Here is a 65,721-nt window from a genome sequence, read left to right as displayed (position 1 = left end):
TCTGCTGTGTGTGTTTTGAGTTTTTGTGTATGTGCGTGTGGCTTCGCGGATCCACGAGTGCAGAGCCGCCGGTGCGCCCCGGGTTGTGCAGGAGGGGGAAGGGATGAGTCTTCCCCCCCCCCCCCCAGCTCTCTGCCTGGGGGAACCCGTGCACCGTAGCTGACCGAAGCCATCCCCCATCCGAAACCCGGACCCGGACCAGACCCTCACCCCTTGCGCTCCTGCCTCTGAAGGGAAAAAGTTCAAGGTCTCCTCTGAGTTGCCAGGGGACCTCATTCCTCTCCTCAGTTTCCTTAACTTGGTAGTCCTGAAATGTCTCCATCGCTGTGGCCTTCCCCCGAGTGCCTCTATCCATTCCCCCCCCCCCAGCCTCCAGCCTGTGGGGGTTTCTTCCAAGCTTAAAGCTTTCCGGACAGAGTCCACCAGCACGGGCAGGACCGCATCATCTTCGTACAGAACTCCGTAAGAACTCTCAACCCCTCCTGTAGCGGGGCCTTTTGATTTCCTCCGATTCTGTCTTCAGTAAAAGAAATCTAATGCCTAAGGGCCCGCACGAAACAGCCTGGCTGCTGAAACCTTTGTAAAACAATTAATGAACCGCAATTTGAATTCAAGACCTTGTAACCGGCAAAGCCTCTTGCATCGGACTGAATCCAACCTAGGATTCTGGCAGGACCCACCCTAGGATTCCACAGAATGGCTCTCCTCCTTAAGAACCACCTACCTTGGCATTATGGGAAAATCCTATGTAAACAGAAACTGGGGATGTATTCACTAACCGCTGGATCCCAAGCAGGCCACTAACCCAGAATCCCAGAAAATGTGAGATTAAAGTTCAAGAACTCTGGAGGTTAGAAGGAGGGATGATCAGAAGGTATTTACTCCGTTCTAAATGGGGGGGGGGAGCCCCCACAGTCACACACTTCCCAGGCAGTGGTGGAGTAAAGCAGGACAGAAGTGAAGTGGCAAAGACTTCCAACCTAAAAGAATTGCCTTTTAGGTGCTTAGACTAGGTGGGGCCTTCAGACCTAGCAGGACAGAGAAGTATCAGCAAAACCAGCTCCCAGGAAGTTACACAGGGAGAGGCAGAGACGGAGAAAAGACCGCAACGAGTACGGGACTCCCCTCGCTGTGTCCATCTAACTTCTGCAGCCATTTTCCTTCCCCCTCCTCGCCTGACGAAGAGCCCCAGCCCCGACGAAACGGCATCAGGGACCCCAGTCAGACTCCTACGCGATCCAGTTCTCAAACTTGAGAGCCATCACCTTCCTTCACAGCTGAAAAAGAATGGGCTGGAAACTACAAAAGAATTGCAAATTAGGAACGGAGCGAAGGAGCTTCCCAAATTAGGCAGGTATTTAAACACAAAGAGGTGGGGAAGAGGCGGGAGATGTACTTTCAGAGGGATCTCGACATTTCTTGTCAACACAGTGATCCCACCCGGATCCCCCAGGCCCCCAGCTCCTATCCCCTATGAAGAAAGGGAAGATTCGCCAAAACAAAACAAAAACTTATTCATGAAAGATGCTTTGGAGTCCGTCTGGTCTAACCCGCTTCATTTAACAAATGGGAAAACGCAGCCCAGGAAAATGACGCGGTCCCCACCGAGAGGAAGCAGCAAAGCCAGGGCCAGGCCTCCTAACCTTTTTCTTGTGTTTTTCCATTCTGTGGCTCTCTTTCTCATTCTTTAGTTACCCGTCCTGGTCTTTGGGCTCAACCTCCTCCTTCTGGCGGCAATTCCCTCCCATTTCTGCCTTACCCTACCTCCAGACAGATGAGAACCAGATATATCTGCTCCATCCATAGGCTCAAAAGACCACTGTTTTTCTCTCCCTGGCCTCTGGTCCCCAACCCCCCTCTTTTCCAGGTTCCTTCTGCCAACCTCATTCCTTTCCTCTTTGCCTTCCAAACTGCCCCTGCCCCTTGGAGACCCCTGCCTCCTCACTCCCCTAACCCCACAATTCCTCCAACAAGCTCCGAGTTTGATAGAGACCAAAAAATGATGCTTTTGGCAGCAGTGACGGATGGATGTGATGTGCCTCCTACGAGAATGCTATTTAAAGGGGCAGCCTCACAATCCTCTCCCTCCAAAGTGACAAGAGCAAAGCCTGCTCCTCAATCTCTCCCGAGCTGCAAACTCAGCTCAAGTTAACTTCTGACTTCCTCAACCTGCAGCCCGGCCTGTGCGCCCGCTTCCTATTCAGGTGGGAGGAGAGTACTTGACACTCACTGAGGTGTGGGGGCTGAGGGGGGACTCATCTTCATCTCTTTTGATGACAGGTACTTAGGAGGGGCGGGAGGCCCTGGAGGGGGAGAACTGGCAGAACACTCTTCCCCCAACCTCGTGAGTGCATTTCAGCCGTGTGCCAGCTTCTTCTGAGAGTGGAACTTTGTTGGAGAAGAACTGATACAGGCACGCAGACCTGTGTGAAGGAAGCCTTATCCCTAGCTGGGACCTCCCCCCTCCCCCACCCCCGCCGAGGCCCAGGGCTCAAACTGGTCATTCCTCCCAGGCCGAGGGCCAACAGGCCAGAGCCCCTCGGCCAGGCTCCGGCCCCACCTGCCCGCTGAGCCGAACACCACAGTGGGAGAAGCGGTGCCTGTACCGCCCACAGGAAAGGGATCTCCGTGACGAGCATCTCACCCCAGCCCTGTGCGAGGGGTAATTCCATCTCGCTGCCGCAAACAAGTTAATGGAGATTTTAATGAAAACACTGCACTAATGAAAATGCTGAGCCTAGAACCTACTCTCTGCCCGCAAGACAAAAACTATTGGAGTCAGAATTTCTCCCTCAGAATTCATTCCTCAGCTCCTTTTAAGGCCTGAATAAAATACGCTGGGCATCCGAGAGCAGAAGGCGGCTTATAGTGGATTGTGTTCCCAGCTGTCAGGGGTCAGCGAGCCTCCTGGTCAAGGAAGCAAACTGCCTAAAATGCTGATGGGTCCTATCCCCTCATCTGTCCCTTCGCCTCTAGACACTCATTTTTTGTTTCAGGTGGTAAAGGTCATCATGTCCTCACCTTCTCCTATTTGCTCAGCCTAGAGCCTCTGGTTTCTGACAACGAAGTCTTGCAGATGCAGAAGAAGTCTGGCCAGGTAGGAAACGTCAGGGATTGATATCAGGCTCGGGTCCCGGTCCAAGACATAGTGCTAAACACGGGACACTCGTTAAATCATTGAAGGTCTTGGGGCGCCTGGTGGCTCGGTCAGTTAAGCGTCCAACTTCGGCTCAGGTCATGATCTCACGGTTCGTGGGTTCGAGCCCCGCATCGGACTCTGTGCTGACAGCTAGCTCAGAGCCTGGAGCCTGTCTTCGGATTCTGTGTCTTCCTCTCTCTCTGACCCTCCCCTGCTCATGCTGTCTCTCTCTCTCTCTCTCAAAAATAAATAAAATTTAAAAAAATTTTTTAAAAATTCATTGAAGGTCTCTGAGTCTGTTGACTGACCTCGAATCAGGAAGCCCTCCCCCCTACCTTGCAGAATTGACATAAAGGTTGTGAAAGGGCTCTGGGAAAGTATATATAGCAATGTGTGTGTAATTACATGTTTGTAAAAAGATACTATGTCAAATGACATTTTCTAGAAAAGGAGAGCAGGCTTGGATTGCCAAGTGGTAGGGAAGGCGAAGGGGATGTGGTTGTAAAAAAGCAACACGAGGGATCCTTGTGGTGACAGAACTATTCTGTAACTTGACTGTGGTGGTGGCGGCAGATGAACGAACTTACACGTGAAAAGGCGGTACGGAGCTACATTCTGTACACACAGAGGAACAAGAATAAGTAAAACTGGGAAAATCTGGATTAGATCCTGAATTGTATCAATGTCAAAATCCTGATTATGATAGCACACGATGGTTTCCCAAGATGCTACCTCTGGGAGACACTAGTAATGAACAGTACACGAGATCTGTGTGTGTTTTTTTTTTTAATTGGAGGATAGTAGACACACAATGTCTCTGTGTTATGTCTCACAAGTGCATGTGGATTAATTATCTCAATAAAAAAATTTTTTTAAGTAAGCTTTACGCCCAACGTTGGGTTTGAACTCGGCTCTGAGATCAAGAGTCACGTGCTCCATGGACTGAGCCAGCCAGGAGCCCCTATCTCAATAAAAATTTTAATTAAAAAAAAAAAAGGAGTATCGTGTCTACCCTCTATTCCCCTATAGCAACTTCTCTCTTCTGTCCTTAAGAGGCTCTCTTACGTGGTTCTACATGAACATGAAAAGAGGTCTCCATCTCCTCAAGGGTAAGATCCTAGCAGAGTAGGATCCAGGAGTAGTTTCTCAGATACTTCTGAGCCTTCTCTTCCTCATCAGCTTTGCTCTCGGTCTCAATCGGCTTGACCCTCAATCACTCCTTTAGAACATAATGTCCCTTCCACAGCGAGGAAGGACAACCAGCTGATGCCTGAAGCTGGAGCCTCTGTTGTTTCTATCCTGAAGAGCAATTGCTGCTAAGAAAACCTTGTGTAGCCATGATGAGTGCCAAGTTTAAGAAGTTTTGACTAAGCCTGGGTATTGAGAAATAAAGATCAAACCTGCATACAAAAATCCCCAAACAGCTATCAAACAGCTTTAATGAACCTCAGGGGGTTTTGTTGAAACCCACAATTGCTTCTGCTTTATCATGGAAATATGGACATGACCCTAATTAGTCAACTAATTATATTTGCCCATTTCCACCACTCTCAACCTGTGACCTGAAGTCCGTTACTCCAGTCCTCCCTGGCTGTGGCTCACAGAAGTGGTGGATGGGGCCACTGTTTCCTGCCCTGGAGTTAACTAAATCTAGTTTAGTGCTATCTTGAACGCCCCAGGCTTTGTGACACTTGAAATTCTAATTAGTGCAGAAAAGGGCTAAGTTGAAACAGCTTGTACTCCCTCAAGTATACCCGCTCTCAGGGCCCTATAATGTAATGAGGTCTATGAAATTTAAGATCTCGAAGAGAAATCCCTGCCCGGAGCAACAGCTGTACCCAGGATGACAAGAGGATTGGGGTTAAGTTAGGGGCTCCTGATAGGAGGGAGAGTACCCGCAAATGATCCGGTAGGGAGACCCACATGGCTCTGATCCAATCCGTTGTCGTGTCATGACCTTGAATTAGCGAGATTGACCCTCGGCTCTGGGTTGTGGGGATGTCAAAGAAAAAGCAGGAGGGGTTATGACTAAACAGATGGAAGACCTTACCCGGTCCCCACAAGGTGCAGTAGAGCAGGTGAGGGCGGCTGGGGCCAGGGAGAATCTCTCAAGAGCACTCCCTCTTGTAAGGAGTAGAGATGGAGGCAGAGGAGGAGACCCAGGGCCCCTGAAAGAGCCCCCACAAAGGAAAAAGGAAGTTCCCTGGCTACCACTTTGCAGTAGGAGCAGGCTGAATGTTTGCTGAACACATTTGGAAAAGGAAGAGAGGAGATAATCATCCTAATGAATGTGCAGGAGACAATAGAAGCTCCAGTGGGAGAATTATAAGCTCATTATGGTTTAATACGATGATTGATCATCTCTGCCCGCCAGCATTATCCTAGAATAGTGATGAAGGTCGAGAGACCCACGCCAGTCAGAGTGCAAGCACCAGCCACCACACGAGAGAAAACATATTGGTATGTTACCAATTTTTTAATGTAAAAATTCACACATCTGGCCCCAATTCCCTAATTTTTCCCATAAACTGTCCTCCCTCTCCCGCCCCCACCCCCTGCCGTCCTGCCCCATTTCTCTTTGATTTCTCAGCCTGGGAATTGTTTTGTTTTTGTGCCTCCATAGACCTGTTTGTCAGCTCTGGCCCCTGACCCCATCCCTTGAGAAAATGCCTACAGCTTCATGGGCTTCGGTAGGTCCGAAGGGCCCTTCAGTGGGTACTAGTTGGCACTCGGTTCAGGTGGAAGGCCCTGGATACCTCCCGATAGGCATTTCGAAGCAGGACGTAAGGAAAACAGGACTCCAGCATGTCCAGGGTCAGGAAGGAGGACTCCTCCACCACCTGGAAGAGAACGGGCCAAGAGATGAGAACCCCAGGGAGGGCTTGCCTCTGTGACACCCTGTTCCTTCATTCAGTTTCCGGGGCCCTCTGAGGCCCTTAGAGTCACAAGTGAGCAAGTTTCCAAATCACACTCCCCTCCTTCTTTCCTCACTTGGTTTAGCTTTAGGAAAGCAATGTGGCCTCTTCAGCTTCACTAGAATAGCCCCGGTGTCCCTTATCAGGGTTATAGGAAAGGCTCAGAAGCAAGAGGCAGGAAAGAATTCCTTCTCTGGTGGCAGAAAAACTCCCATTTTCCCCATTCTGGATGCCAGATCACTTGCGGGTGGGCAGTCCAGAAGCAGGTAAGGTTGGATAAAAGGGCTAATGACAGAGCTTTACAGAGAAGGCAACAATCACCACTGCAGGCCAAGAAAGAAGGGCCTGGAATCCACATGGGTCCTCTTGTGCCGGGTCTCAATCTCCTCCCTCCCTCAGTACAGTGCTTGGGGAGCAGTAAGGATGCTGCATAAAGGAGCAGGCATGATTAATTAGTTTAATTAGAAGCCTGTGTGCTATGGTGATCCCAGCAGCCCCCACAGCCAAGCAGAAAGATAGATCAAGATGCCTGGATAAGACTGAGGGTAGTGATGGAGGGTGAGGGGGAAGGGGGACATACTGGCGAAGAGCCCCGCGGCCTAGTACTGGTGTGGAGGCTCCCCATCCCTGAAGAAGGAACAGGGTGTATTTCCTTCAGTGCTCGCCTCATCCATGAAGTTGTGGGACTAGAAAACACGAGCCGGAGAGAAGTGTCCCATATCCTCCGGCAATTTACACAGATGGGCCCTCCCCAATATGTCTGGTGTTTCACATCCTCAAATTCATTCTGGAAAGAGAATACGCCCTGCCTACTCTAATGTGTTTCTTTCTCTGAAGTCCTTTCAAGTTTTAAAATTTATAAGATTCTGCTGTTCTCAAATACATGCACACACAGCAGCCTCAGAGGAACAGACACCGCAGGCTGAAGGGAAGGAAAGGTGCCAGTAAAACAGTAGCTCTGATCTTGGGTTGGAGAACAGAAGGAATTTCTTGCTAGACAAGACTTTCAAACCTGTCTAGGGGCCAGGAGAGAGACAAGGTCTCTTTTCCAGGATATGACTGTCAGGTACAGGGAAATGAGTGATGGCTTCAAGAAGAATCCACTGGCCCAAGACTTCGTATTCTTTGCTCCATTACGCACAGAAGATAACAGGGCTCCCACGTGGAGGAAATTCACGGCAGTGGAAACAGCCCTAGAGTGAAGGCCCAGAAACGTGGGTTCTCATGGCCTATATTTTGGGGAAGACCTTTTGCATGTCATCTTTCCCTCCCTTTCCTCAGTTTCCTCACCTATAAATTGTAAGGACTAGACTAATTGCCAGATCTTGTCTGATTCTGACGTCTAGAATTCCATGATTCTCTGAGAGTCGTCTCTTCCCTGGCTAAACCCATGCCAGGAACAGGCTGGCAGTAACAGGGGTGGGCACTGCCCAGGCTTGACAGCCAAGACAGAAAGACCCCCCAGGGAGAGAAGTGCCTGGCCAGGACTCCGGGCTACATGAGTAGCCTCTTAACTCAGAATACAGTTCCTTCCCCTGTATTCTGTGTGGAAATATTTGCATTTAAATTGCTTTGCAGCAGCTAGTCCCTAGGTCTCTCCCTCCAACAAAAAGCGCCTGCTCCTAGCTCTGTCCCAGCTACTCTGCAGCCTTGCTGTGATGCCACAAGGGGCGGACACCCTCCCACACCAGGCGGTGGGGAGAGCAGGGGACTAGCAAAGCAGGAGGCAGGGCTGAGTGGCAATACAGAATCACCTCCAACCTTATGGAGGTGAAAACTGCCCAAGCAAATGAAGAGGCATTCCTATATCATTCAGAAACTAAAATGAACAGAGGTGCCTGGGTGGCTCAGTCGGTTAAGTGTCCGACTTTGGCTCAGGTCATGATCTCACAGTTTGTGGGTTCGAGCCCTGCATCTGGCTCTGTGCTGACAGCTAGCTCGGAGCCTGGAGCCTGCTTCAAATTCTGTATCTCCCTCTCTCTCTGACCCTCCCCTGCTCCCTCTCTCTCAGAAATAAATAAAACATTAAAAAAAATTTTTTTAATGAGCAGCAGAGAGAGAGAGAACTAACATTGGCTGAGCTTCTATTATGAACTAGGCACTTTCACATATATTTCCTTATGAATCCTAACATGCTATCACAAGGATTATTGCCCACTTTTACGGATAAAGAATCAGAGTCTCAGAAAGGTTAATTAACTTGCCCAAGGTCATGCTGCTCCAAAGACTGCGTTCCATCTAGCACACTACTGGCATTTGCCCTCATCTGCCTCCTCTGCCCTCTCACTCCTCACCACACCCCCCTCCCACACACACACTCTCATGTCCATTCTCTTCTCATCTCCATCATAATCCTTAGCTCAATCTAGGCCTTTTTCTAGCTGAGACACAGATCCTACACAATGCCTGTGTATTTACATCAGACCCAAAGGGAATCCCAGGCATGCCTGCCCCTAACATCTGTGGGCCTTGCCAAGAGTACTACAGACCATGTGATTAACTAAATCAAACTATTATGGTCTATTGTTCAACTTTCACAATCTACCTTTATGATTTTGTGGAAGGTCGCGTTTGAATTAAGAAGTCTTAGACTCAAAAAATGTTCTAAAAATTAATAAATAAAAATAAAGGGGTGACTGGGTGGCTCCAACTTCAGCTCAGGTCATGATCTCACGGTTCGTGGGTTTGAGCCCCGCATGGGGCTCTGTGCTGACAGCTCAGAGCCTGGAGCCTGCTTTAGATTCTGTGCCTCCCTCTCTTTCTGCCCCTTCCCCACTCATGCTCATTCATGCTCTCTCTCTCTCTCTCAAAAATGAATAAGCATTAACAAAGATGTTTTAAATAATAAAAAGAATTCTTAGACTCCTCAGAGATCTGCACCAGAAGAGGGTAGAGGGAACGAGCCCAGTCTGAGGAATTTTGTAGACACATGTGGAAACCCTTTCTGCACATCTAAACTCCAGCCATAGATCCACTGGCACTAGATATACGTCCTTCAGCAGCAGAGTCCGCCTCAGTAGGATTACTTGGGGAAGAAACTCTGCACAAGCCCTCCAAGTAGGCTGGAGCTGCTTAACAGAGAATTCTGGGGTCCCGGAAATCTCCAGTGTGGACTCCAAGGTGGAGCACAGGCTCCAGATGGGCCTAGCCTCTCCCTGTAAGCCAGAGGAGGGCCTCTGACACACAGGGGCCAGGGCAGACGCCCCTCCTCCTGACCATATCTAAGTGCAGTACTAACCTGGAGAATCAGACGGTAAGAGCAAAAGAGTGAGTAAGCGTGTTGAAGAGGAAAACAGGGTCATGATTTTTTTTAAGTTAACTGAGTCAGAGTTCCCAGAAGTTTCTGCCAAAGTAACAAAAAGCCCACAGCCTGGGAAGGAAGAGATAGCAGGAGGCGCCTGATTCATGACCCACCTGCCTCTCGGTCTTAGAGCTTTTCAGCGGAAAATTCTCTCCTCCTCTGAGCTCCCATCTCCCCGCCCCTAGTTCAGCTCTGTATTATCCAGCACCTTCCTCATAGCCCTTCTTAAGGACAAGCATACAGCGGTAAGAGGTGGTCAAGTAAAATCAAACATGAACTGGACAGGCAGTGATGGATGAGGGACACGGCTCCCCCATCAGATCAGCCTTGAGAACACTGCAGGCAGACGGGCCCAGCCGGCCAGGGACAAGGTAGGTTCTGTCCTGCAGAGAAGTCACTGAAGGCTCTACCTTGGGATTACAGGACAAGTGTGGAATGGTAACCAGAGTGGGAGTCCTAACGGTCAGGCCGAATTCAGTTTTGAGGTCACGCTTTTGAGTGACAGCAAGGCAAAGACACAAAAACCCTCTAGAAGAGTCTCCCTTTGCTCTGTCTGTCCCCAGACTAATGTAAATGAGATACATACCAAGCGCATGAGCAGAGAAATGGATTCCCGATTTCTGGTTTTGAGCTTGTCAGTCTCCTGGCCCAGCTGCAGGAGGCTGACAGAAGCCACCTGTAGGGGAAGAATTTGTAAGAAAGCAGATTTTTATGGAGGTCAGAGTAGGACAGCCTCAGGCTACAGGAAGTTAAGCAAAGATCAAGGAGGAGAGTTGAGAAGTGCTGGGATGCTCCTGGAGACGCTGGGTGGGATAGTAGAGAATCCCTGAGGCTCCAGAGAGGCACCTTGCCAGTAAACCAGGCAGCGCAGACCACAGGAGGTTGCAAGGGGGGTGGACAAAAGCTAGAACAAAGGCAGGTAATACTGTATGCTGGAGATTAATCCCAGGCAGCCTTCAGACAGCACTGTCACCAGGCTGTTTATGGCTGACTCCCCACCAGACAAGAGACAAAGCTGGGCCTTTGATTCAGAGGCAGTGTTCTTCATATTCCCCTCCTGTCAACTCCCAAATGGCTGTCCTNGATCAAAGAGGGAGGAAGAAACATGATTAACTGCATCCCAGGCTCAGGTTACTCTCATTGAGCAAACAAACAGGGCAAATGGGAAAGGGAGGAGGGGGGGGGCCTTCTCACCCCATCTGAGAGATCTGGTGGAATATTCTTTATAGCTAAGATGCTTGGAACCCATTCTGATTGGCTGGCTGGCCCAGTTTAAATGGAGACCCTCTAACTAAGCTTCTAGGACAATGGTATGATTCCCGAGAGAATACTATTTACTGTGTTTCCTCCTAAAAGGAGACAAATGAGGCCGTAGTTCTTAAGTCAGGCCCATGCTTTGCAGAGGAATAAGCTCCCCATTGTTGAGAACGCTCAAGCCAGGCAGCGGGTGATGGACCATGTATCAGAAGCGTATGGATGGAATTCCACGGAGGACTTAGAATGGAAAACCCCAGGGCCTCTCTTCAACAATGTAAAGAAACGACTTACTCTCTGTTTTCCCAGAGGCAAAACTTAAGATGAATGGTGATTGTTACAAGGAGTCAAACCTTGGCTAAAAATATTTCTTGAAACAATTTTCTCAAATAAATTGGATGTGACCTACAGTAGAATCGGCTGCCTGATTATAAGCCCCAGTCCTAGAAATCAAGCCCAGTGGTTCTTAAAGTGAGATCCCAGGATGAACGGCACCAACATCACTTGGGAACTTGGAAATGCAGATTTTCTAGTCCCACCTCAAATCTACTGAATCAGAAATTCTGCAGGTGATTCTGATTTACACTAACATTTGAGAATGTGAAAAAAAGCTTTCTTGCTTGCTTGCTTGCTTGCTTTGTCAGGATGAGAGTTGGAAAGGGCCTCCTTATAGGTTCTAAAACTCAGTGTCTCCAATTTGATTGTACATCAGATGTCCTGGAGACCTTATTAGAAACAGAGGACTTGGGGATGCCTGGGTGGCTCAGTCCGTTAAGCGACCGACTCTTGATCTCAGCTCAGCTCTCTGTCTCAAAGCCCCATGTTGGGCCTGAGGCGGGCTCCAACATGGGCTCCACACTGGGCATCAAGCATACTTTAAAGGAAAAATAAAAAACAAAAACAGAGTCCTGGACTCACCCTAGGTTATTCTAATTCAGTAGGTCTGGCATAAGGATCAGGAACCTGTATTTCAACAAGCTCTTTGGGATATTCTCAGGCACACCAAGGGTAGTGAGTGATGAGTTCGGTTTAATCTCCCTAGTTAACGAATGGACAAAATGAGGCCCCAAAAGTTTGGCTCTTCAGAGGCCACACAACTTCTTAGTAGCAGATCCAGAACTAGAACTCAGATTTGCTGACTTAGTCCAATGCTCTTTCCAAGTATTCAAGCAGAGGCTGAAACACTAGCTCTTAGGAAATTTAGAAGAAACTCCCGCCTTTCACAAAATGACCACTATTACTGAATGAATGGTGTGGAAGGTTAGACTCCAAGCCTGCCCAGCAATAGCTGTCTATGGATTTAAGTCATACCACTTCCTGCCAGACTTTGCAATCTTCCATTTCATTCCAAAAGACTTTGCAATCTTGCATTCCTTATAACCCAGGGCCACTCACCACCAGAAACTCCTTGAGGTGAGTTTCAATGTTCTTGTTGTAGAGTGTGAAGAGGGCGGCAGATACCTGGATGATGGCTTTGGTCAAGCAGTGAATATTGTTGTTGTAACCTAGGTTATGATGGACAGAGGGGGAGAGAAACGAAAGGAAATAAAGTGAGCCACCCCAGGCTGACCCCAGCTGGTACTTTCTCAGTTTTTCAGGCTAGCACCCCCCACCCCTGCCCTCGCTCTTTGCCACCAAAAGGACCAGGAGGCATTTGGGGAATGATAGTCCTAAGAAATATCAGGGGGTATTTAGGTATTAGGAGAAGGATATTCCTAAAAACTTTCATTGGAATTGAATTTTCCAGAGGCTTCGTTCTCAAGTATTTTTTTGAAACAGACCTTTACACCTGAGTCAGAACTCTCTTTCTCCAGATAAATGTCTCCATGTCATCTTCCTACCCCAGGAGACTAACCTAATAGCACTGGTCCCTCAAACCTACTCCTTACTTACCATCCTTCTCAATACTATAGAAGGAAGAAGGGTCCGTGGCGAGGAGTGGGAGGGAAACGGCCAGAAAGATCAAGAGCAGGCAGGCCACCTTATATTCCTCCTCAGAAGATGAAGTATCTGGTAGGAAGATAAAAAGAAAAAAGGAAAAAGTAAAATCAGCAAACAGGAGCTATCTATAGGGGTCCTACGTCACATAACTACTAGGAAGATCCCGTACAGAAATTATCTACGAAAACATTTTCCAAAGCACTGTAGGCAAGTCATTATTGCTGAAGGGGAACAGGACTGGCCTCCACTTATCATGAGGGGCCTGATCCCAGAGGTCTCCTCTGGTGACTGGAGCAGAGCTCTTCATGAAGGGCTCTGCTGACATGCAGTCCAAGGAAGCTGTCAGCTGCCTGATGGGCTGGGGAGGCAGGAAGGAGAGGAAAGAGTCTCACCAAACCAAGAGAGAAGGGCCAGTCCAGCAATTGTGAAAGGACTTAATACCAGCCCCTGGGTTTCATCCCATTTGGAGCATGTGTAAGAAAGAGGAAATGTGTAACCGGAAATGTAACAGACAATGGGAGACAAGGGGAAGAAGTGAATAGTGCCAAGGTGAATCTATGGGAGGGGAGAGCACCAGATCACTCTGAGGCACATAGATGCTATACCATACAACTCAGCATGAAATCATATATAACCGTGGATTTCCTTCTCACTGTTTCATTTTCATTAATTTTATCTCCCCAACTAGATCGCAAGTTCCTTTGAGCATTCGCTGAGCATCAAAGAGACTCTCACTTAATATTTTTCAGCAGATTGACAGGTCAACGGGTTGGAACCTGGTTAGGAATCTAAATTGCCTATGTAAGTATTTTCTAGGGGTAAGGGACTGCATTTTAAGTCTTTCCTTAGCTCCCAGCTTATAGCCTCTGAATTCACAATCCCAAGTAAAGGTTTCTTTTGACATTGACACTTTCCCACCTAAAAATATGGCCCAAACCCTCCCTTGCCCACTTTCCCCAATTTTACCAGCTTTCATATTGGCAATGGCAGCCACCAGGGCTGGGTCAATGTCACAGCCCACTCCTGCAGCAGACGCCAGCTCAAAGACACTCAGGGTCACCTAGTAGAGAAGAAAACAACGTTCTGGACAGGATTCCCAGAGGGAACTGTTTGGCAAAAGCTACAGGCGGCTAGGATTCCTGGATCACAGATTTTAACCTTCGACGTATTATCATCTTTTCTAGGCATTCTTTTCACAGCTCTCCCTGACCTACAGGGAAAAAGCACAAATGCTTTTGTTTGGCATTCAGATACTCCATAGTACAAATTTACTTTCTCAATATTAATTCCCCAAGTGCTTCCCACAGTCAATGCAGCCAGAGTTATCAATTCACTCTCTCCAAACTACAACTCGCTTCCTTATTGTCATACTTTGGTTCATGTCCTTCTCTCTTCTCTGCTTATAGCTAAGTGNCTTTTCACAGCTCTCCCTGACCTACAGGGAAAAAGCACAAATGCTTTTGTTTGGCATTCAGATACTCCATAGTACAAATTTACTTTCTCAATATTAATTCCCCAAGTGCTTCCCACAGTCAATGCAGCCAGAGTTATCAATTCACTCTCTCCAAACTACAACTCGCTTCCTTATTGTCATACTTACTATCATACTTTGGTTCATGTCCCTCTCTCTTCTCTGCTTATAGCTAAGTAACACCCATCCCTTGAGGCTTCACTCAAATCTCATATTGTGTGTGAAGCCCTCCCTGAAACACTTCAGCCCCAACTCATCTCTTCCTTCTTAAAGTGGTACAACGGACTTAGCACAGATCACACACCGCTCCTGGTATTATCAGTTACCTTTTCCCATAGGAGATGGGACATATGGCTTATCTCACCACCTAGAAAACAAGCCTTTACAACCTCATGGCTTCTGAGAGGTTAAAAAAGGCCTTGGTGTGAGAAGATCTGGGTTCAAATCCCAGGACCACCACTTTCTAAATGTGTCATCTTGGCTAAAAATTACTTAACCTCTTTCAGCCTCAGTTTCCTCATCTGTAAGACTGGGGGAATACCTCACAGAGCTGTTGTGGAGATTAAATTAGGTCACATGTATAAGGCATCTACCCTATACACTCAGAGTCACTAATACTCCAATAAATATTATTCCTTTCCTCCTCTTCCTTTATCTCAAAGCCAGGAACACTGCACTTCTTTTTCTCTTTAGTTTTTAACACAACACTAAGCACATAGAAGGTATTCAATTGATATTTATTGATTGATGGAACTTAAACAAAACAGATGAACATATGGGAAAGGGAGCAGAGAGAAGAGAGGAAACAAACCGTAAGAGTCTCTTAACAATAGAGAACAAACCACATATTGATGGAGGGAGGTGGGTGGGTAATAGGCTAGATGGGTGATGGGCATTAAGGAGGGCCCTTGTGATGAGCACTGGATATTGTATGTAAGTAATGAATCACTAAATTCTACTCCTGAAATCAGTATTGAACTGTACGTTAACTAAGCAAAATTTAAATTAAAAAATATACATTTATTATGGCAAAATATAAGGACTAGTACTTAAAGTTGAGTTCCCAGGATATAGCCCCAAAGCCCCACTCCCATTCCAAATATTTAGACCTCATTTGAAGTTAACCAAAGTACTTTCAAATGTTTGGAGAGAACAATTGTTTCAAGAGAAGACAACTGAGTGGGGTAACTTTAGCAAAGAACCCTACAGACATACCAGTCTACACACACTTTGCCTATGGTACTTGACATAGAAGGCACGCCTTTGCCACATTCTACTCCCTTTATTGAGCCTATTAAATTGCCTATAGTTCATGGGTCTGAGGAGATCAGGGACCTGGTCCATGACCTGTGGTTTTTCTGGAAGAAGAAAGGGATGATCGAAGGAGTCTTATTTTCTCTTTCCCTAATCTTCACACTCCTTTGAGGCAGCAACAGAATCTCTGATGGACAGGCCACCATCCCCCGCTTTCCCCGCTCCAACCTGCTTATTTTCACAAGCAGGCAGAGCCTAAAACTCAGTGCTGCCCAGGAGATCCAGGTAGACAAGGTTTTGACAGGCTACAGCATTCGTCTCCAACATCAGCAGCTTCCAGAAACCCAGGTTCACCGTAAAAGAACAGTCAGAAGGGGCAGCCAGCCCAGTGAAACATCAAACCCACACGGTCCCCAGGACCGCTTCAGCCTTAAGTTCAGGCGGAGAGAGGGGAGATTTCACAATTCCTTTGATCTCAGGGCAAGGAAGTTTTTCTTAATAACTTTGATTCTTCCTGCTAACCAGTTCCCTCTTAATCACAGAGCTCTCTCCATGAAGGAACTCAAGGGCAAGAGAAGTGGCCTACCCTATGTGTCTGAAGGCCCTTGTTCCCAGCCTTTGACTGTATATCCTACATAACAGACGCGTTTGTTGCGGGTGTTTCAAAGGACAAGATGATGCTGCAAAGGTGAGGGGGTGCAGAGAAATGGATGTTTGACTCAGGGTGCCTGCAGAAGCCCCTCCTCCTTTGTCCATCTCTGTGGTAAATGCGGCCCCGAGCCAAGTGACACAAACATAGAGGAATCAAAAAGTTTCAGCACTAGGAGGAAGGAGAGGCCAGAAAAAGGAAACCGAGCTCAGGTGGGGTGGGTGGGAATGGAAGCAATAAATCTTTTTACAAAAAGTACCTGAGCTCCTGACTGAAAAGGGGACTTGTTAGCACGTAGTTCAGTATCTACTTTGCACACTTTAGGTAGAAAAACCTACAGAGCACCCTAGATCTTACCTTTCTCCAGTAACGTTTCCCCACCCCTCACAGGTCGGCCAGGCCCCCACTTCTGTCCGTCCCCCCATGTCTCCCCAGCTCTGCCCTGTCTCTCCAAGAATATCATCTGACAAGTGCTCCTCTCTCTACAAAATCTCTCCCAGCGCTTTCCTATTCAAACGCTGGCTCCTTCCCTCCAGTTTTCTTCAGAGCCCTCCCTCCCTTACAAGGTCCTGGCTACATCCTCTTCAACAACAATCTCCTAAGCGGATTGCACTTAGCACTGTCCCATACCTTGATGTCTGTGTCCGGGGTGACAAACTCCTTCAGGCACTCAATGGGACCTATAAGAAATGGGCAGTGGGAAGAGAACACCTGCAGGAGGAAGATAAATGAGTCCACGGGGCAGCGCCCATACCTTCAAACCTAGACAGAAACAAACATAACAAGGGCCCCAACTTGGATAAGGGCCCAGCCAGCTTCCCATGCAGCCCCCTCATCATGCCTTTAGGTGTTCTCCCCTCGTCTGTCGCGAGAGACCTCTACCAAATTAAGTTTCTCCTTTCTCCTCAACGCTCACCACCCGTTTCCACAACTTCTCACACAAACCCTCCCCTCAGAGACATCTGTGATTCTGGGGCAGCACCTTCCCCTCAACTCACCTCCCGAAGTCCCTCTTGGGCCATGGCCCTAAAACTGAGGATAACGCCAATGATGGTCATGCGCTTCAGCACATTATCAGCCCCTGAGGAGAAAGAAGAGCGTCAGAAAAGTAGAACTTAGGAGAATAGTGATGGTTTTACTTCTGCACACCCAGCCTAGCCCCTGCCCCGATCCCCCAAAACGCCTGTCATCCATAATGCTGTTGCCACGGTTCCTTCTCCCATCAGGGAGGTGCTCACCTATCAGCTGGGGCAGCAGAGAAGCCATCAAGTCTGCCTTGCTAAAGTTGGATCTGATCTGAACAAGTACATCCATGTTTTCCACCACCAGCTTCTGCAGCCAGGACACAGAGACATTAAACAGGAGAAGACAAGACCATGGTACATGCCCCTACCCCCCACCAGTCTCCTCCTCCTGCCCCTTTTCTCTGAGGCCAGACCTTTTCCCAGGCCTTGTTTCCACAGTACCTTCAGCTCCATAATCTGAGAGGTCACATGCCACATCAGGTTTTCATTCAGGAACTTCATGCCATAGGGGCCCAATAGTTCAGCCAAGGCCCGCATCTCTGAAATAAAGTTACAGAGGTCCCAGGTAGGATTCAGAGGGCCCTGGGCTGTTTGCACCACAGATACAGGGTAAATCTAACATTTACAATGTTTTTCCTCAAGGAAAGGAAGTGGGAAGTTGGGGAGCCAAAGTAGCCTGAAATCCTACATTTCAGGTGACAAATCTGGCCACCATGTGGGACAATTTACTTTCTCCCCACTGGTACTCATGCAAACACTTACTAGAAATGATATTTACTTTAGATTCTTACAGGATGCTATACTCTCCCAAGTCCCTTTCTGTGGTACCTGGTTTTTGCTCTTGCTGGACTAGCTGTACTAACTTGATTAGAGGTTAAGACGTTAAGGAAGTCACTGATCCCTTCTGAGGCTCCATTTACTTCTCTGTAAAATGAAGAAATTGATATCTTCCCTGAATACTTCATGGAGTTGATATGAGAGTCAGTAAGATACCATTATAAAAACCTTAGAAACTCATAAAGATATATATGATTAAAGGATTATTGATATGATCATTATTAACAACCTTCTGAGGTACACAGCACATCCTTCTGGTTTAACAGACATGGGAGGGTTAAGTGCTTGTCCAAGGTCCCTTAACCAACTCAAGGGCTGGTACCTGAAACCCAGCGCAATGTCTTATTGCCCCTTACTGTAGATACCACAACTAGTTTCTTACCTAAGCTCTGGTGTTTTCTGTGTTCCTCCCTCGCTTCCCTTATTTAATGCCTCACTGTCCAAATTTTCCTCTCCTTTAGCTACTTTTTCTCTTTCATAATCAACACACATCCCCAGAATCCCAGTTGTTTTTTCCTCTAAATCCTTCTTCCCTCTAGTCTGCCCCAGAGGCGTTATCTGTCCCTACTCGTCCCGTCTGGCCCTTTGTGAATTAAATGAAACCCACCTGGGGAAATCCCCTATTAGAAACACTAGTGACAAATCCAAATAGGAAGGACCTCCAGTGATGATCTTTGGCCATACAGCGTCCCAGCAGAGAAAATCATAAAAGACCAAAAGTAACAACCACAAGAGACCAGTAGCAGAAAAGCGAGTTTAACATCGTTAACAGGAGTCCAGAGGGGAAAGAAATCAAGGTTCCCACTCGAGCTGTTGAAGGCAGGACCAGCTGATCTGTACTTCCACCAAGGACAGAGGAAGTGGAACTGGTCAGAGCTCCACCTAGAGTAAACACCACACGTTTTTGGCCTCTCCTATTTATAGTAAAAAGAACTGAATGGAGAACTAGAAAAAGATGTCCCACTGGATAATGCTAAAATGGCTGACAGAGAGGAAGAGGGGCTGAACTGCTGAACTGATCATCCAGTTTGGATCTGCCAAATATCCTTCCTCTAGTCTTGTCAACTCCAGGCTAGTAACCCTAGGCCATCCTTCTCTTTCCATCTATCTATTTTTACAGTAGCATTGCCCCATCACCATGGTAACTCAGGGAAATTGGGGTGGGGGTGGTAGAAGGGGGAATCAGCCTTACCTCCTGCTGCTCATCAGTTGTCAGCAAGACCTAAGGCTGATTTTAGATGCTGCCTACAGTTTGTGGGTGGAGTTGATGAAAGGGGACATCTGAAAACTCCAGCAGGCAAAAAGTAGGGTCAGCTTACTGATGGCATCAGTATGAGGGTAGGAAGGAGACAGAGCTGGACAACAGAACTATGTACTCTTCCATAACACGCGCGCACATACACACACACACACACACACACACACACACACAAAGGAAGGGGAAGAATGGAGAAGGTGGGGTCATGAAAACATCCCCCACCTGTACCAGACGCCATGCAGGATCCACGATTTATATAGAGGTGAAAGGAAGGAGGAAACAGGAGGATAGTTCATCAGTCAGTCAGTCAGTCAAACAAATCCATTATAAAGGATGTGTATGGCTTCCAGCCCTCTTTTAAAAAGAGAAGAACACCCCAACTCATTCACTCCACAATCCTTACCCACTGGCCTTGAGACACAAAAGCATTTCTACACAGTGGGAAGCAGCACTACATATGATTAAGCACCCAGGTTCTAGAATTTGACTGCTTCAAATTCTAGAGTTGAAATCCCCATTCAGACATTTATGAATGTGTGATCTTAGGTAAGCTCCTTAACCTCCCTGTGTCTCAGTGTCCTCATCTATAAAATGGGGGGTAATGGGCATCCCTCTCTCAAAGCCATTGTGAGGATTAAAGGAATTAATACGTGTGAACATTTAGAACTTAGCCCACAGCAGGGTACCTGGGTGGCTCAGTCGGTTACGCATCTGAGTTCTGCTCAGCTCATGATCTCATGGTTGGTGGGTTTGAGCCCCGCATCAGGCTCTGTGCTGACAGCTCAGAGCCTGGAGCCTGCTTCAGGTTCTGTGTCTCCTCTCTCTGCCCCTCCCTCAACCTTTCTCTCAAAAATAAACATTAAAAACAAAAAAAAGAACTTAGCCCACAGTGAATGTCATCTATTGTTTTCTCATCATCAACAATCCAAGCTCTGGCTAAGACCCTAAAATTTATCCCTAAGAAACAAGATGCCATGACATCAGACCACTATTTAATAATTTCCAGTATCCGAATTCCCTCTTTACATTTATTTATCCTTTGCCCTTCATTATATGTCCTACTCTTTATTCCATGTGGAAATGGAAAATAACTATTTACCACCATTCAAAAAGTAAACGCTTCCAGTGACTTGAGTGCCCTTGCCTAGCTCCTAACTCCCCTCATTTTCCCTCTCCAACTGCAACCCCCAGGCCCTTCCCCAATCCTGGGTGTCAGTTAGGATCTCTTTATTGCCCCCAACGTGTAACTCGCAGAGCCGCCAAGGAGCATATAGAATGAGCCCCTGGGAAGGTGTGTAGGCCGAGATACTGAACTGAGGGCAAAGGCGCAGGTCCTAGCCAAGGAGACCAGGCCCCAGGCTCACCAGAGACGTCAGAGAACTCTTCTGCGCTGAAGTTCTGCTCCCCCTCTCTGGGGAGGCTGATGAAGGCCTGCATGGCTGGGGAGAGGATGATGGTCCCACTGCTTGCCTGTCTAAGCAGGCTTTCTAGGTACCTACAGGGTTGTCCAGGAAAACACATGAGATTAGCATTCGATCCTTTCTCCCTGCCATGGCTCCTTACTACTGCCACGGGGCTCAGGAAGAGAAACGCTGCCAAGGGCTGGGGTGGGTAGAAGAAACTCAAAGAAGACAGTAAAACACTCTAATTAACACCCCAAGCTATTGGCTCAAAAACAATTGGTGGTGTTGTAATTCCGTTTCTCCTCCAATCTGCAGGGTTATTTCACAAGGCTGTCAAATGTAGCGGTATGCGCTCCCCTCTCTCAGCCCCTGCTCTTTTCCAACTGTTCTCTCCCCTCTCCCTTGGCCTTTCTCTGTCAGGTAAGAGGAGCCCAAACTGACATGAAAAAAGTTCCTACTAACTGGGCTCCTCTGAAATATACTTAGCCTCGACCTCTCCAATGAGAATGTTGGACTGAGGACGTAGGATTCTAGAAGTCAAGCCTCCTGGACAGACAGAGGCCTCTTGAACACTGGTCATCCAGCCTTCAAATTATTCCCTCCTGACCCCCAGGCAAAGGACAGGGTGGCCAGACCATGCCACTCACCCAGGCCCTAGCTCTGGGCGTAGGTCTTATAGAAGTCACAAGCCAACCACAGGTGGGCCAAACCCAGCCGTCAAAGGTGATTTTATATTTTCTTTTAATTTGAATTTGTTGTCAAAATTTTGAAACTGGGAGACTTTACATTAAAAGTAAGGCTTTTAGTGGGGTAGTGATCAGGGGGAGGTAAGTGGTGGGTGCCCCCTACAGAGAAGCATGCCCTCTTTAACAACTCAGAGTCTTCACCTAACCCACAACATTCATTTGCCTTTCCTGACACGCCCCTATTGGCATTTTNGGGAGGGGGGAGGGGGCAGTGCCTGCAGACCTGCTCCTGCTGAGCTGATATTGGATTAAGAGCGCCACCCAGTGGCTTGGGGAGGTAGGAATCCAGCTCCTTTCTACCCTTAAAATCTCAAAGGAAACGTTGCTGATTCCTACCTCCTCTGGTTTTGGAGAGGAGGCCCCCTTCCTATTAAAAACAATCTGTTAGACTGGACATGGCCATGTCTGGGATAAGGTGATTGCATCTGGAGATATTGTGTTAGACAGAATAGTCTTCAGGGAGAGAAGCTGGACAAAGAGAAATAAGAGAACTTCAGAAAGAGGAAAAGAGCATTTGAAAGTAAAATGGTAAGAATCCAGGAAAGGAACTGGAGACTAAGAGGGAAAAGGTCAAATTGCTACAGAGTAGATGAATGGATGTTACATGGAAGGTCAGAAATAGATGTTACATGGAAGGTCCCCAGTGGAAAGAAGCACATCTGGGTTTGCTTCCCCCCTCATTGCTCTAGTCCGCAAGCAGCAACAAGCCTCTACTTGGGGGTCTATGACCCTGGGAGCTAAAATGCCTGGACCTGAGGTCTGACTGTGTAAAGGCAAAAGTGGTAATAAGGGGTAAGGCAGTGGAAGAAGGCAAACAACACTGACCAATTTGTGTAGAGAGTGGTGATCGTCTGTTCCCCACACAAGTCCAGTGGCTGTGTCTGCTGCAGGAGGGCGTTGCGGATGACTCTAGAAACATCTGCACCCACAAACTGGGCCAGTGACTGTATGAAACTGACATACGCCTTGACTCCTGCCAACAGCTCAGAAGGCCTCGCGATCTCCTGGGTTGTGGCGTTGTAGCCAGCCAGCCACACAATGGCTCTGGGTGACAAAAGTCATAACCACACTTATAATATTAAACACGGTAGCAGCATATTTATAGTGTGTTCCAGGTGCTGTGCTAGGATTCCACTACACACATTACCTCCTTTAAAGCTCATAGAAACCCAATAAGGTAGGTACATTTATTGTTACTGCTCTGCTCAAACCCTGCTGAGGCTCCCTACCTCACCTCGAGTAAAAGTCTAAGTCCTCACAACGAGAGCGAAATATCTACACAGTCTGCCACTCCTCCAACCTCTCTAACCGCACATCTGACCCACCGGTCCCTGGCTCATTCTGGTCCAGCCAGCCTGGCGTCCCCCATGTCCCTGAACATTCCAGGCAGGTTCCCACCTCAGAGCCTTGCCATGGCTATTTCCTCTACCTAGAAAGCTCTTTCCCCAGATAGTCACACACTTGGCTCCTTCAATTCCTTCAGGAGTTTACTCAAATGTCACTTTCTCAAGCACGCCTTCCCTGGCAACTCAAGTGACTATACTACAGATTCCAAAACAAAACATAGGAGACTGGAGGATTATTTTAAAAACCCCTCTTCCCCTCATTCCCCTAGTAGCTGACTATAGCACTCAATTCCAATATAAGGAATGTTCCTCTTACTTCAGGGGGCAATGGAAAGAGGGGCAAAGTGGAAGGAAGGGAATCTATTTTATTGAAGCCTATAGATGTCAGGACTTTCGTACACATTATTATCTTTAATTCTATACCAATTCTCAATCACAGGTAACTCTCATTATAAGGTAAATATCATTATCCTTATTTACAGGGTAGGAAACAAGGCTCAACCAAGTCAGATTCCCTGCTCCATTCCTAACTAATGGCCAGGATGTCAACACAGGTCTCCTGACTGCAAAATTCCCACTCACTCAACTAAACCCAGTGGTGATCAGTGCTGGTTGTTCACCAAACCACCTGTAGAACTTTGGGACCTTTTTTGTTAATTATGTATTAATAAATATACTTGAGACCTATGCCAGATTGACATCAGAATGGACCACCAAAACGAATCTAACAGAACCCAACTTTAAGAACTACCATACTATGCAGGGGTGTCCAGGGGGCTCAATCCATTAAGCTTCCAACTCGCTTTTGGCTCAGGTCATGATCCTAGGGTCATGGGATAGAGCCTCATGTCAGGCTCTGCATTGAGCAAGCAGGCTACACTCTCTCACTCTCTCTCTCTCTCTCTGCCCCCCCTTCCTCCCTCCTTCTCCCTCCCTCTTCTTCTCCCTCTCTCCCTCTTCCTCACTCATGCTCCCTCTCTATATATGAAATAAAAATTTTTTAATTTTTTAATAAAAGAGTCTCTCTGCTCTCCCCTGCTCATGCACAGGCACACACTCACATGTGCTCACTTGCTCTCAAAAAAAAAAAAAAAAAAAAGACTACCATACTATCCAAATACAGAAGATAAGAGGGGCACCTGGGTGGCTCAGTCGATTAAGTATCCAACTTCAGCTCAGGTCATGATCTCACAGTTCATGGGTTCGAGCCCCACATTGGGCTCTGTGCTGACAGCTAGCTCAGAGCCTGAAGCCTGTCTTCAGATTCTGTGACTCCCTCTCTCTCTGACCCTCCCCTGCTCATGCTGTCTCTTTCTCAGAAATAAATAAAACATTTTTTAAAATTTCAAATACAGAAGACAAGAAAAGAGTGATACCTGTTGAGTCTGGCCTCCAGATGGCTGCTCAGATACTCAGAAGGGAAGATAGTGTGTTCAAACACAGAAAAGCTGTGTACATGATTCATTGTCAGTGCCAATTCTGTCAAGTTTAGGTGTAGCTTGTCCATGCTGGGAAATTGAGAAAGTAAAATGAGCCTTAATTAAGGGTCTGGCACTACCCATGACCCTCAGACCCTTTCATCTTCTAGGATGACTAGATCAGTACACATTGATGCCACCTTCAAAGGCAAAATAGAAAATTCACACATAAGTGCTTTTTTCCCCGTATCTGCCATTTCCCACCACCACTTCCACATTCTTCTGCTGAATCACCGTCCCTCTGCCCTGCTCTCCCTTCTCTGAGGCAGTGGCCACCTGGCCCTCAAGAGCCCAGGTCCTCACTTGGTGACAATGCTGCGGTTCTTCCGGTGACTCTCAGCTCCTGGCTTGTCCCTCTCGGGTTCTCCTTTTCTGGGAGTCTGCCTCTGCTTCATGGTTTTCTTATTCTTGGCTTTGCTGATGGTAGTGGCACAATGCTTAGGTAGAAGCTTTAGGGACAAATACAAGTGAGTCATGAGATCCCTTCCTAAAACTGACAAGAAGCCCATCTCACAGACCCTCCACTATTGTCTATTCTTTTACTTTTCTGTCTTTCTTTCTCCTTCCAGCATCCCTTTCTCGGATGGGGGCCAATTTGAAATGCACTCACTTCTTTCAGTTTTCACTAAGTAACTCTCCACAGGTAGGGCTCAAAGTCTCAAAATGGCAGTGTTTTTTATGGATCAGATCGTCAAGTCCCCACTCACATCCTGAGAGAAAGTCTTTCCATTTCACTGATGGAAAAATTCAAGTAAAAGGAATAGGATCTAAGAGCTCCACGCAATTGCACTTTCTAGGATCTTCCAACCTGGGAAGAAAGTTAGTTTTTGCTTGTATGGAACAACCGTCTCACTTCACATCCCCTCATATTCCATCCCATGGATACAGCGGTCCATACCACCATAGGTGTCCAAAGACTCAGAGCTCGCAATAGGGCCAGCACTCTTTCTACCTTTTTTTTTTAATACTATCAATTCTGTATCTCTTCTCTTCACTGAGATAGCCCAGTCAGCTGCGCAGAAAATATACGGTAGAATTAAATATTCAGGTTTCTCCTTCAAGATAATCATCTTAGAATTCTCTCCATTTAATCCAATGCTGCCAAGCATGCGCAGAGCACGTCTGGAAACTCCTCATTTGGAATTACTCTTAGAAGTGGTGTAAGCACTGTGAGAAAACTGGTTTTGTTACTTCACAGTCACGGTAGAAGATGTGACACTAAAGATGTGTCAACCCTGAAATTATGCCAAAATGTCTGTGGTAGCTTCTGAAAGTAATTCCAAAATAACGTAATGCCATTCATTATGGCAACATCACCAATTATTTATTCCAAATAACTTTAGAGGGGGCAATACTCATTTGGTTACAAAAGTTCTGGTGTGCGTGAAAACAATTACTCATATCACGCTTGAGTCATCCCCGATACAACACTGAGCAGATCTCTTCAATTGCGTCCCTTGCATGCAGTAGGTACTCAAAATGAGTGATAAATATGCCCGTAATTGTACTTGTTTGCCTAGCTTCTTGGCATTCATCATTTAGATTTCTTTCTAATGTGGATTTGTACTCCTTTTTCCCCTAAACCAAGACACTCCCCAAGGGCAGGGATTGTGTAACTTCCTTCTGGGACCCCATCCCAAAAACTCTCCACAGAGCTTAGGGCCCAGTAAGTACCAAATAATATAGCAGCTGACATCTATTAAGAGCTGTGTACTAAATCTTTAACACACTCTACTTCATCGCATCTGTATGATACCTCAGCGAAGAAACTATTTTTATCCTCATTTTACATAGAAGAAAACAGGAAGGTTATGTAAGTAATAATATTAACCATCCATATGGTTAATAAACACACACACACACACTCACACACACGCACGCACAACCTGGCCCCCCTTCTACCAAAGTTGCTACAAAGCCTGACTCAAACCCAGGAAGGGTAGGTAGTCTAGGAAACCTGAAAGACTCCAGGGCAACAAGCTCCTCATTTTCAAATTTTCTGAAATTTAGGTTGAGCTAATCATGACCAGNGGGGGGGGGGGGGGGGGGTGAGGGGGATGGGAAAACAAACAGACAAGGACAAGAAAGCAGCCCTGAGGATAAACACAGAGGAGGTGCCTGAAAATGTTCACATTTTCACAGATTAGAGTACAGATGGACAGAAAGGTGAGACAAGACAGGTGACGTAGGGGCCACTGTCGTCATGATGTGTACACAGGGCAGAGACGGGAGGGGAAATAAACGAGGAAGTTAACTCCTCTCTCAGAAGGCTTCAAATAAGAGCACAGACTTTGCTGGTATGCAGCTGTTCAAATAAGAGTATTTTTAGACACCTCTATCTAGTCCTAAGGGAGTAAAGACTGAAGAAAAGAAACCTGCTGTAAACTCAAGTACACAAAAGCCCAGCCCTACTTGGGAGAAAAGGTTAGAGAACTTGGCATTTGACAGGAAGACACGGTGGACAGAGGGAAACTGAAATAGAGGAGACTGAGCTTACCTGCTCGCTCAGGTTCCGCTGTTCAGCACAGATCTCCAGGACACAGTTGCTGGTCTGCTTGGCCAACTCTTCAAGGAAGGAGTTGCAGTGATGAAGGCCATGGTTCTTCAGGTGGGGGTACTTTAGAAAAGAAGAGCCAAGAAAGAAATTGTCATCACCAAGACAGCCACTTCTTCCTCATGATCTGTTCTGATCCCCTGGCCTGAGCCACCACTCCTTCTACAGAAGAAACTGAGACCCAGAGAGAGGACACATTCAACATCAAGCTGGGACGTTTCAGGACACATGTCACATGCCTATGTTTGTACCCTTCTTGTGACCAGAACCAACCCTGGGAATTGTGTTTGGGGGAATAAGGATGAGATGTGATTAGAGAGATGACAGGGCTTAGAGTTCAGGGTACCCACCTCCTCTGGGCACATCTCATGAGTGCAGTGGACAAAATGAGCACAAATCAGAGGGAAAGCAATGGCATAACGCAACATGGTAGGTTCCTCCAGGGTCATGGCAAACATCTTCTCAAAGGTGCGGAGATGGAAGCTGCAGAAAAGGGGGAAGGAGACTTAGAACCAGGGTTTAGGAGCCTGCCAATCCCTTGGAGGTGGAGAGAATATTCATTGTTTCAATAAACATCTATTGATCTTCACCCCCTCCCTCATTTCCTTTCTCTCTCTCTCTCTCTCTCTCTCTCTCTCTCTCTAAGTAAGCTCTATGCCCAACATGGGGCTTGAACTAATGAACCAAAGATCGAGAGTCACATGCTCTACAGACTGAGCCAGCCAGGTGCCCCGCAACTCCCTACTCTTAAGGTAAACAGGAAACCAAGAAACTCAACCCATTTATTTATTTATTTATTTATTTATTTATTTATTATTTATTTTTATTATAGTGTATTGTCAACTTGGTTTCCACATAACCCCCCGTGCTCATCTCAACAAGTGCCCTCCTCCATGCTCATCACGCGTGAAACCTAATCCTTTTAGACTGTTATACTGGACCCCAGGGCAGTTAGTGCTAATCTTCTTCCCTTCCCTTGCACAAAATTTGTTATTCTTCCCTCAGAGCCTCATGATTTGGGCTATCCCCCCTAATTTAGAAATCCTACAGTAGGGGCACCTGGATGGCTCAGTCGGTTGACCTACTTCGGCTCAGGTCATGATCTCACAGTTTGTGGGTTTGAGCCCCACATCGGGCTCTGTGCTGGCAGCTCAGAGCCTGAAGCCTGCTTCGGATTCTATGTCCCCCTCTCTCTCTGACCCTCCCCTGCTCATGCTGTCTCTCTTTGTCTCTCAAAAATAAATAAAACTTTTAAAAAATTAGAAATCCTACAGTAATATTAAATTACATCCCTCCCAAAATTCAACCACTTGGGCTCCAGAAACTTTCTCAGGTTAATTCCATGATACTGATTTTTCCTCAACCCTATATCCTTTCAATATCAGGCACTCTTTTTACACTTTCTTATGTTTAGAATTATTATATTGGTGTCCTTTTCACATGTACATGGGTGTTGTATCTCCCCCATCTATACTGAATGCAGAGTACAGAGCCAACATATTGCATTGTTTGTTTGATCTGCCAAAGGACAGTTGTGTACAACAGTGGTCACGTGATAAGTGCTGAATGATAACTAAGGAAGGCAAACTAATTTTCATTCTCCAAAGGCCCTATTCTTCAGTTCTCTCAATTATTTTCAGCTCCCTCCACTAAAACCCCACATTTCCCATGTCTCTCTTAAATCACAGTGTCCCAGGGATAAAAAGAAGCTGAAGAAGATTCCAAAGATAACAATGTGGAAAAATATATATTGGTGAATTATCACAGATAATTAACCGAAAGAAAGCCAAAACGAAAGGGAATCAACCCCCAAGTCCTATCACTTGGTAGAACCTGGAATGAGTGAGTTGCAGCACCTGCCTCTAAGGAGTTCTCAAACAATATTTTCCCATCTGTTGGAAGGAACTACTGTTCTCCACAGAGGCCAGGGAAGAGATCAGGTCAAATGATAAAGAGCTCTGAATAAGGACATACCAGAAAGTAGACAAGTCAGAAGTTTCCACCAGTATATCCTCTACTGAGTCCAGCATTCGGGAGTGAAAGACAATGAGATTCATCACCTTGGCCAAGTCAGGATTCTCGTGTAGGTGCAGGGGTGCCTTAGCCACACTGGTATATGCCTATGGTTGGAGTTAGGAAAAGAGTAGAGGAAAACAAGATCAATGAACAGGACCTCCCGCCTTGGAGTTGCAGTTTGGCTAGGGTATATCCTGTTGGTGAGCAGTTTCAATGCTGAATCACTCTATACAGCAGAGATTAGGAAATAAACAGAGAAGGGATCATCAGGGAAGAAAAACCCTGAGAATGGGGGACCATTAACAGGAATGGACCTACCTGTAGACGGAACCAGTCCAGCCTCAATCCAGAAAATTCAAATTTCTCTCCACTATCAACTACAAGAAGAATAGAGGTTTAAAAGAAAATAATAAAGCAGCACCCTGTATCCAACTCCACAGAATGGTAGGTCCTTTTTAAAGTCATCTTGTCCCGCTCCCTGCTCAAGAGATCAATATTTCTAGAACAAAAGATGTTCACCCTTATATATACTCCTCCACTTCCTCCAATTACCTTGTTTGAGATTCAGAGAGGACAGAGTACTGACGAATGAGGACATTATGATGGACTCCTCCTCGGGACACACAGACAGGTTCTAAAAGAGAAGTTCGAGTTGCCATCAAGTGAGTAGAGGTTCCACCAGGATAGAAATGGGGACCATAAGGCTCGATCGGTGCACGAAGGTAGAAAGAAGTGATAAGTGCCACAAACAGAAAGAAAGAGCTAAGCAAGAGATGGAGGGAACCCCAGGTTCTCTGCCACGCTAACACCCAATTTCTCTTTATTTTTCTCTCCTATTTCTAAGTAGCTTCACGTAAGAGGGGGGAAAAAGACATTGGAGAGTATTGGTCTTTTTTTTTTTCTTTCAACAAATGCAGAGAGGAGAATCGGGCTTTTGACAATCTACAGAGCATGAGATTCAGTGAGGGTGGCCGCCAGCGGGAAACGGCCAGGGATCACCCTGATATTTCCAAAGTATAGTCAATTAAACTTACTTGAATGATGTCACTGAGCACAAGAGCATCAAATCTGGCCAGGTACTGAAGGTGGTATTGCTGTATCACTTTGATGTGTCTTCGGACCAGAGCCCTAATCTCCTCCAGTAAGAAAAGCAATTCTGCGATGCTCCTGCAAAGTCAAGGAAGAGAACAGGGAGAGTTTGAGACTAGAAATATCAACAGAGACAAATACAGTGATAACAGAACAGAAACTGAGACCTCCTGAGGTCATTTGATGCCTCCCTGACCCACTTCCCAAACCATCTAAGGTCAAGACTCTTAACCATGTCAAGTACTAACGAGTCGGCATAGTCCTCAGGTGTCTTTGTCTTGGTGACGTTTTCTGTGTGGCGAACCAGCCAGGTGACCTCATCACGAATGAAGGACAGAGCCATGAAAGCATAAAGGGCCTGAGGAGAGGAGAGGACAGGGAGTATGAGAGCTTTCAACCTTAAATATTTTTTAACGTTTATTTATTTTTGAGAGAGAGAGAGAGAGAATTTGAGCAGGGGAGGGGCAGAAGGAGAGGGAGACACAGAATCTGAAGCAGGCTCCAGGCTCTGAGCTGTCAGCACAGGGCCCGATGTGGGGCTCAAACTCACCAACTGTGAGATCATGACCTGAGCCAAAGTTGGATGCCCAACCAACTGAGCCACCCAGGCACCCCGAGAATTTTCAACTTTAAAAATGGAATTCAGGGGCACCTGGGTGGCTCAGTTGGTTAAGCGTTCGACTTCAGCTCAGGTCATGATCTCAGGGTTCATGGGTTCGAGCCCCGCATCGGGCTCTGTGCTGATGGCCAGCTCAGAGCCTGGAGCCTGTTTCAGATCTGTGTCTTCCTCTCTCTGACCCTCCCCTGCTCATGCTGTCTCTGTCTCTCTCTCTCTCTCAGAAAGAAATAAAAACATTAAAAAATTTTTTTTAATAAAAATGGAATTCAAAGCACAGAAAACTATCATGATAATATGTGTATGGATACAATTATGTAGCCACACCAGTAATAGTGTCCAATAATAAACATAGAGACTCATAAAAACCATGTGAAACAGAATCAGACATGTACACATGCTGATGGTAGTCACAGTCAATACTGTTTCATCTCTATTAAGTCTTAGAAATATTTACTAGGCATTTATATGGTTTGAGGGGAGGAAAAAGCAAGCTCTATTAGATCACACTCAAAGAGAAGATAAGACAAGTACACAAATAGCTATAATACATGATATACTACTCCCTGATAGTACCCAATAAAGAGATCCGAAAAGTTTTGGGTGCTCCAGGAGGATTCAAGGGAATCAGCGTATACATATATAAACAGATCACGAAAGACTCAGAAATGCAAAAACTCATGAATGCCAAGTCACTCCCCCACAGAGTCTTTCATCATTGGTCATCATCCCCCTGCCAACATTTCTTTCTCTTGCCTTGGGACCCAGCAGCCCTGGCTCATCCGTCAGCACAGTCTCCAGCTCCTTCACTGCCACCCGCAGAAACTGGCGCCGTTGACAGTGAAATTGGCCGCTAAGGAAAGAAAGTAGAAACTAGAGAATAATGCCTCTCCCATACTTAAAAATCCTCCTCAGGAGTTTAGGAAGGAGTGTCAGATAGGAGGAATGTTCAATGCTAACGTTAGACTTGGTAAGAAAACTCGAGAATCTGGGGCAGCAGCAAGTTCTTGGGTTGAAGCAATTAAGCTGTACAATTAAGCAATTAAGAAACTAGGGGTGGTTTAGGTGAGAACAAAGGTCAAGAGAGTTTCCTATTCCATCCCCTCTGGGAGATCCCGTTCCCCACCTTTACCTGTTTGCAATTGCATGTTCCTTGCTTTCCTTTATGTCTGCCACTCTCTTGCCGTACCTGAGAATTGACACAAGCACAGCAGGGTTGGCCACACCACCAGTTAGAGGCCTTGTCCCACCTTCCCGGTCCTGAGAGATTCCAGACTACAGCCTATGTATGGGAAGCATGGGCAGCCCTCACTCTCGGGATCTTTCCAAACCCAACTTTTCACCCTGGCCTACTAATAAGAGACTCATAGGGCCTAGAGATTATCCAGTTCTCCTCACTGTTTTGCAGATGAAGAAAATAATATCTAGGGAAGAGGAATGACTTGCCCAAGGTACATAGGGTTGTAATGGCAAAACTGGGGCTGGACTTGGCATGTGCTCCTGCCTTGACACCATTAGGCCAAAGTACTCTTCCAGGTTTGGGGGAGATAAAAGAGGCAGTGCATAAGTATGACACGGGCCCTGCTCTCAAGTAAGAGTAGTTGTTCCAACTCTACCTTGGATCCCATTCCTGCCCACCTCCTCTTAGAATTTTTCTTTATCAAGTATCTCTGTCACTTTAATCCCTCCCTCTCCACCGGTTTATTCTCTTCTCCCAACACATAAGTTCAAAGCCTTCCTTATCCTGAAAGACTTTCACTTGACCCTGACGATCTACTGAACTTTCCTGTTCTCCCACACCACCAAACTCCTCCAAAGAGACGCCTAAACTCTTTACTTCCTCACCTTTCACTGACCCCTGAATCCCACAAGGCTTTTGACCTTGAAAAACTGCTCTCTCTTGGATAAAGAATATGTGGTATATGTGTACAATGGAGTATTACTTGGTGATCAAAAAGAATGAAATCTTGCCATTTGCAACTCCGTGGATGGAACTAGAGGGTATTATGCTAAGCGACATTAGTCAGAGAAAGACAAATACCATATGACTTCACTCATATGAGGACTATGAGATACAAAACAGATGAACAAAACGGAAGGGAAGCAAAAATAACATAAAAACAGGGAGGGGGACAAAAACATAAGAGACTCTTAAGTATGGAGAACAAACAGAGGGTTGCTGGAGGGGTTGTGGGGGGGGGGATGGGCTAAATGGGAAAGGGCCATTAAGGAATCTATTCCTGAAATTATTATTGCACTATATACTGACTTGGATGCAAATTTTAAAAATAAATTAAATTTTTAAAAAACTGCTCTCTCTAAAATCAATGTGAACTGCTGAATCACCAAATGGCCTTTTCATTGCTCTTCATTTGTCTGTAATATTTGACTCTCCTGACCATCTCCTTTTTCTACTAGTGATCCATGTTCAAAAATGCCACATTACCTTAGGATTTGTGTATTCCCTGTGTTCCTTATATCTTTCTTCTCTTTTCCCGCATCACTGTTGCCAATGCATTACTCAAACTTCATAACCATTCTTTCCCTTCTCCAAACCACTCCCTTATTGAACTTGGCACAGAATGAAAGAAATTTAGAGTTGGAAAGTATCTTAATTAAATCAGCATTCAACTCCACAGCATTCCTAATGCATAATTACTTCAGATCTATATAGTATGATGGAAAGCGACAGGATTAAGAGTAAAAAAAATCTGGAATTATTTCCTATTTCCAATGAGTGACACTGAGATTGAGCTCCATTTTCTCATCCATAAAAAATATATATTAGTACTTATACATGAGTATAAGTAACTTGAAAATCAAATTAGATCATTTATACCAAAAAACTCCCTAAACTATAAACCTTACATCTTAGTTGTTGTTCTTAGTGATCCCCATCACTAACTGAACACTCTTCAAACATGCCTTCCATTCTTTAAAAGAATAATCATTGGAAAGTTTTATAGGTGTACAGATATGGATGTAGATATAGACCCAAATCCACCCCTGTAACTTCTAATTATTCATCTTAGACTTACTCTCTCTTAATTCTGACAATGATCCTTTTTATGATAATACCCAGTTGTTGAGAGTATGAGGAATAAGTATTCTCATAGGCTGCAGATAATACAGCTGTTTGGAGGGCAGTTTGGCAGGGGCTATTAAAATTTGATAGACGCATACCCTTTACCCCAGCAATTCCACTTCTAAGAAGCTACCTTACAGAAATAGTCACAAAGATATATGTCTAAGAATGTTCATTATAACATTGTTTGTAATGATTTTTTAAAGGAAACACTCTCAACTATGCTTCCATTAAAAAACAAAGAAAGATGGGGCGCCTGGGTGGCTCAGTCAGTTAAGGTCCAACTTCGGCTCAGGTCATGATCTCACGGTTCATGGGTTTGAGCCCCGTGTTGGGCTCTGTGCTGACAGCTAGTTCAGAGCCTGGAGGCTGTTTCGGATTCTGTTTCTCCCTCTGTCTCTGACTCTCCCCTGTTCATGCTGTCTCTCTCTCTCTCTCTCTCTCTTTCTCTCTCCTGTCTCAGAAATAAATAAAACATTAAAAATTAAAAAAAAAAAAACAAAGAAAGGAAAATGGAAATGGTTCAAATGTCCATCACAGGGGAATGGATAAATAACTTATGTTGCAACCCAGTAATAGAATACTATTTAACTATTAAGAAGAATAAGATAAATCACTATAGACTTATATGCAAAAATATCCAAAATACAGTAAGTGAAAAAAAGCAAACTACAGAACATAACGTAGAGGCAAATCCTCCACTCTTTAAAAATTGCTTATGTAAGGCCGAAAACACATGCCCACCTTTACATGTGACAGACACACAAGCATCTGGAGGACATACACAAAACTACTCTGGAAGATGAGATTGTGGTCACCATCCACTTTTTATTTGGTACATTTCTGGATGTTAGTTTGTAACGATAAAGAAAATGAGAAAGATATTTGACCCCTTCCTCAATCCAACGTCTCCTTCTCTTTATAGTTCTCTCTCTATTCTTCCCTTCACAGTCAAACTTCTTAAAAGAATTACTTATTAAATTCCTGGTCTCCCATTTGCTTCTAAACTCACCACAACCCAGCTTTCAACCCCACCAGTCAACTGAAGTTGTCCCACAAGAAGCGCACTAAGACCATCATCATAGCCAAATCTAACGAACATTTTTCAGTCCTCATTTTCTTTGATTTCTCAATGCCATCTAATGTAAGGAACTGATCCTTCCTCCTGAGAATGTTTTCTTCCCTTAACTTCTGTCTTCCCTCTTCCCAGCACCCCTAAAAATCTCAAAATAAGATTAGTTGGCTCTCATGTCTCACCCTTTCAAACTGCTAAGTAAGTCTTCAGTGACCTTGTGCACCTGTAGCACATCCTCCCGGATGAGGGTGATGTACAGGGAGCCCTGCAGACACAGCTTCCACAGCTTCTGGCACTGGGTGTTGGAGTTGAGGCACCCATTACAAAGAAGAAACCCAACTGCAGGTGGATAAAATAGTGCAGAGGAGGATTTTAACATTTTTCTATCCGTGTAACGTGCTGCAACATCTACTCCCACCTAATCCCATAAGACTTACTGATAATCCACCACTCCATCACTTCCACAGAGAGGTACTCACAGGCCATCTGTGAGAAGAGAGGCAGAGATGGTCAAGTGGTTATTCGACCTGGTATTCCCCTAAAGACTAAGGCAGTCAAGACCTGGGCAGTCAAACTGGAATTTAAGTATCAAAACCAACTTTTATTTTACCAGACTGGATCAGGGCACTTTGATAAGCCAGTAGCTGGGGAACCTGACAATCATGGAGTGAAGTGGAGTGAGGAAAAATGAATACACTTGAGAAAAGGAAAAGGAGCTTGGGCTGGAAATCGGGACAAACTAATGGTTTAATATAATTTCTCTTCAACAGCTGAGAAAAAGCATACTCAGAACGTTCTCATGATCTCTCCCTTCTTTGGATTCTTTTGCCACTTCAAGTACAAATCACTCATTTGGTGTTTCTCATTCATCTTGTACCATCGCTTGTATTTTTATGACTACATGGCATATATTCCCTCCAAGAGTTTAAGTTCTTTAGGCATGGATGTTGGGCCCATAGTAATTCAATGAAAATATTTGTCCATTAACTAATACCTATGTTTAATTTCCTGCTGGGCTGAATAGGTGTCTAATGATTCACTTTCATCTATCCATTCATTCTATGATTATTCATTAAATTCTTTCTATGGGCAGCCACACGCTAATCCTGGTCTAAACAAAAGCTCCAATCCAACCATGATTTTTTAACTATAAGAGGTGATCACTCTTAGGAATGATAGTTCTTGAAAGAAGCACCCTCTACAGAGATGGCCTTGGTAATGAGAATGCCATCACTGACAAGGGGGAAAGGGAACATACTGTGTCTGAATTAGCAGGGTTAATCATGGCTGGGGGGCTGCTGATGAGACTCAGAAGCTGGGCACTGCGCCACTGCTCAGCCCCCTGGGTCCTCCGGACAAAGAGGAAGTGCAACGAGAGCAGAGCTTCACTCACAGCCTGTGGGAGAAACAAATGAATCCTTAATGTCAATGACAAGGACAAGATACTTCCGCCAGAGGAATTCTCCACCATCTCAGGGAACTTGCCTTCGTGTGAGGCCCAAACTCCTCCGTCAACTTCTTCAGAGGGTGATCATACTCCAAGACCATCTGCCCCAGACGGGCAAAACTGGGGTCACTGGAAGAGAGCATGGGAAAGAAGAGTTACAGGTCTCCCTTAACATGATGTAAACTCTCATATTTCCAGATGGGATAAAGATGTGCGCGTAGGCTGTCATTCCCCTCCACCTCCAAAGATATATATACTAAACTGTGTATGACATATATAGATAACCTATTCCAGCCCAAGTGTATGAAGCTATTAGATAGAACTACATAATTTGGGACAGGTCCATCAACGTTTCTCCGTGTAAGCACCCAAAATAGTATTGAACACATGATAGGTAGTCTATAAATTCACGTTGATTAGTTGAACAATATACCTAGGTTCAAATTTGTATATAACCCAAAAAGTTACATATAAATTCAAAGATAATGGGTAAGGCATGTGCCTAGGTATTCGTGTAGACACATGGGAATATATATCATACATAGAACAAGTGTGTCACAGCCTACTCTGATCCCTCTGGTCTTCATTTTTTCAGCCCTTAAATACTTTTATTTGCACCAATGGAAGGGCACAGAATTCCAGATAATCCAAAATCCATTTATATTTGGCTTCAAATGTATTATCATACATTACTCACCTCTAATGGCTTTACCTTGCTAATATCATTCCTACCAATACTAAAAAAAGAAAACTTTATTTTCCTTTCGCAATAACCTGAAAAGCACAGTGAAAGCCAGCCCAGGATTAAAAAATGATCAGAAATGATATAAATTGGATAATCCACCAGCAGATACTCAAGAGTTAACTATATGTAAAAGAGCTGTGTACTTGTTGACATATGCCATTATAAGGTTTTTGTTTTTGTTTTGCCTGGATCATCATGTAGGTTATAAGTCCTCAAGTGAGAAAACATGGCTTCTATTTCCTTTGTGTCCACCTTGTACCTCATGCCACCATGTATGGGATTCTTCATCTCCTAAATCCCTTTAACTCACCTGTGCCCATGCAGCATCTCATGGGCACAGTTGTACATGCCAATGAGTATCCGTCGGTCTTCAATCCGTGACAGAAGTAAAATAACTGAGGTGTAAGTCACAATCAAGTCCAGGTAACTCCGAGTGAAGTCAAAGTTGAGATTCTACGAGGAAAACACATAGGAGCCCAAGAACAGCAAGGCCAATTAATTCCTATTTCACCAACCATTTCAGACAGTACTAAATAGACTCTGAAGGGGCCTATTTAGAAGGAGGAACTGGTAGGATGGAAAATTCAGAAGGAGAAAATTGGAACAACAGTCAGGGGTTAAAATGAGCTCAAGATACAACAAGGCCAGGAAACATGGCAACATCTAGAGGTTAGAAGAGGTAAAATAAGAACATTTTTGTATAATTTTTATGTTAAATAAATCATACTGGTGATCTGCTTCACATGTAAATCTACTTTAACTTCAGCACTTTATACGAAAGAATTATAGTCATACAATGAATACAGTATATTATATTAAGTATATTATAATACATTATAATCCTGAAGGAATAGCTATTCTTCCAGTCCCTTCCCAACCCACATTGTCCCAACCAAGACCTTTTCTAGGATAGAAGAGAATTACAAAGAATCTTACGATATCAAAATGGCACTGGCAGGCATCAATGGTGTTGAGAAGTTCATACACATGATCCTGGGGGTGGAATTAGAAATGAGAATGAATAAAGAATAAAGAGAAGATGACATGTACTACCAGAATTTGAAGGGAAGGGTTCTCTCCCTTATAGATCCTAGAGAGCCACCAAGTAACATAATAAGAAGCTGAATAGAGGAAGTCCCTCCTCAGGAAGTCATCAGTGGGCCCCTATTAAGCTTACCCTACCAAACACTCAAGTTTCCATGACACAAGTCACTACTATATTACACATATCCTCCCTGATTTTATTATCCCAATGCCCCCTTCCTCCACACACACACAAAAAAGGTTACAAAATGCAGATCATCTGATAGGCTGTTTCTAAGATACCAGAAATTAGACCCATTTTTACTGATGCATTCCAAAAGTTTTTCTTGGATTCGTCTCCTGTTTTTAGGAGACCTAACCTTCTATGTTTCTATTACTGACCACTTACTATCCACTAAGTACTTACTAGGTAATTTGCATATACTTCATTTAACCCTCATTCCAGTGTGATAGGGATTCTTTTTCTTTTCATACATAATTTTACCTACATAAATACGCAGTTTTATTGTGGACACTTCCCTGCCCCCATATCAGCATCCACCCTTCATCCTGCCCCAATCCCCAGGTAAACCGGTTTAACAACCCAGTATGGCCTTTCTTAATTTTCTCCCTATTTATATAATCCTATTCAGATAGAGAGGAGGAAAAAGGAGAAAGCTAGAGAGATAGGTTTTGTTCGTCATCATTTGTGTTATAAAATTGAGATAATATTGTACTCATCTTGCCATTTTGCCTTTCTCGTCCAGCCTTACCTGCTGAAAGTCCTCCAAGTAGTCTGGTAGAATACGAATGTACTTCTTTTTAATGGCCACATAACACACCATGGTATGGTCAATTCATTCAGCCTTTTTCCCACTGATGAACCTTTTGTTTGTTCCCAATCCCTGGCCTATCCTTTGTTCCCTATTCCTAACATATTGGACTTTCATTTCTACAAGGTGGAACAGCTAGATCAAAGAGTATATATATTTTTATCTTAAAAATATGTTAACAGAGGCACCTGGGTGGCTCAGTCAGTTAAGCATCTGACTTCGGCTCAGGTCATGATCTCGCGGTTCATGGGTTCAAGCCCTGCGTCGGGCTCTGTGCTGACAGCCAGCGCAGAGCCTGGAGCCTGTTTCGGATTCTGTGTCTCCCTCTCTCTCTGACCCTCCCCTACTCACGCTGTCTCTCTCTCTCTCTCAGAAATAAAAACATTTTAAAACTGTACATATAAAAAAATATGTTGTCAAGGACTTGAGCAGATACTTTATAATAACAAATATACAAATGGCCAATAAGCAAATGAAAAGATGTTCAACAATATTATTCACCAGAGGAAGGCAAATTAAAACAACACTGTATACCCATGAAAAGGCTAAAGTGTAAGTAAGATAATAGTAAATGCTGATGAGAATGTAGAGCAACTGGAATGTTAATATATTACTGAGGGGAGGAGAAAATGCAACAAGGACTTTGGAAAAAAATTTGGCAGTTTCTTATAAAATTAAACATACACATACCACTTGATTTAGCGATTCAACTTCTAAATTATTTTCCCAAGTGAAATGAAAAATATGTTCTCACAATGATTTGTACTCAAATGTGTATAGCATCTTGGGCATAATGGCCAAAAAATGCATAATGGACACAACCCAAATGTCCATCAACAGGTAAATGGATAAATTGATCCATACAATGGGTCAGTACTCCACAAAAACAGGAAATGAATCCCAGTTACATGAAACAACAGAGACAAACCTCAAAAAAACATACTGAGTGAGAGAAGCCAGACACAAAAGGATGCATGCTGTATAAATTCTAATTATGTGAACCTCTGTAAAAGAGAAGAAAAGAACATTCTAATCTAGGAAGCAGATCAGTGGTTGCCTGGAGCCAGGAGTTGAGGAGGTAGGGACTGACTGGAGAAAAAAGGTTCAGGAAACATTTGGAATGATGGAAATTTTCTATACTTTCATTGTGGTGGCTGTTCCATAGGTGCATATATTTGTCTAATTTATTAAAACAGGAAAGAATGTTTCCACATTATCTTCCCCAAAAGACCTAATCTAAATTAACACATGGGAGATTAGGGTGCCTGGATGGTTCAGCCAGTTGAGCTTCTGACTCTTGATTTTAGCTCAGGTCATGATCCCAGGGTCGTGGGATCGAGCCCCATGTCCAGCTCTGTGCAGAGAGAGCTAAAGACTCTCTCTCTCTCTCTCTCTCTCTCCCTCCCTCTGCACTCTCCTCCCCAACCCATATACTCTCCCTCTTTCTCCCTCTCTCTCTCAAATAAATAAATAAATACATACATAAATATATAAATAAATACATAAATACATAAAATTTAAAAACAAATTAACATATGGGGAAACCAAGGCTAAGACCAGTTAAGATACTTGCCCATGATCACAAACTAATAAGGGATAGTACCAGAATTAGAACACAGAGCCCATGATTTTCCCTCTATAATACATGACTTCTAAATCTCTGTCTACCCCTATGTTGCCTCATTTGCTAGGACAGCCTTTCTATAACTCCTTCCTGAAACCCAATCCCCACGGGTTATCGCTGAGATTTGCTATCAGCCACTCACACAATTGTGCCACTCACACAATTGTGACACTTGTGTCACTACACAAGTCTTATCCTCTAAAGGTAAGAATTAGAAGAGAATGGAATTAACGTTTGTTGGCCTATAACCTTACTATATGCTAAATACTGAGCTAGATGTTTTCCGTGCATCATCTCATTTAATTCTCACAATACCCCACGTGGTAAATCTTATTTCCCCATCTTATAGATAAATAAACTGGAATTCAAAGAGTTTCTTGTCTAAATTTATATACCTGGTAAGTGGTAAAGCTGAGATTTGAAACCAGGTCCGTTGGATTCAGAGCCTACCTACTTTACAATGCACAATACTTCAGCGTTTCTATTATTCCTCCTACCCTAAATGAGCCATACCATACTCCCTGGGCTCAGAACTTTACCAGTGCAGCAACCAGAAGGTGTCCTAAAATCCCCTTTGGACCTGAAGGTTTCCTAGTTTATATGCATCCAGAGTTCATTTCACCACCTCCGCCAGCACCTGCCTACCTTCTGCCTAACCACTCCCCTCAATTCCAAGATTAACTTCTGACCTGACCTTCCTTCATTGTGTGATGAATGGCCTGGATTCACCCCCTCGCAGAGATTCAGGACACTCAAAACAAGGTTCCATACTCCTGTTTCATCTGAAGAAATACGAGTACCATCACAAACTTGGATTGCTCAGCTGGCTAAAATTTGTGTTCTTTCTTGAATACATAAATAATACATGCTCATTGCAGAAAAATTAGAAAATACAAACATAATTTTAATTCATTTTTAAAACCACGCATAATCTCAGCAATCAGAAGTTCACATTTTCTTTATATGCATGTTTATCCATGTAAATATACATATTAGGGACATCTTATGTCTTATTATATTATAATTTGCTTTGACATCAAAGAATATATGAAGAACATTTTCTATGCCAATGATCATAAATATTATCTTTCACAGCTGTATAATATTCATTTATAGACATAGACTCTGAACTTTTAACCAAACCTCTATACATATTTAGACACAATTATCAACTTGTCATTTTCTTAAATAATGCAACAGAGTATATTACTTTTTTTTTAACAGAGTACATACTTTTACATATCTCTGCACTTCTGTTTCCTTAAGAAAAACTTCTAAAAGTAAAATTACTATATTAAAAAGTATGTGTTTTAGGGATACCTGGGGGCTCAGTCCCTTAAGCATCAGACTCGATCTCAATGCAGGTCACGATCTCACGGTTGGTGAGTTTGAGCGGTGTGTCAGGTTCTACCCTGACAGAGCAGGGCCTGCTTGGAATTCTGTCTCTCCCTCTCTCTACGCCTCCCCAGTGCTTGCTCTCTCTCTCTCTCGCTCTCTCTCTCTCTCTCAAAATAAATATATAAACTTTTTAAAAATATGTTTTTAAGACTTTTAAACACATCATCAATTTGTCCTTCAAAAACATCACACCAAATAATTTTTACAGTTTGTTTACATTTACAAAAAATAGTACCTGATCATTATTTACAACACAAATAAAATATCATCTATGTAGTACTGCTACCCAAACTACAATCAGACAGTTAACAAATCAGACAAATCTAAATTGAGGGATACTCTGAAAAATAGCTAATCTGGACTCCAAAGAGTCAGTGTCATGAAAGAAAAAAAAAAAAAAAAAAAAGATTGAGAACTATTCTAGAGACTACAGAGACATGACAGATAAATCCAATGTATTAGCCGTGAACATGGACTACACATTAAAACCAATAATATTGTGGCAATGTTACATTTCCTGAGTGCGATAATTGTATTAGTGTTATGGAAGAAAACATTCTTGTTCTTAGATGTATGCTAAAGCATTTAAGGAAGGGAAATGTCATGATATCTGCAACTAACTCAAATGGTTCCGGAAAAAAATAAAGATAAACAAACATGTTAAAACTAACAATTAGGAAATCTAAGGGAAGAATAGAATCATATTCATTGTCATATTCTTGAAATTTTTCAGATTTGTAATAAAATATAATGGAATCATACTTAAAATATTTAAATACTTAATAATACTTAAAAAGATATAGCTTAATAAATTAATTACAATTTATATATATAAACTATAAATTATAGTTTAATAAAGCTAATCACTCCCAAAGGTAGTTATTCCTAACAGTATAATGTTCCAAATGTATAATGTTCCAAATCTGCCCAAGTATATACTATGTATATACAAGCCTACATATCCTTTTTATTTTTTTAATTTTTTAATGTCTTTTTAATGTTTATTTATTTCTGAGAGACAGACAGAGCATGAGATGGGGGAGGAGCAGAGAAAAGGGGAGACACAGAATCTGAAACAGGCTCCACACTCTGAGCTATCATCACCAGAGACCGATGCAGGGCTCGAACCCACGAACTGTGAGATCATGACCTGAGCTGAAGTCAGATGCTCAACTGACTGAGCCACCCAGGTGCCCCATGTTTATTTATTTTTGAGAGAGACAGCACAAGTTGGGGAGGGCAGAGAGAGGGACACACAGAATCCAAAGGAGGCTCCAGGCTCTGAGCTGTCAGCACAGAGCCTCACGCGGGGCTTGAACTCACAAGCCATGAGATCATGACCTGAGCTGAATCAGATATCTAACCAAAAGAGCCACTTAGGTGCCCCATGAATGAAATATAATTATATCTACACTATTCTGCAATTTGCTTTTATTTAACAATACAACTTAGATATCCTTCCACATCAGTACATATCCCTTATTTTTTCAAGAAACAGGATTAAGAAACATAAATGAACATCTACTAAAGAAGGAACAGCCTCAGAAGGATAATGCTTATACTAGGGTTGTTGGCTAGAGAGAGCTCACCCGAAATTCCATGACATCCACAAATGACTGGTAGTAGTTGATGAGGAATCTAATTATCTCAGATTTTTCTCGATGTACTGGTCCTAAATGTTGCTGAGAGAAACACAAAGCAAAAATTTTTTAACACAAAATAAGACAATTGATCAAAGTAACCCTAGGAGAATAGAAGTCATTACTAAAACATTCTTGAGGAGGCTTGAAATACACTGACAGGCAAAGTTGGAAAATCTCCAATGCTCTGAAGAGAGTCTCTAGATAAAATGATGCACGTGACCCTGACTAGATAGAGTGCTAAATGAGAGGAAAGTTCAAGGTCCCTTTCAGTCAAAGAGGCCTACTATTTATATTAAAGTCAAAAGAAGCAGAATGAGTAGATGCTATACGTACAATGGTAAGAAATCGAGGACTAGTATTTAATGGAGGAGAAGTAAGGAATATTCCACTAGATGCATGATTCTAAGATAATTAGCAAGGAAACAAGAGGAGGAAACAGGAACAACAGCAAAATAAATGTACCCTGTTGGGTTGATCAAGCTGCTTTCCTCTACAAGAACAAAGTGTTCACATGAATCTTGCAACAGAGAAAGGGGCAATGCTTTGCTCTAGCTTACCCTGGGAGAATCCCATCTTATCTCAGAACTCTCAAGATTACAGGAACCTGAAGCCCTGTGCTTGAGCCCAGGAAAACTAGAAGAAGGCTGCTCCACCCCTCACCAAGTTCAAAGAAAGGCAGTCAAAAGAGGAGAGGTTAAACCCCCTCCAAGCATAGAGTTATTTCAGAGAAAAGAGAGGAGAGGTATCATGTTCTCACCGTGCTGTTTCGGACATCTATGTTGGGAAATTTCTTGTTGATGTACTTGAGAGAAGATTCCATGGACTTTTCCAGTAAGAAAGGTGGCTTGGATTTAGGGTCTGAACAAGTCTGTACCAATAAAGCACACCATATTTCAACCCTTTCTCCTGTGCCTCCAAACATACCTCTCCCTACAGCATTCATTCTCAGTCTCTTTCATAGAAAGGGAATCTGAGAATTCATTATGAAAAGATAACAGTAGGTGAAGAACAAGCTCCAGGACATGAAGCCAACTATCAGTAGAGCCGAACAACCTGGGTATCTTGTCTCACAGAGAAGAATTCAGTGTCTGCTAGGGCCCCAGTGCAAAGAGGAAGCTCTCTCTCCACCCCTCAGCTGAAGCCGGAAGGAGTGAGAAAAGCAGCTGCTCGTGAATTAGACTTCATGGGCAAGTGTGTCACAATTATGTACATAGCTAAGTCTCTCACCCCGAGGGCATTTGTAGGAGTCACGGGGTCAGACAAACCATGTCCTTGGTGATTTGTTTTATTACAAAATGCACAAAAGTTCTCTCTCCCTATTTTCTCTTCTAGAAACTCCCCACTTCTCCCCCTGTCTTTATCTCTTTACTTCCCTAGGCCCAGCCNCTGCCTCTTTCAACTCAACATATCATACACACAACTGGAGCATGAACTCTCAGACTCTAAGTACCTCAGAAGGCACCTACCCATATTTTATTGAAATATCATATCTATTTTTTTCCTTTTAGGGAAGTACTTCCATGGAAAAGTTTTTGCCAGAGACCCAACTTTGGATATCTTCAGAGTATGGGGGATCAGCAATAAACAACGAGACTCAGAATTCTAGATCCCAGACCTTATTCGAGTGACACAGAACAAAATTGTTTCCTACCCGCATACACCCAGCAGAAAGCAGACACTCTCTTTGGGGCAAGAATCATTTCTTTCTAGAAATGATTCCCTCTTCTGAGGGAAGCCCTTAAAAAGAGACTCCCATTCTCCCTTCCTGCACTGGCTGGCCTATGTAATCCAAGTTACTGAAGGCCAGTGGGAAAGAAGAGGGGTCTAACCCCTGGAACTGCCATCTACTGGGTCCCCTGCCCTACTATTGCCGAAATAAGTGGTACTGGCCCAGTGGCTCATGCTTACCTTCTTGATGTTATACATGCGGATGAGAACCCCCTGACCTCGGTCATTAAGGATAGTGAGCTTCTCGGCTAATTTATGCTGGTAGGCAGAGGTCAAAGACATGATGGCCACCGAAAGAGAGCAGTATCCAGACGGCAGTGCCGAATCTCCCCAAACACTTTCAGCTTGGGTGGTGACACCCCCTGGGCGGAGGGACCCAGCCTGGTTGGTGCACTGGTCTTCCTGTAGCCTTTACAATTGGCTCATGGGGGAAAGCAGTCATTACAGCTCACAGGCCTTCAGAATCTTCTTGTGCTTCCTCTTGCACGCTCAGCAGGAGACACTTCCTCTTTCTAGCTGTGCAGCATTTTTGGTAAGACTGTGAAGTTGGTGGAGGCAGGGAAGACGGACAGGTTTTCAAGGCTCCTCACAGTCTGGCACCAACCTTTTCGGCCTTACCCCTTCACTAGAGTCCTATAAAAAGCTCTATACAAGACAAACAAATATCAACTACCCCACTCCCATACACCTTCATACTTTTTCTCTTTTATATATCCCCATCAAGAATACTTATGATATCTTTTAGGGCCCAGATTAAATCCCAAATCCTCCACATTACCCGATCTAGTGTCAAATATTATATAGAACACCATATTCTTCACTATATTTTTAAGTATATGACTTATCTCCCCCGACTACATCATAAGCCACTAACTGACAGGAATTGTATCTAATACTTCTTCATATCTTTCACAATACTCTAATACAATGATTCTTAAAATGTAGTCATGTCAGCATCGCCTAGATACTTGTTAGACATGCAAATCTCAGGATCCACCCCAGACCTACTGAATCCAAAACTCTGGGGTAGGGACCAGCACTCTGTGTTTCAATAAGCCTTCCAGGTAATTCCAATACACTCTCAAATGTGAGAACCACTGCTCTAGCACAAGAGTTCTTTATTTATTTATTTTAAGAGGGAGAGAGCGTGCACAAGCAGGGGAAGCACAGAGAGAGAGTGTAAAAGAGAGAATCCAAAGCAGGCTCCGCACTGTCAGTGCAGAGCCCGATTGGGGGCTTGAACTCACAAACAGTGAGATCATGACCTGAGCTGAAATCAAGAGCTGGATCCTTAACCTACTAAGCCACCCAGGCCCCCATCTAGTACAATAGTTCTTAAAAGTGCTTAAGAAACTGAGATCGATCCCTATCCTCTGAGATTCAGGATTGGTAAATCTGCAGTGGGGCCTAGAAATCTGCATTTCCAAGAACCATGGGATTCAATGCAAATGGTCCATCAGATACATGTTGAGAAACACTGATCTAGAACACCGTCTCTTGAACTCAACTACTTAGCAAAGATGCTAACTTATCTGTTGAATTATTAAAACTAAATTGGGATATAGGCCCCATGAAGAACCAAATTAACTGAGATGAATAAGGGAAGATTAATAATAGACTTTAAATCTTAGAAGGCTGAATGAATTTTAGCACTAAAAAATTTTTGCCATTCCAACCAGGCCTTAGCTCCCTAACTCAAGAAAATCATTCACTTTCATGTTTCTTTCAAGGTGAGAGGCAGAAGGTCCTCAGAAAAATTCTACATTAAAGAATTGTCTCCATATCTACTTCCTTTCCAATACCTTTTCTCCACTTTTCTTTTTTAAAAAAAAAATTTTAATGTTTATTTATTTGAGAGAGAGAGAGAGCATGAGTGGGCATGGGGCAGAGAGAGAGAGGGAGACACAGAATCTGAAGCAGGCTCTAGGTTCCAAGTGGTCAGCACAGAGCCTGATATGGGGCTCAAACCCACAAACTGCCAAGATCATGACCTGAGTGGAAGCAGGACCTTTAACCTACCAAGCCACTCAGGTGCCCTCCTCCACTCTTCAATCATTCTCATTTTTCATATCCAGAGCTCTTACATTATTCTAATAAATCCTGGGATGGAGGGATGAGGAAGCAGATTAGCATCATTATATACAGAACTTAATATATTTGTTCCCAAGATAATGTATATTTTAAAGAAGCAAGATGACAGTGCTTAACACACAAAATTTCAAACATCCCTAAGGGGAACTTTACACTTCTGGAAAACAGAATCTGCCTTCCAGTTTATTTACTAGATAGAATCCCTAGAAAGCTAGGGGCCTGGCATAAGGTGTTATTGGCCCTGAAGATTTTAATTACCCACTGTTCTCAAAGAAACCCAGGTTATACTAAAGCCATTGGTGTAATTTCTATTGGTCTTTCACCTTGATGAGGGAGATTAAGAGCAGTCGGTGGGACACCAATAGGTAGGAAGCTGAGCGGCAGTATAGCAGCGGCCTTTTTACAGGTTAGTATAGTTTTACTGGATCTTCTTCACTTGCGTTTCTTATCCTCTTGAAAATTTTGTTGAAGACTATCCATACAAAGCCAATCTTGTTTTCTCCTGTTCCCAAATATATACTCCCCAACCCAGCAGGGACCATCCCCAACACACCAGGGACCAGCCTAGGAGTCTACCGTGAATGTGCCACCTTCATTTCTGCCTCTCTCATGATGTGTGCTTTCCTTCTTGCTGCCCCAAATCCTACTCGATCTCCTGGATCTGGCTCCAAGAGTCCTAAGTCCAGCCCTTGCTGAACTCCTACAGTATTTGGTCCGTACCACATATTTTACACCTAAATTAGGTCCCATCTTTAACTGCCTGTTTCATATTATACTGCCATCCCAGCTGAACTGTAAGATTGCTGGAGCCTAGAAACACTTATTTGCTTGTACTTAGTATACGTGAAAAGCCTATATTTTGGCATCAGACAGAATTTTGGGCCCAAATGTAGGTGGCTCCAATGGACTAGACCCTAGGATTGAGAGGCAAAGAGCCCAGGTTCTGGACCCAGAACACTTGAATCCACATTCCCAACTCTATTACTTAGCAGCTCTCATCTAGTTTCCATGCCTGCAAAATGGAGATGATAGTGATAATAGTTCCTACCGCATGCAGATATTGTGTGCATTAAATAAGTTCCTACATGCAAAGTGATGACCTAGTTATTTACTCGGTACCAGGTAGTTTAAGTGCTTTGCACGTATTACCTCAAATAATATTAATGTTACTCAGACACATGCGAGCTTTGTAACTGCAGGATACCTGTCACTCACTGACTTGGTATCCTAATCTATAAAACAGTGGTAATGCCTCATATACCTGTAGAAGTGGTTACTTGATATGGTGTTTGTAAACATTCAGCTCAGGGCCTGGTACACTGGATTAAGAATCCCAAAAAGAAAGTAAATTTGAGGGGGTTTTAGTATGTAGTGAGCTTAGGTCACTCTCTGTGAATTTCTACTTGGCATCGCATAAAGAGAAAGGCCCGGTTTAAAGATGGGACTAATCATTCCAACAGGTAGACTTTAGAGAAACTTCATTGGAACAATGGTGCAGCAGCTCCTCCTGGAAACTGGAAGAACACTGCTGAGGGTGGTTCAGTTACCCCAGAGCAGAGCCTAGTAGCCCTGGCTACAAATCAGAATCCACTGTGGAACTCTTTTAAAGCCACAGTTAGCCAGACCCCATTGGTGAAGATCCTGATCTGTGAGTTCTGGAAGATCTGTCACTTAAAACTACTCAGTGATTTTCATGCACAACCAAGATTGAAAACCAATCGTTCAAGACTTCACTATGACATCAAACACTTCCAACCCTCTTGAGAAATCATAGACCATACGGTGGAAGAAAAGGAATTGAGTAGCTTGAGGAGAAAGCTGATTTACATCACATAACAAAGGTACTTTGCTCTCTCCCTCTCCCCAAACTTCTGCTAAATTTGCCTGGTTCTGACTTACAGAAGGATTGTTTTCCTCTTCAGATTTAGACACACTTCCCTTCAAATTCTTGAGAGACACTGCTTCAGGAATAAGGAAGGAGGTCTCAAGGGCCTCTAGACTCAGTTCAATTGTCAGGGAAGCATCGAGGCTACAACACTCTTGCCAAGTCTAACACGTATTAAATCAAATGGCCTCCATTATAGTCTTGGCCTCCCAACATGGGATATTCAGCTATCAATAATTTGGTGAATGGTCCAAGCTGGCCAATTCTTGCTGCCCCTTCTGAAGCACTCTTTGTTAAGACCAGCCTTACCAGTCTGACCAAACTTTTCTAGGCTGCTCGATAAAATACGGTTTGGGGTTATCTGGAGCCTACATTTTAGCATTAAAGCTCTTTTTCTATTATCTTTAAGAATCCAAAGATAACTATACCATACTGGATAATACTGCAGGTGTTATTTTTCAGAAAGCCAATTCACTTCATAATAAGGGTTTGTGGCTCTAATATTATCATTAATATGCAGTGTAAGCTTTAAAGAGCCAGCCTGGCTTACGTTCCTGAAAGGCACCTGAGTCGAAATCCCTGGACTTAATCATCTAAATGCCCTCAGGAAAATCTGACATTTAACAGTCTAGCTCTGTGCCCTTTGTCTATGCCCAAGGCATGATCCAAAGAAGAATTGAAATGGGCTATTCTAGGCACTTTTCTGTTCTTACTGCCTATGCCAGTCTGCCTTGATCTTCCCGCCCCCCTCCCACCCCCGCCATCAGACTATGCTGTCCCTGCTTTGCAGAAATCTCAGCTGTAGCTGTTGCCTGGAAACTTGGGAGTCCTTGAAGTGAATGTCTGCTAGGATAGCTAAAGACAGCTAGCCATAAGGGAAAGTAGGCCTCCGACTGGCAGTCAAATGTGGCAGATTTGAGACGGTGTATTCTTAGTTCACTTCTAGGAGTCTTCATATGCTGATAACCTACAACTTTAGAGATTTCAGACTGGCATTCGCAAATTATAAAGTAGCCTGAACTTGAACATAGTACTGTTCATTCTTCTGGGCCTCTCTCCCCAAAAGAGCTATGCTGATCTGACAAGTAGCATCTTTGTCTAGCAAAGAGCTTAATTTAGATAGATTTGGCAAAGAGAAGGAAGGGAGTGATGCTGAGCTGTAAAGGAACCAGCTGCCCCTGCCTTGCTTTCTCGAACACTCAAGCCGATGGTGTTAAATTTCATCTTACCCCAGTACTGTGAGCTTTCCGAGGAGCCTTGACTGTTTAATAGTCTATTTAGGGGCACAGAATTCTACTCAAAAGCACCTATAAGACTAAAATATATGCATGAATGTTAATTTTTAGTTTTCCAAGGCAGATAAGCAGTGAAGTACTCCTATTATCTAACTGGCTAGGCTATTGCTTTAGTCATGCAAAACTTTCACAGGGAGATACCCATATCTTTCACTCTTTTTTTTTTTTTGAAAACAGAAAGTAGGCCTATGTCAAAACTACCTGATCTTAAATGTCAATATTTTCTTTGTCAGCCCAAGGTCCCTACTATTTGAGGCCTCATGGAGCAAGAAGCCCTAGAAATATGTCCTTATGACCCAAACCACAGGATGCCAGCCAGCAGGTTACAGTACCATCTGGCATCATGTAGAAAGGTAATAAAATGTTGCGGTGCCTGGGTGGCCCAGTCGGTGAAGTGTCCCACTCTTGGTTTCGGCTCAGGTCATGATTTCACAGTTTGTGAGTTCCAGCCTGCATCAGGCTCTGTGCTGATGGTACAGAGCCTGCTTGGGATAGTCTCTGTCTCTCCTTCTCTCTCTCCTTCTCTCTCTCTCTCAAAATAAATAAATAAAATTTTTTAAAAATGTTAAATCACTGGAGGAAGAAATATAAGCTCAGAACAGAAAAAATTAAAAGTTTTTTTTTAAAAAAAGAACAAGCCTGTGACCATATACAGCACTTAGCAGTTCTTAATGTTGGAAATGGTTTGTCTTCAGCATTTCCAGAAAGGAATGGAGGGTTGAATACCGGCAAAGCCTACTAGCCCTTTCATGAGAGCCTTTTTCTTTTAGAAAAATCCGAAGATAGCTCAAAATATGGCTAATTGCAAATATAATGCTGTCAATAGAACAGTGTCAACAGAACTGCTGTAGATGATGGTAAGTTGTTTTTTTTTTAATTTGGGGGGTAGATAAGTTCTATTGCTCCTTACCCTCCATATTTCATAACTAGGAAGTCTTAGCCAATTGAGAGGAATGAAAAACAAAAGGAAGTTTCCACTCTGCTTCTATAACTTCTGATCTGCTTTATTTCAGAGCCGTTTAATCTTCCAAATGTTATTTCTCCCAAGTTTGGACCCAAATGAAAAACTCTCTAATCCTGCCAATCAGATTCTTGATCCTGATGTCTGGAACATAGGTGAGCAAGAGTGAAACAGTAAACACAGTCATAAATGAAGGCTTGGACCCTGAGTCCTTCATAGCTTATAAGTACTGCAGTCCTGGATAAATTAAGTCTTAATACTCTTCCCACAAAATCCTTCAACACAATCAAATATATCTGAGAATTTCGTCTGTATCTGGAAAGGCAACCCAGTAAAAAGGAGTCTAATTAAAACCAATAATCATTTATAACAGTTTAAAGAATCTCACCTTACCAATATCTGGTCACTTTCCATAGAAAGAAAAGTATTGGTATAAGTTGAAACTTGTAGTCTAAAAGGTTTGGATTTATCCTATCTCAAGTGATATCCTTTCTCTAAAATATAGCATGTCATAATGAATTCACTAGTTTTTCAGTCACATCTAGATTCAACTATATATTGTGGCTTTAAGGAAGGTTACTTCTCAACCACATCTCCCTCACCTATAAAGGAATAATACCTACCTTATTAGATTAATATTAAATAAAGATGTATGTGTGTATTAGAATAATGCAAGTTCCTTTAACAGATCAAGTTCAAGTTGTGTTGATATCCTGGTTTAACACAACAGAAGTTTCCTTGTGTACCCCAGTGCAAGTATTCAGCGGGGATGGTGGATTGAGACTATAGGCTCTTTTCATCTTGTGACCATCACCTTCCACGCCTGGCTTCCCAAACTGCCACAAAAAGACAGTGGAGGTGCAGGTGCCTCTTAAGCACCTTGACCCAGAAGAAAATACTTCCGTTCACATTCCATTGGCAAAAGCTAATCATATGGCCATACCTAACATAAGGCTGGTGGGAATGCTCTCCCTGGCAGCATAGCCAATTCCCAGCAACAACAATAGAAGAGAGATTCAAATCTCTGCTGCCAACTAGCTTTCTCTGCAACAATATAAAAATGCTTAGGGGTGCCTGGGTGGCTTAGTCGGTTGAGCGTCCGACTTTCGCTTAGGTCATGATCTCGCAGTTCGTGGGTTCGAGCCCCGCGTCGGGCTCTGTGCTGACTGCCAGCTCAGAGCCCGGAGCCTGTTTCAGAGTCTGTGTCTCCCTCTCTCTCTGACCCTCCCCTGCTCACGCTGTCTCTCTCTCTCTCTCCTAGAAATAAAATTTAAAAAAAAAATTTTTTTTAATTAAAAAAAATAAAAATGCTTAGTACTGGGGCAGCTGGGTGGCTCAGTCGGCTGGCCGTCTGGCTCTTGATTTTAGCTCCAGTCACGGTCTCCCAGTTCATTGGTTCCAGCCCTGCATCAGGCTCCAGGCTGATGGTACAGAGCCTGCTTGGGATTCTCTCCCTCTCCCTCTCTCGGCCCCATAAGTGTGCACTCCTGTCTCTCATAAAATAAATGAATAAACTTAAAATTTAAAAATTTTTGGGGGCGCCTGGGTGGCTTAGTCGGTTAAGCGTCCGACTTTCGCTTAGGTCATGATCTCGCGGTTCGTGGGTTCGAGCCCCGCGTCGGGCTCTGTGCTGACTGCCAGCTCAGAGCCTGGAGCTGTTTCAGTCTGTGACTCCCTCTCTCTCTGACCCTCCCCTGCTCACGCTGTCTCTCTCTCTCTCTCCTAGAAATAAATAAAACACTTTAAAAAAAAATTTAAAAATTTTTTAAAAATGCTTAGTACTTGTATCACATCTCCATCCTCTCTCCTCCTTTCTGGATAACACATATCATTCTCCTTTATTTGTTCTTAAGACACTTGTTCCAAAAAAGCTGGTTTGTAAAAGGTAACATAAATCACCTTACAGAAGTTATTGGAATAGTGGGGCACCTGGTGGCTCAGTTGAGCATCTTGATTTTGGCCCAGGGTTATGAGATCAAGCCCCACACTGGGCTCTGTGCTGAGCATGGAACCCAAGATTCTCCCTCTCTCTTTCTCTCTCTCCCTCTGCCTCTCTCCCCTGCTTGCATACTCTCTTTAAAAAAATATTTTTTAAAGCTTTTGGAATAGAGAGAAAAATACCTTTAAGTTTAGTTCTTAAAGCAAGATGGCCACTAGGTCACAGACCTGGCAGATGCCTAAACTTCAATATAAATTTTAAAAAAATTGTACTCATGGGCTCTAACTACTTCCATTCCCTCCCTAAGGCTCCACTTAGGACTTAAATCCATTAAGGATTTGATTACACAAGGCTCTCAATTCTATGTTTGATTTTCAAAAATTAAAAAAAATTCCTAAAATTACAAAAGGAAAAGAATTATTATACCACACAGAAACCAACCTAACAAGGATCCCCAACCTAACAAGCTTGAAGGGCACATCTAAGAGCTAGAGAAGCCGGGGCACCTGGGTGGCTCAGTAGGTTAAGCATCCGACTCCTGGTTTCACCTGAGGTTGCAATCTCACAGCTCATGAGTTTTGAGTCCTACGCTGGGCTTCATGCTGACAGTGCAGAGCCTGCTTAGGATTCTCTCTTTCTCCCTCTTTCTATCCCTCCCCTGTATGTGCTCTCTCTCTCTCTCTCTCTCTCTCTCTCTCTCTCTCTCTCTCTCTCTCTCCCCCTCTCTCTCTGTCTCTCTCTTAAAATAAGTAAACTTAAAAAAAGAGTTAGAGAAGCCATCAATGGAGTTACCCACCACATATACAGGGGTATGGGAAGTACAAAGGAACTATATAAACAGAAGCTTGCACAAAATCAATAATCCCTACTCTGACAATAATACCAACCATTGTTGATAAAGTAATTTTAATCTCTGGGGCACCTGGGTGACTCAGTCAGTTAAGCATCTGACTCTTGATCTTGACTCAGGTCATGATCTCACAGTTCGTGAAATGGAGCCCCAGGCCAGACTCTGTGCTGACCTCGCAGAGCCTGCTTGGGGTTCTTTCTCTCCCTCTGCCTCTCCTCTGCTCATGCTCGCTCTTTCTCTTTCTCAAAATAAATAAACAAACTTTCTTTAAAAAGTAACTTTAACCTCCTAGAACTAGTTTTCTAAACTAAATCTTTAGTTCTGGTCTCCAACTAATTTTCCTTTTTTGGTCACCTTCTACAGTGACTCAAGGGACATAAAAAAAGAGACTGTGGATGACAAACATCCTAATGACTACAAGTCCTGGAGAAAAGGTAGAGTACCTTTTCTAAACTAGTGGACTCCTGGGTGGCTCAGTCAATTAAGCATCTGCCTCTTGATTTAGGCTCAGGTCATGATCTCGGGGTTCTGACATCGAACCCCAGGTCAGGCTCTGCGTGGGGTGTGGAGCCTGTTTCGGATTCTCACTCTCCCTTTCCCTCTGCCCCTGCTCCTCTCACACTTATACTCAAACTTGCACTCTCTCAAAACAAAACCAAACAATAACAACAACAAAGACCCTAATCTCTCATAGTTCTATGATATTAACATAGCTGTAACTAGTATCACTAATGTCATATTCTAAATGTTCAAAGTTTCTTAGACAAACTTTTATTCTTTAAAAAAATAAACCATATTTTCTATCCTAAGTCCTTCTCCCCACTAAATAATAGAATCCAAGGAAACTCCCGGTGGTTTTAAGTCAGACTGTGGAGAAAGAGCTGTCTATCTGAAATGCAACTAATGTATATTGAGCTTAGGTCTTCCATAAAAACACTGTAAAAAAAATGACACTACTTTAATGTTCTCTTTCTACCCATAGGACAGAAAAACTGATGGAGAAGCTGTGGATTAAAGATCCAGCAGGCAGAAAATGGAGTGTCCTTTTTCAAACTTTGGGGAAATTCCAACTGTCAAGTTTTAGAGAACGACTCCAGTCACTGTTGGCATCTTAATATGTTTTTATTTATTTAAATAAAGAAGATTTTTCCTATGACAAGCTTCGTTTGGTTTTTTATTCTTCCTTGTTTTCAGATCCTCATTTGTCAACCAGAAGGCTAGAGGGCTTTTTTGCCTTTTTCCCTTATTAGTAGAGGAAATACAGTTACCTTAATCAGGTTCTTTATCCTCCGGTTATTTTTCTCCTATTCCAAGTCATGTACTATACGACCATCAGATCAACCTTGTTCAGTTAGTACAAATCTTCCATGCTTAAAAGATATCGTTTTTCTGGGCACCTGGCTGACTCAGTCAGTAGAGCAGGTGACTCTCGATCTCAGGGTTGTGAGTTTAAGCCCCATGGTAGACGTGGAGGCTCCTTTAAAAAACAAAACAAACAAAAAAGATATAGTTTTTCTGAGAAGGTGAGTTTAGAGTGTGTCTCCAAATCTCCCTTCCTACCTCTGTAGAAGTCAGTTTATTCCTATCTTAAATACACCTTATTCTTTTCTGCTCTATTCATTTTCAAATGTCACCCCTTGCCCTTCAACCATTGAAATCCCTTCCTAGCTTTTTTTTTTTAAGTCTAATTCTTATTCCTCACACATTTAAATCTTCCAGGTGTTCAACGTCAACCATACCACAAACCTTCACAAGAGACGTCAGACTCACATGCTGTTTTGTATTTGCCATACCACTAGCCTGGGGCTATGCATCTAGGAGATAGTCAGGTACTTGGTGCTTAAACTGAACAAAGACCCAATTTATAACAGGCCAAGATTTGTTCCTTTTAAGCTTTATTTTTTTTTTTTTTTTTACCTAGCTAAATATAAAATAACTTCAGGGGCACCTGGGTGGCTCAGTTGGTTAAGCATCTGACTTTGACTGGGATCATGATCTCATGGTTCATGGTTCGTGGGCTCGAGCCTGCAAAGGGCTCTGTGCTGACAGCTCAGAGCCTGGAGCCTGATTTAGATCCTGTGTCTCCCTCTCTCTCTGCCCCTCCCTGGCTTGTGCTCTATCTCTCTGTCTCTCAGAAAATGAATAAACATTTTTAAAAATTTTTAAACAATGATTTCAGTGTTTTATTAGTTTACTGATTAGTTCAGGTATAGACTTACAATTAAAAGTAGAAATTATAATCAAATAGATATTTTCTGCCCTTGGAAGTCTTATCCCTACCTACGTACTTTCTAGATCCTTTTCAGATGATCTTTTTTTTCCCCTTAAGTTAAAGCAGAAAATAGAAGGGAGAATAACTAGATACTTATAGAATCTAGGACATTCTAGTATACTTTGTACAAAGGAGGGCTACTGACTTGATCCCTTATATTCATATAACATAAACAAGATTTTCATCTCTTGACTGAGGCCTTACACATATTTTGAATTTTTTAAAGTGCATTTTGATATATTAATACCAAATTATATGAAAGTTAAAATGTTTCCTATGTGGGGTGCCTGGGTGGCTCAGGTGACCATATAATTTTCCTTCAAACCAGGATACTTTTGAGCATGAAAGGCAGAATAATAACTATCCTACGATAACAACAACAGGTTGGCCACCCTAGTCTTAAGGGATAAAATATCACATAATTAGGCAGTTGCCATTAGAAATATGGAAGTCAGGTCTACTCAAATCTCACTTTAAGAAGTTTTGAGTTCAGGGGCGCCTGGTGGCTCAGTCAGTTAAGCGTCCAACTTCAGCTCAGGTCATGATCTCATGGCTTGTGGGTTCGAGCCCCACATCGGGCTCTGTGCTGACAGCCAGCTCAGAGCCTGGAGTCTGCTTCAGATTCTGTCTCCCTCTCTCTCTGACTCTCCCCTGCTCACGCTCTCCCTCAGAAATTAAAAAAAAAAAAATTAAGAAGTTTTGAGTTCATTGGAGGAAGACACAATAGAAACTAAAATATCACTTTTTTTTTGGCCTTTGACATAACATTTGTTCAAAGCTTTGAAAGTAAACAAACTTATGGAAAAATACTTAAAAGGAAAAAAAAGCAAAGTGTCAAAGTTACTGCCTCAAAGCCTGACTAGATCCCCACAGTCTTTTTTTTTTTTTTTAATGTTTTTTTTTAATTTATTTCTGAGAGAGACAGACAGCGTGAGCAGGGGAGGGTCAGAGAGAGAGGGAGATACAGAATCCGAAACAGGCTCCAGACTCTGAGCTAGCTGACACAGGGCTCGAACCCACGAACTGTGAGATCATGACCTGAGCCAAAGTCGGACGCTTAACCGACTGAGCCACCCAGGTGCCCCTAGGTCCCCAAAGTCTTAACTATTCCCCCCATACTCCCACAACAGGTGGTTTATGTCTCCATTTAATGTCCCTTCATTCTGATTCATTATTATTCTCCTATAAGGTGCTTTAGGAGAGGCATGATCTTGACTATGTAACAGTCCTATGCCTACAAAAAGAAAAAAAGAAAAATCAAAGTTGCTGAATGTGAAGAATCTATATAGACACGGGTAAAGAGAGACTTGGTGCCCTGGACTAAATGTTTATACTGAATAAATCAATCTTTCAAAAACCTTGATAGCCAGAGTCACTCATGTTCACCAAAAAGTCCTAACAAGGCATTTAAATTGTATTTGTGTGATACTAATAAGACTTTCTTTTTTTTATTATTTATTTCTGAGAGAGAGAGACAGCATGAACAGGGGAGGGCCAGAGAGAGAGAGGGGGACACAGAATCTGACACAGGCTCCAGACTCTGAGCTAGCTGTCAGCACAGAGCCCGAAGCGGGGCTCGAACCCACGAACTGTGAGATCATGACCTGAGCCAAAGTCGGACGCTACTAATAAGGCTTTCTAGCTATAAAGTTTCTTCCCTACAATCAAGTTTAGGGTTTCTACTCTTACATTCACAGTATGGACTATGGGGAAACCATTGCTAAGGCCCATTGCTCATGTCATAATGTACCAGAATATAGCTCATTGGTTCCCCAGCTCTATCTTACCATTGGTCCATACTTCATGACCTTTCTGTGCAGGCTTCCCAAGTAATCATGGTATAAAATGAGAAAGAAAAAAAACCTCCAATATTTTAGTCTCTTCTTCCCACGTTTACTTACAAGATAGATGATGTCTCACAGTTGTCCTAACAGCTCCTGACAAAATATACCTGTGCTCTCAAATTAAATAATCAAGTTTCTACTGTGCTTACCACACTGTGTTAAGAACTATAGTGGCATGGTCCATTCTAAAGGAACAATGTTGACAATAATAGTATAAGGCAATGGTTCTCAAACTTCAGTGGATATTGAAATTACATGAAGGCCTTGTTAAAACACAGATGAAAGGACATCTCGCCTGAGTTTCTGATTCAGTAGGTCTGTAGTAAAGCCTAAGAACTGGCATCTTCTCGAGTTCCCAAGTGATACTGATGCTATGATTTGGGACCACACTTCAAGGACCACTGGCCTGATACACGGTTCAAGTGCTAGGAGGGAAGGAGGGTAGAAGGAGGTTATAAGAAAACATAAGCACTTAATCCCAAGCAAAGGTTAGAAGGCTTCAGAGAAAAAATTGACCTTTGGGTTTAAACATTTGACATTTTTATTTTCTTTTTTGCTTGTTTTTTATTTTATTTATTTTATTAATAACTTATTTACTTTTTAATCTACATCCAAGTGAGTCAGCATATGGTGCAACAATGATTTCAGGAGTAGATTCCTTCATGCCCCTGACCCATTCAGCCCATCCCCCCTCCCACAACCCCTCTAGTAACCCTCTGTTAGTTCTCCGTACTTAAGAGTCTCTTATGTTTTGGGCCCCTCCCTGTTCTTATATTATTTTTGCTTCCCTTCCCTTATGTTTACCTGTTTTGGATCTTAAAGTCCTCATAAAACATTTGACATTTTTGGGGGCATCTGGGTGGCTCAGTCAGGCGTCTGACTTTGGCTCAGGTCATGATCTCACAGTTCGTGGGTTCAAGCCCCACGTCGGGCTCTGTGCTGACAGCTAGCTCACAGCCTGGAGCCTGTCTTCAGATTCTGTGTCTCCCTCTCTCTCTGACCCTCCCCTGCTCACTCTGCCTCTCTCTCTCTCTCTCTCTCTCTCAGAAATAAATAAAACATTCAAGAATTTCAGAAAAAAAAATTTAACATTTTTAAAAATAGCAGATCAGAAGAATGACAGTAGTCGAATTTTAGAACCATTTGGTGCAAGATTAGTCCTTAACATAAATTTTTAGTGGGTAAAATTTATTTAGTATAATTCTGCCATTCTACCATCTTTTCAACAAACTTCTTTTAAGAAGTTCGGTTTCCTCACCGATTTGTTCATAAGCCTTGCTAAAGTGATACTAACAATGGTTTGCAAACTTTGACTTACAACTGACGTCTTAGCTGCCTGCACCAGAAAGGGTGTGAGGAGCTATGTGTTGCTGACTTCTGGAAAAAGGAAACAGCTAGAAGTCAAGGAAAAACACAGAGAACAGATTTCTCAAGCCCACTGGTAACTCTTACAAGCAATGTGGATTACATAGGTACCTGACATTTACCTATTAAGACACAGAATTAATTTAAAGTACACATTTTTTAAAAATCACTGCTGTGTCTCTCTCTCTCTTTTGTTTTTAATGTTTATTTATTTTTGAGAGAGAGACCGAGTACAAGCCACGGAAGGGCAAAGAGAGACAGAGACACAGAATCTGAAGCAGGCTCCAGGCTCTGAGCTGTCAGCACAGAGCCCAATGCTGGGCTTGAACCCACGAGCTGTGAGATCATGACCTGAGCCAAAGTCAGATGCTTAACCAACTGAGCCACCCAGGCACCCCTAAAAAATCACTATTTTCATTCATCTTATATTATCCTGTGCTTCTAGAGTTTAATGTTGGCTATTCAATCCAAACTTCCATTAGGGACTCTCTTTTAAACATAAATTTATTTTTTTGGCCCCCTGCTGACAGCACCTCTCCCTACTTTGCCTGAAAAGCTGTAACCAGCCCCAACTTTTCACCTTCCCCTGGAGCAATACTTCCCAATCTATCCTCATCAGTATGAACATCTGTCATGACCCCCCAGCTCTCTCATTTTGAAATATTTTGCAACTGTATTTATTAAATAACTTTCCTATTTTTAATTATGCACTTAACTACTGATCCGAATCGATAATTAGATGAGAGAATCAGGATTTTGTTGACAGCACTCAAGCCAGAAACAGAGAAATTTAATATTTTAGTCTTCTGGTGGGCTAAAGTTTGAGTTTTATTGGGCTATCTAAAACACTGAAACTCCCAAAGAATCTCAAGGACTACTGGAATTCCTTTCATCCTAAAAGCTGAGAAAACTAATTTTCTAACAAAGATTTATTTTTTTATTTTTTAAACATTTTTTAATCTTTTTTTAATGTTTTATTTAATTCTTTTTCTTTTTAATTNCAACATGGGGCTCAAACCCACGAACTGTGAGATCATGACCTGAGCCGAAGTTGGACGCTTAACCGACTGAGCCACCCAGGCGCCCCAAAGATTTTTTTAATCACTTAGGTACAGATCTGTCTTTATATTCATTAGTCCATAGTGTTTGTTTTTAATTTATAATTATTAGTTCAAAAATATAATCTATAGGGGCGCCAGGGTGGCTCAGTCAGTTAAGCACCAGACTCTCAATTTCAGCTCAGGATCTCACGGTTTGTGAGCTGGAGCTCCCATGTCCAGCTCCTTGCTGACGGTGCAAAGCCTGCTTAGGATTCTCTCTGTCTCTCTGTCTCTCTGTCTCTGTCTCTCTCTCTCTGAGTTCAAACCCTACGTAGGGCTCTGTGCTGACAGCTCAGAGGCTGGTGCCTGCTTTGAACTCTCAGTCTCTCTCTGCCCCTCCTGTTTTTCCCCTTAATGTTAATAAATAAACATTAAGAAAACCTTTTTTTAAGAAGGATTCTCTCTCTCCCTCTGCCCACCTCCCATCCCAAGCATGAGTGCACACGCATGATCTCTCTCTCAAAATAAACTTTAAAAAAATTTTTAATATACATAATCTATAATTTAAGGATAAATGCTGGCATATCGTCAGATAGAACCTGCAAGGATCAGATTCAGTTTAGGGTATTAATCCCAGCTAGCTCCTAGACTGACCCTGTGTAAATGCTTTGGTCTCTCATTGTTTTTTTCCCCTTTTCAAATATATTCAACCTGGCTGAAAAGCCAGTCTGAAAGACAGCTCAGCAGGGATCTTAGATAAAGCAGGAACTTTCCAGGTTGGAGATGAATGAACAAAGCATTTAAGAATAGAAAGAATAGATGTGTGGAGCATTTTCATTTTAAAATCTCCACTGAAAGACAGTTGGGGGTGGGGGGTGTTTGTTTGAAGGTTGGCGGGCTTGTTCACTCCGGCTAAACTGAACAGCTTTCCCAGTTTCTCAGTACAGGATCTGGTCACCCTGACAAGGCATTACCGAACGCGGTGAAGCCTCACTTTGGATTCTGGTTTGGTACCCACCCCCTCCATCCTCTCACGCCCTGGCTCTTCCTCAGAAATTTCAGTCTGCAGGTATCTGAAAAGTGCTTCTGGGTCACAGTTACAGCGTCAACAATTTCACCAGCTTGCTGCAATTTAAAGCCTGAAAAATCACATTTCGCTTCAAATCACAATGGCCCCACCAATCTGCATGAATGATGTGATAAATTGAGGTTTCGAATTTCAGAAAGGTTACCTTAAGTTATTCCTCACAATCTGAAACCGATTTGCCAGAACAACAGCTTTCTCTAAAATGCTTGGTGCTAAGCTAGCAATGAAGCTTTCATTCTCAGCTATTATCTTTCAAGAAGCACTTTAACAGCTTGCTCCTCCTTCACGGGGATTATCCAGGCCACTCAGGTGAAAGATTAGCTTTCCTAAATTCAAAACAGTGCCTAGGTCAGTGGTTCTCAGCCTTGACTGCACATAAGAATCATCTGGGTCGCTTTTTAAAAATGACTATGCCCGGCCCTTTCTGATTAATTGGTGTGGAAGGGGCACTTGGCATGGTAGGTCTTAAAAGCTCCCCAGATGATTGAAATGTACAGACAAGATTAAAAACCACAAGCCTACAAAAACAGCTTGGGCAGGGCGCCCAAAAATACATTTCTTTTTAGGGTCTTAATATGAGCCAAAGACTGTGAAGCACACTCTCCTCAGCCCAAGGGCTGATAATCTTTAAAAAAAAAAAAAAAAACAACGACCAGGTAACAAATTATGTTTACTAAGTATGTTTGGAAAAATCAAATGTCTCATCTCTGTGATCCTTCTCACTGAAGTCACACTCAGTTCATGCTATCAGGATAAGCTCTCCTAAGTCACATTTAGGCTCTAGTAATCACTAAAATGTTCCCCCAAATCCCACTATTTCAGTACTCAGACTGATCTCCCATACTGCCTCCTACACCTCGGCCAGTACAAAAATGTTTGTCCTATCATATTTTTACTTCTTGGTTTTGAAAAATAGTAGTCCCAGATCTACCATAACAGACATCAACATCTTCCCATTTTCCTGTCTAACCTTCAAAGATCACAATTCTATTTCTTCCATAAAGCCTTCCCAGGTCACTTTGGGCCTCACTGATTTCTTCCTAATATAAATTTCCAGTCATGACCATATTTTGACATCTGTTATATTGCCATTTTACCTTTCATCCACTCTAGGCCTGTTTTCCTAAGCACCACGGGGTTATGAACTACGCGTGTGTGTGTGTGTGTGTGTGTGTGTATCACAGTTTCCAAAACAGGGCTCACAATCTATGTTTGGGTTTCCATTATCGAGTTAGAGCTTTCTGATCCCCTTTACCTCTCCAACTCTTTTCATTGAGCTCTCTCCTCAGCTCTAAAACTCCCTTTAATCCAACTAGGACATCTTTCCTACCTAGCATCCTTAGCTACTATTATTGACTTCCGAATTTTAAGATTCCACGACGCTTGCTAAACAAAAACAACTAGATTCCTGTTCTTGGTGTTTGGCTTGGCCCTTCTGTAGGCTTACCTCCTTTACGATTCTCCTCTTCCCTCCCCTCAAAATCCAAATCACACTTCTACCTGGATAACTTAAACGAACAAGGCTTTCTTGCAACCAGCAGCCCGCCCTACCCTGTCTCCTGGCTTCTGGCGCTTATTCCTAAACACCCATTCGCTTTCCTAAGATGGCCGCCACGAAGCCCACGGAAAGCAGGGCAAGTTCCACCCACGCAAGGCCAGTGTCGCTCTGGAGACCTCATGAGGATGAGCTGAAAAAGGAGAACGGCGCGGAACCTGGAGTGGAAAGCGGCCAAGGCGGGGCACCCGGGGAGAGGGGTTGGGGGTCCACGCAGCCCACGCTCCCACGGAGCCGACACCAGCGTCACAGGAAGTGGGGGCCCCACCCACTAACGTCAGGGGCCGGAAGTGAGCGTTGCTGGGGCGCGGACCTGGGGAGAAAGCGACTGTGGGGAGAGCGTGTCTGGACCAGGTAGGAAAGGCAACGCCTGTCTGGCTTGGGGACGCCAAACAACTCACTTTTAGTGTGCTGGGGTACCGTCGCGTTTAATATCTTCCCTTTTCCTCCTGTGGCCTTGGGCCTTGCGGGTTCCCAGCGCTGCTGTTCGGGCTACCGGTGGTCCCGCCACCGCCTGTCCCCTCGAGGGCCTCCTTCTTCTTTTAAGTTAACCTGACCACCTTCCCGCCTCTCGCGTTTAGTCCCTTTGCTTAAATCTACTCTGATTGTTTAAGGGAAGAAAGACAGTTTTACGGAGACCCCAGCTCTGTTAAGAGTGTAATCAGTTGCTTCAGACCACATCCAGCCCCCAAACTTGACGGCTTCGCCAAATTTGTCCATTTCAGCGCGGTCCACTACTAGGGAAAAGGTAAAGGATCGCCTGTTAACAATTTGTTACGTAAGATACTTCACTGGACACGGCTGAACGATGAAGCTATGGATTCCTGTGCCCTTAGTCTACTGTAATTAGTGTTTCTTTCCCCAAAGTTTACGGCGGCTTAAAAATCAAGGAACCTAATACTTGGTTCTTCCTTCCAAACCTCTTATTTTTTATTGAGAAAGTGTAAAGTAACTACGTACAAGTAAAACTTTTCAAAAGGAAGGTCAGAGTGTCTTAACCCAGATATGGAAAATCTTTGTTACAACACTTTCAACTAACAATTGCCATTAATAAATGGGCTTCGCAGCAAATTTCTAAACTGGAGTTCCAGCAGCTGATCACTTGTATTTCCTATCCTGGATTCCAAGGCTGCTTATGTCATAGAATGGGGGGAAGGGGTGTGGAATTGTATGAAGGGCCAAAGGAGAGCTTGCTCTAGAAACAATAGCTGTAAGTCTAGCCAATTTTCAGAAGTTTCCTATGAGAACGGTTTTATATAAATTTAGTTTTTCCCCCATAATGTTAAGTTTATTTAATCACAGTGCTGATTAGGGGAAGGTCTTCACTAGAAGAGGATCCAAAAGAACTGTTTCCTGTCTTTTAATCTTCTACATTTCTGTTGCAGATTTGTACTTTTGTTACTGTGTTATCCATAAAATGAACAGTTCTTAAGTTCTAACATTCAAAGGATTTTCCTCAGTGCATACAGGGAATGAGTAGTAACTGTGGAGACACTTAACCAGTTTGGGAGGAGAGCTTTAAATTAGTACCCTATTCCTAAAGTTTAAATAACAGTATTCTTGTGGTCGTGACTTGCCCCCTTTAATGTTAAATGGCATCAAACCCTAATGGACAGTAAACAGTGACAGGTTGTTGTAATGGCACTTAAAGTAATCTATCTTATCACCTGAGTATAGTTGAAATTAGTAGTCATATTTGTTTTTTCTTAACTGTGAGCCCTAGAATATATTCCAAGAGTGTTAGGCAACCATGTTAGAATACTTCAGAGTAGTAAAGAATGCTTTAAAAGAGGGTAAATATTTGGGGGAAGAGGACAGTCAGGGTTTCTTATGTTGAACTTGGGTAGCTTCCATTCCGGCTTGATTCCCCTTTTTAGGACTTCCTTTGGCACGTGTTATTTCTGATTACCTGAACCACTGCTTTTTTTTTTTTTTTACCCCCTCAGCACTTGGATTCAGCTCCTTCATTTCGAACATGGAAGAAACTTACAGTATGTACTTCTTGTTGCTTTTAGAGAATAAGTTGAATTCCTTACATATAGTTTTATGTCTGACAAGACACTTAGTGTGTTGGGAAAGATTCACATTTCTCCCTAAACTGCTGAGGATGTCTGTGTGGTGGTAGAGAAATACCTAACTTTGAAATAAAACACTTGAAATTTATCGGGCTTTGACAAGGCTACAGTTGGGACATCTGTGTTAAACTATATTTTTATTAAATGAAACATTTTAATTTTTCAGGACTTCAGTTTCTCCTATTCAGGACATGGGGCTAGTAACCCCTGTTTTCTTTCTATTTTGAGGACTAATATGGTATACATAATGATATTGATGCATGTTGAGTTTTTAGGGTTAAAGAAATCCGAGGAAAAATTCTTATTTCTTATGTGATGGCCCAAGAAGTCAAAAGGGAAAGAGCACCTAGAATCATATAAACATAAAAACAAAAGAAACCTGAAAAATCATTTCATTTAACATTCAGATTTCACATCTGAGAAAAGAAAACCTGGATTAACTGATTTTCCCAGGGTTACATAGTAACAGAGTCCTATGTTGTTCATATGTAGTACCCTGCTTGATACCATAAGGCACTATGGTTTCTAGGCTCTGACCAAGTTTAAAGCACATCAGCATCAATGAATGG

At 43.4% G+C, this 65,721-nt stretch overlaps 2 protein-coding genes across 5 annotated transcripts in view; one reads left to right on the top strand and one right to left on the bottom strand.

Moving 5' to 3' along the window:
* Window positions 1-5,696: 5,696 nt before the first annotated feature.
* NCKAP1L (NCK associated protein 1 like) lies at window positions 5,697-45,237 on the bottom strand. Its single transcript, XM_077753531.1, has 31 exons — window positions 45,074-45,237; window positions 43,923-44,033; window positions 43,112-43,204; window positions 37,581-37,637; window positions 36,955-37,097; window positions 35,938-36,028; window positions 35,711-35,848; window positions 34,890-34,938; window positions 34,635-34,791; window positions 31,425-31,481; window positions 31,049-31,145; window positions 29,925-30,034; window positions 29,622-29,754; window positions 29,140-29,221; window positions 28,906-28,964; window positions 28,546-28,691; window positions 26,922-27,054; window positions 26,515-26,634; window positions 24,321-24,466; window positions 23,916-24,047; window positions 22,019-22,237; window positions 20,409-20,539; window positions 17,391-17,488; window positions 17,163-17,256; window positions 16,923-17,005; window positions 16,555-16,635; window positions 13,517-13,610; window positions 12,503-12,619; window positions 12,005-12,114; window positions 9,942-10,031; window positions 5,697-5,979 (listed from the first exon to the last, which is right to left on the bottom strand). The coding sequence occupies exons 1-31, from the start codon at window positions 45,173-45,175 to the stop codon at window positions 5,848-5,850; spliced, it is 3,405 nt and encodes a 1,134-aa protein (XP_077609657.1). The 5' UTR covers window positions 45,176-45,237; the 3' UTR covers window positions 5,697-5,847.
* Window positions 45,238-63,347: 18,110 nt separating this feature from the next.
* Window positions 63,348-65,721, top strand: part of GTSF1 (gametocyte specific factor 1) — a 14,668-nt gene continuing 12,294 nt past the window's right edge. For 2 of the 4 annotated variants that reach the window (XR_013332505.1, XM_077753637.1), the window contains exons 1-2: window positions 64,255-64,287; window positions 65,024-65,068. Coding sequence is in view for 1 of the 4 variants with exons in the window: in XM_077753637.1 (XP_077609763.1) it covers window positions 65,053-65,068 (16 nt within the window). In the remaining 3 variants the exon portion in view is untranslated. Of the gene's footprint in view, window positions 63,432-63,714; window positions 63,826-64,254; window positions 64,288-65,023; window positions 65,069-65,721 lie in introns of those variants that run through there. The other 2 variants (XR_013332506.1, XR_013332507.1) reach the window with 2 other exon arrangements.

This window comes from Crocuta crocuta, unplaced genomic scaffold, assembly GCF_008692635.1.
Source record: "Crocuta crocuta isolate KB4526 unplaced genomic scaffold, BGI_CrCroc_1.0 scaffold30, whole genome shotgun sequence".
Classification (NCBI taxonomy): domain Eukaryota; kingdom Metazoa; phylum Chordata; class Mammalia; order Carnivora; family Hyaenidae; genus Crocuta; species Crocuta crocuta.
This window is presented reverse-complemented; position numbering and strand designations above follow the sequence as displayed.

What these genes read in the sequence shown, in the direction of transcription:
- NCKAP1L (XM_077753531.1), bottom strand. Translation starts at nt 45,175, where the DNA reads ATGTCTTTGACCTCTGCCTACCAGCATAAATTAGCCGAGAAGCTCACT. An exon ending in GCCAGTGCCATTTTGATATC is followed by an intron (nt 37,098 to 37,580) that starts GTAAGATTCTTT and finishes TTTTCCTCGTAG; the next exon opens with AATCTCAACTTTGACTTCAC. An exon ending in CCCCGGACACAGACATCAAG is followed by an intron (nt 13,611 to 16,554) that starts GTATGGGACAGT and finishes CTTCTCTACTAG; the next exon opens with GTGACCCTGAGTGTCTTTGA.